The sequence below is a fragment of the Rutidosis leptorrhynchoides genome, chromosome 4, assembly GCF_046630445.1.
Source record: "Rutidosis leptorrhynchoides isolate AG116_Rl617_1_P2 chromosome 4, CSIRO_AGI_Rlap_v1, whole genome shotgun sequence".
NCBI classification, from domain to species: Eukaryota; Viridiplantae; Streptophyta; class Magnoliopsida; order Asterales; family Asteraceae; genus Rutidosis; species Rutidosis leptorrhynchoides.
The window spans coordinates 589,303,650-589,375,738 of record NC_092336.1 but is presented as its reverse complement, the minus strand read 5'-3'; positions in this window follow the sequence as shown (position 1 = coordinate 589,375,738).

The window sequence follows — 72,089 nt, the reverse complement described above, 5'->3', positions numbered from 1 at the left end:
TACAAGCAATTTTTACATATATCATAAAGCATAAGAACACTATATTACATATATTACACCACACGAATACAACTATCTTATTCCAACTCGCTCGTTTCTTCTTCTTCAGTTTTGGTTCGTTTTGCCAAGTTTCTAGGGATATATGATGTTCCCCTAATACGAGCCGTCGTTGTCCACATTGGTTTAGAAAAACCTGGTGGTTTAGAGGTTCCCGGGTCATTGTTACAACTTAAGGACTTCGGGCGTTGACGATACATATAAAGTTCATCGGGGTTGGAATTAGATTTCTCTATTTTTATGCCCTTTCCCTTATTATTTTCTTTTGCCTTTTTAAATTCAGTTGGGGTAATTTCTATAACATCATCGGAATTCTCGTCGGAATCCGATTCATCGGAGAATTGGTAATCCTCCCAATATTTTGCTTCCTTGGCGGAAACACCATTGACCATAATTAACCTTGGTCGGTTGGTTGAGGATTTTCTTTTACTTAACCGTTTTATTATTTCCCCCACCGGTTCTATTTCTTCATCCGGTTCCGATTCTTCTTCCGGTTCCGATTCTTCTTCCGGTTCCGACTCTTCTTCCGGTTCCTCTTCGGGAACTTGTGAATCAGTCCACGAATCATTCCAATTTACATTTGACTCTTCATTATTATTAGGTGAGTCAATGGGACTTGTTCTAGAGGTAGACATCTATCACATAATATCAAACGCGTTAAGAGATTAATATATCACATAATATTCACATGTTAAAAATATATAGTTTCCAACAAAATTTGTTAAGCAATCATTTTTCAAGTAAACACGGTCGAAGTCCAGACTCACTAATGCATCCTAACAAACTCGATAAGACACACTAATGAAAAAATTCTGGTTCTCTAAGACCAACGCTCTGATACCAACTGAAATGTCCCGTTCTTATTGATTAAAAATGTTCCATATTAATTGATTTCGTTGCGAGGTTTTGACCTCTATATGAGACGTTTTTCAAAGACTGCATTCATTTTTAAAACAAACCATAACCTTTATTTCATAAATAAAGGTTTAAAAAGCTTTACGTAGATTATCAAATAATGATAATCTAAAATATCCTGTTTACACACGACCATTACATAATGGTTTACAATACAAATATGTTACATCGAAATCAGTTTCTTGAATGCAGTTTTTACACAATATCATACAAACATGGACTCCAAATCTTGTCCTTATTTTAGTATGCAACAGCGGAAGCTCTTAATATTCACCTGAGAATAAACATGCTTTAAACGTCAACAAAAATGTTGGTGAGTTATAGGTTTAATCTATATATATCAAATCGTAACAATAGACCACAAGATTTCATATTTCAATACACATCCCATACATAGAGATAAAAATCATTCATATGGTGAACACCTGGTAACCGACAATAACAAGATGCATATATAAGAATATCCCCATCATTCCGGGACACCCTTCGGATATGATATAAATTTCGAAGTACTAAAGCATTCGGTACTTTGGATGGGGTTTGTTAGGCCCAATAGATCTATCTTTAGGATTCGCGTCAATTAGGGTGTCTGTTCCCTAATTCTTAGATTACCAGACTTAATAAAAAGGGGCATATTCGATTTCGATAATTCAACCATAGAATGTAGTTTCACGTACTTGTGTCTATTTTGTAAATCATTTATAAAACCTGCATGTATTCTCATCCCAAAAATATTAGATTTTAAAAGTGGGACTATAACTCACTTTCACAGATTTTTACTTCGTCGGGAAGTAAGACTTGGCCACTGTTGATTCACGAACCTATAACAATATATACATATATATTAAAGTATGTTCAAAATATATTTACAACACTTTTAATATATTTTGATGTTTTAAGTTTATTAAGTCAGCTGTCCTCGTTAGTAACCTATAACTAGTTGTCCACAGTTAGATGTACAGAAATAAATCGATAAATATTATCTTGAATCAATCCACGACCCAGTGTATACGTATCTCAGTATTGATCACAACTCAAACTATATATATTTTGGAATCAACCTCAACCCTGTATAGCTAACTCCAACATTCACATATAGAGTGTCTATGGTTGTTCCGAAATATATATAGATGTGTCGACATGATAGGTCGAAACATTGTATACGTGTCTATGGTATCTCAAGATTACATAATATACAATATAAGTTGATTAAGTTATGGTTGGAATAGATTTGTTACCAATTTTCACGTAGCTAAAATGAGAAAAATTATCCAATCTTGTTTTACCCATAACTTCTTCATTTTAAATCCGTTTTGAGTGAATCAAATTGCTATGATTTCATATTGAACTCTATTTTATGAATCTAAACAGAAAAAGTATAGGTTTATAGTAGAAAAAATAAGTTACAAGTCGTTTTTGTAAAGGTAGTCATTTCAGTCGAAAGAACGACGTCTAGATGACCATTTTAGAAAACATACTTCCACTTTGAGTTTAACCATAATTTTTGGATATAGTTTCATGTTCATAATAAAAATCATTTTCTCAGAATAACAACTTTTAAATCAAAGTTTATCATAGTTTTTAATTAACTAACCCAAAACAGCCCGCGGTGTTACTACGACGGCGTAAATCCGGTTTTACGGTGTTTTTCGTGTTTCCAGGTTTTAAATCATTAAGTTAGCATATCATATAGATATAGAACATGTGTTTAGTTGATTTTAAAAGTCAAGTTAGAAGGATTAACTTTTGTTTGCGAACAAGTTTAGAATTAACTAAACTATGTTCTAGTGATTACAAGTTTAAACCTTCGAATAAGATAGCTTTATATGTATGAATCGAATGATGTTATGAACATCATTACTACCTTAATTTCCTTGGATAAACCTACTGGAAAATAGAAAAATAGATCTAGCTTCAATGGATCCTTGGATGGCTCGAAGTTCTTGAAGCAGAATCATGACACGAAAACAAGTTCAAGTAAGATCATCACTTGAAATAAGATTGTTATAGTTATAGAAATTGAACCAAAGTTTGAATATGATTATTACCTTGTATTAGAATGATAACCTACTGTAAGAAACAAAGATTTCTTGAGGTTGGATGATCACCTTACAAGATTGGAAGTGAGCTAGCAAACTTGAAAGTATTCTTGATTTTATGAAACTAGAACTTTTGGAATTTATGAAGAACACTTAGAACTTGAAGATAGAACTTGAGAGAGATCAATTAGATGAAGAAAATTGAAGAATGAAAGTGTTTGTAGGTGTTTTTGGTCGTTGGTGTATGGATTAGATATAAAGGATATGTAATTTTGTTTTCATGTAAATAAGTCATGAATGATTACTCATATTTTTGTAATTTTATGAGATATTTCATGCTAGTTGCCAAATGATGGTTCCCACATGTGTTAGGTGACTCACATGGGCTGCTAAGAGCTGATCATTGGAGTGTATATACCAATAGTACATACATCTAAAAGCTGTGTATTGTACGAGTACGAATACGGGTGCATACGAGTAGAATTGTTGATGAAACTGAACGAAGATGTAATTGTAAGCATTTTTGTTAAGTAGAAGTATTTTGATAAGTGTATTGAAGTCTTTCAAAAGTGTATAAATACATATTAAAACACTACATGTATATACATTTTAACTGAGTCGTTAAGTCATCGTTAGTCGTTACATGTAAGTGTTGTTTTGAAACCTTTAGGTTAACGATCTTGTTAAATGTTGTTAACCCAATGTTTATAATATCAAATGAGATTTTAAATTATTATATTATCATGATATTATCATGTATGAATATCTCTTAATATGATATATATAAATTAAATGTCTTTACAACGATAATCGTTACATATATGTCTCGTTTAAAAATCATTAAGTTAGTAGTCTTGTTTTTACATATGTAGTTCATTGTTAATATACTTTATGATATGTTTTCTTATCATAGTATCATGTTAACTATATATATATATCCATATATATGTCATCATATAGTTTTTACAAGTTTTAACGTTCGTGAATCACCGATCAACTTGGGTGGTCAATTGTCTATATGAAACATATTTCAATTAATCAAGTCTTAACAAGTTTGATTGCTTAACATGTTGGAAACATTTAATCATGTAAATATCAATCTCAATTAATATATATAAACATGGAAAAGTTCGGGTCACTACACATTCTACATGCATGTTGTATGGAGGCGGGCTCGTGTGAACTTATATCTTCTTGGATTCTTTCCGGTAATCCTTTCACAAACGCGTCGATCTTCTCTTCCTCATCTTCGAATGCTCCCGGACACAATAGGCACAATTCTGTGAATCGTCTTTCGTACGTGGTAATATCAAATCCTTGGGTTCGTAACCCTCTAAGTTCTGTCTTGAGCTTATTGACCTCGGTTCTGGGAGGGTATTTCTCGTTCATCAAGTGCTTGAATGCTGACCACGGTAGTGCGTACGCATCGTCTTGTCCCACTTGCTCTAGATAGGTATTCCACCATGTTAATGCAGAACCTGTGAAGGTATGCGTAGCGTACTTCACTTTGTCCTCTTCAGTACACTTACTTATGGCAAACACCGATTCGACCTTCTCGGTCCACCGTTTCAATCCGATCGGTCCTTCGGTTCCATCAAATTCCAAAGGTTTGCAGGCAGTGAATTCTTTGTAGGTGCATCCTACACGATTTCCTGTACTGCTAGATCCAAGGTTATTGTTGGTATGTAGCGCAGCCTGTACTGCGGCTATGTTTGAAGCTAGAAAAGTACGGAATTCCTCTTCATTCATATTCACGGTGTGTCGAGTAGTCGGTGCCATTTCCTTCAAAATAGTCAAATGGAACAAGTTAATCATACAGAATATTAAGAGTAGTTAATAGTATTTCGTAGCATAATATGAACTCATTTATAAAAGCTTTTTCCTCATATTAGCGTTTTATAAGTTTAAATTCGGGCAGTACCTACCCGTTAAGTTCATACTTAGTAGCTAATATACAATTCAACTACTACAATTCTATATGAAAAACTGATTATAATAATATTTCGCGTTCAAACTTTTACACAATATTTTACAAACTTACAATACCGCTTATTTTACATATAGCATGAAATATAGCACACAATAAATTTGATATAAGATGGTTGTGAAGATAATTCTAGCTAGTACACAAGTCGTTCAGCAAAGGCAATAAAGACACGTAATTCATACGTCCAGAAACAAGTCATGCATTCTGGTTTTACTAGGATTACTTCCCATCCTTGGTCTTGTGGAACATAACCGTTATTGTGACGCCCCGTACTAAATCATCATGTACGGACCATCATCAACAGGATCATTACAAGGTTAAGTACTATATGCCTTTTCAAAACAGAGTTTGCATTCATTAATAAAAGTGACGTCATAACATACGTCAATCGTTTTACAAATCAAAAGCATGCTTCGCTAAGTAGAAGCAATAAGTAAGTGTACGTGACCCCAATGGTCGTTACATAACATAGTTTCAAAAGTAAATAAGTTTGAATGCAAGATAAGTAGTCATGCGATGACAACTCTAAGCAGCGGGTTCTACAGCACGACTAGTATGATAGCGGAAGCGACTTCAAGCACCTGAGAAATACATGCTTAAAAATGTCAACACAAAGGTTGGTGAGCTATAGTTTAAGTATAACAGTAATGTAAGTAGGCCACGAGATTTCAGTGCTACAACGAGCGTTTCAAAAGTATGTAAAAGTATATGCTTAACCGTGGGCACCCGGTAACTAACTTAACGTTTAATGTACCCCCTTAAAGTGCACTTGGAAAGTGCGTATAACCTCGAAGTATTAAACACTCGTTAAATGCTAGCGCGACTAGCCCGAGTGGGGATGTCAAACCCTATGGATCCATATCTAAGATTCGCGTTCACGGTTCAAAAACCGATGATTAAACGTTACCGAGCTAAAGGGAATGTTTATGCCGTTGTATAACCCACACATATATAAGTTTAAGTACTCGTGCCTAGTATGTAAAACATAAAATCCGCATGTATTCTCAGTTCCCAAAATAAGTTAAAGTAAAAAGGGAATGCTATAACTCACAATGATAGTAGTAGCGGTAAAGTAGTAGTCGGGAAATGGTGTGCAAGTAACGGTCCAAATGTCCTCAACCTAAGTCAAATAGCACTAAGTCAATAAGTCGTCTCAAAAGGTTTACAAGTATGTAATTAAGGTCATAAGGGTCATCATCAATCATCATTAAACAAAAGGTAACAAGTAAGGTTCGTTTATGAAAGTCGTTTAAAACAAAGGCTGATTTGGATCAGTCACCACGGCCTCTACACAAACCGAACAGAGGTGAGGCTAGTGGCTATGGCTCCATATATGAGTCTTTTAAGTGTGATTAAATTTACAGAAGCTAACTCGTCTTCGTTTGACCGTGGCAACGGTATATGTGCGAGTAGGTCTGAAATTTTCTGCACAACGTTAAAGGACATAGTGACGAACGGAGGGCCATAAATCCTAAACCGTAACTCGGATGAAGACGAGTCCTAAATGAAAAATTATCTACTCGAAAAGTTCTATCCAAAAATCAAGGTTAGGTCAGCCCAGACCCACGGGTCTGTTCCACAAATAGCTGAACAGAAACTTTTGGACAGAAACAGTGGGTTTTAGGTGAGTTCCGGTGTCTTGGTGCTTGATGCTCATCATGGTTCTCATCCTTGATGCGTATAGCTTCAAGTGTACAACTCGTTGATGTGTTAACATCATCTTGACCAAGGTTTGTCCATCATAACTCAAGTGCAAGTCTAAGACATGAAGAACAACTCATCTAAGTGTTGTAAGTGTTTTGATGAACCAAAGTTACATCAAAGTCTTAGATTTAGCACACACATGAAATGTAAAAGTAATACAACTAAATTTTGACAATTATAACACAAGTGTGAGTTCTTAAGACATGTATATCAACTCACTTAAGAGTTGTATGAGGTTTGATGAACCAAAGTTACATCAAAGTCTTAGTTTCAACACTTATATGAACTTTAGAAGTAAAAACAAGTTATAAACTTAAATTATCAACTAGTAAAGTGTATGTAAGCTTTGTAGCTTTTGTTTATGACAAATTAAGAAGACCATAAGCTAGATAACTTAGATCTTCCAAAGGTATTTGAAGTTGTAACTAGTAAGTTACACTTCTATGTTCTTGAAACTTATAAGTTAACTTTTAAGTTCAAGAAAATTATGAGATCAAGACTAACTAGTAGTTCTTGACCAATAAACCAACAAATAAGTAATTTAGGTGCATAAATTAAAGAAACAAGTTAATTAAACAAGTAGTTAGTTCAAGTGTTGCTCATACTTTAAAGATTCAACCAAAGTTGACCTTTAAGTAAAGTAAACTTTAAGTTTACTTCCATGACTTGCAAGTATGATTTTAACAACAAAGAACTCATAATCTTTGAATCAAAATATGTAGAACATAACTAGATAGATTATGTTCTTGATGTTCTTGTCATAACAAGATAAAGATGAAGAATCAAAACTAGAAAGTTTGATCTTGTAACTTAGTAAAGAAAGACAAGTAAGTAAGTAAATAATAACTAGTAACTTACAAGTAATCAACCTTAAACAAGAACAAGTAACAATTTAACAACAAACAATGATGATGAAGATGGATTGGAAATCGGTTTTGGTTGAAGAAAAAGAAGAGAAATAAAGTTCATACACTTACAAGAACTAGAGAGAGTTTGAGAGAAAATTTGAAATGCTAGTGTGTGTGTATTTTGGAATGAAGACTAGTAAAGAGTAAGTAAGCAAAATGGAAAGGAAATCACACCCTTGGCCTACACCAAGGGTGACGGCCAGCAGCCCATTCAAAGGGGGTGGCTTTAGTTCCTTGGTCACTAGTGTGTAAGGCTTACAAAAGGTGGATAATAAGGGTGTTTACATGGGGATTAAGTGCAACAAGATTCCAATTCTAAGCTAACCATCTAGTTCCAAGTTAAATGATACTTACAAGTTGCAAGAGTGGGCTAATTAATCCATAATATAAGTAGGGTGGGCTTACACAAGTCCATTAACACTAAAAGGCCCAAGTTTGCAAGTAGTTAGCAAGTAATCCAATAAAAGTCCAACTTAAGCTCAAGTAACTAACTAATAGCTTTAGTTAATTAAAATGATTAATAAAATTAATCATGAATGTAAATAATATCTTAAAATATTATTCGTGCAAGTTCCGGGTGTCACAAAGACGTTTCGGGCATTTAAAGTTCAAGTACGGGCAATCAAAGCAACATGTAAATGTAATAACATACATTCGATTAATCACACGTATTAATAATAATAATTATTAATAATTAAACGTTGGAAAAACCAGGGTCGTTACATTACCCACCTGTTAAAGAAAATTTCGTCCTGAAATTTTAAGCTGAGGTAGATGGAGGAGTCGGGAAAAGGTGAGGATACTTTCGCATCATTTGATCCTCTCGCTCCCAAGTAAACTCAGGTCCTCGTTTGGCATTCCATCGTACTCGAACGATTAGAATCTTGTTGCGTTTCAAAGTTTTGATCTCACAATCCATAATCTCAACAGGTTCTTCCACAAAGTGGAGTTTGTCGTCAATCGTAAGCTCCTCAAGTGGTATGATAAGTTCAGGTGCAGCAAGACACTTCTTCAAGTTTGACACATGGAAGATAGGATGAACTGAGCTCAATTGTGCTGGTAGATCTAATCGGTAAGCAACGGGTCCAACACGTTCCAAGATCTCGAAAGGACAAATGTATCGTGGGTTCAACTTTCCACGTTTTCCAAAACGGATCACACCTTTCCAAGGTGCAACCTTCAACATTACACGATCACCAACATTAAATTCAAAGTCCTTACATTTAAGATCGGCATAACTCTTTTGGCGATCACGGGCAGTCTTAAGTCTAGCTTGAATCTGAGCAATCTTCTCCGTCGTTTCGTGGACTACCTCGGGTCCGGTGATTTGCTTTTCGCCGACTTCGGCCCAACAAATAGGAGATCGGCACTTACGGCCATACAATGCTTCGAAAGGTGCAGCATTAATGCTAGAGTGATAACTGTTGTTGTACGAGAATTCGGCGAGTGGCAAATGCCTTTCCCAGGCCTTTCCGAAATCAATGACACATGCACGCAGCATGTCCTCTAAGGTCTGAATCGTTCGTTCGCTTTGCCCGTCAGTCTGAGGATGATAAGCAGTGCTCATGTCGAGACGAGTTCCCATGGCTTCTTGCAAAGAACGCCAAAATCTAGAAGCAAAACGGGGATCGCGATCGGAGATGATCGATAAAGGTACACCATGACAAGATACAACCTCTTTGATGTATAACTGAGCAAGTCTTTCCATTGTATCAGTTTCCTTCATCGCTAGGAAGTGTGCAGATTTGGTAAGGCGGTCAACAATAACCCAAATAGTATCGTATCCGCCCACCGTCTTCGGCAGCTTAGTAATGAAATCCATTGTGATCCTTTCCCACTTCCATTGTGGGATTTCCGGCTATTGAAGTAACCCAGAAGGTCTCTGATGCTCAGCTTTAACCTTCGAGCAAGTCAAACACTTACCAACATAAGTCGCAACGTCCTTCTTAAGATTCGGCCACCAATACTGTTCTTTAAGGTCGTGGTACATCTTACCCGCACCGGGGTGAATCGAATATCTCGATTTGTGTGCTTCATCAAGTATCAGGTTTCGTAGATCTCCATAATAAGGTACCCAAATTCTTCCGGCATAACATCGGAGTCCAGACTCTCTAACCTCGAATCGAGAGACAAGTATGTTCAAATGCTCGTGAGATATGTTCTCCTCCTTGAGAGCCTCAACTTGGGCTACTCTGATCTGGTTGTTGAGGTTCGAATGGATGGTGATGTTCAGAGCCCTAACACGGAGAGGTGCCGTCCTCTCCTTTCGGCTTAAAGCGTCAGCTACAACATTGGCCTTGTCAGGGTGATAACGGAGTTCACAATCGTAGTCGTTGAGCGTCTCGATCCATCGACGCTGTCTCATATTCAGTTGCTTCTGATCGAAGATGTGCTGGAGACTCTTGTGATCGGTGAAGATAGTGCTCTTAGTTCCATACAAATAATGTCTCCACAATTTGAGTGCAAAGACAACGGCTCCAAGTTCAAGATCATGTGTAGTGTAGTTCTGCTCATGAATCTTTAATTGGCGGGAGGCATAGGCAATAACCTTTGATCGTTGCATCAGTACACAACCAAAACCACTCTTCGATGCATCACAATAAACAACAAAGTCGTCACTGCCTTCAGGAAGTGATAGGATAGGTGCGGTGGTTAACTTCTTCTTCAAAGTTTGAAATGCTGATTCGTGTGCGGGTTCCCAAATGAACTTCTTGCCCTTGTGAGTCAGTGCGGTCAAAGGACGCGCAATCAGAGAAAATCCTTCGATGAATCTTCGGTAATAACCGGCGAGACCTAGGAATTGGCGAATATGCGTCGGAGTAGTGGGGGTCTCCCACTTGCTGATGGCTTCAACCTTGGCGGGGTCAACTTTGATACCCTGGTCACTCACAACATGACCCAAAAACTGTACTTCCTTCAACCAAAATTCGCACTTGAAGAATTTGGCGTAAAGTTGCTCTTGTCTTAAGAGTTCAAGCACTAATCGGAGGTGTTGCTCATGTTCTTCTTCGCTCTTAGAGTAGATGAGGATATCATCTATGAAGACGATAACAAACTTGTCCAAGTAAGGCTTGCAGACACGATTCATGAGGTCCATGAACACGGCAGGTGCATTTGTCAAACCGAATGGCATCACAAGAAACTCATAATGACCATAACGGGTCCTGAATGCAGTTTTCATCACGTCACTTTCCTTCACCCTCAACTGGTGATAGCCGGATCGCAAATCGATCTTTGAATAAACGCTCGATCCTTGTAGTTGATCAAAAAGATCATCAATTCGCGGAAGAGGATACCGATTCTTGATTGTCAATTTGTTGAGCTCACGGTAGTCGATACACATACGAAAGGATCCATCCTTCTTCTTCACAAACAGAACAGGTGCGCCCCAAGGCGAGAAACTTGGTTGGATAAACCCTCGATCTAACAGCTCTTGTAGTTGACTCTGTAATTCTTGCATCTCGGAAGGTGCGAGTCTATAAGGTGCGCGAGCTACAGGTGCAGCTCCTGGCACTAAATCAATCTAAAATTCTACGGCTCTCGGTGGTGGTAATCCAGGCAATTCCTCTGGGAAGACATCAGAAAATTCGTTCACAATTCGAACGTCGTTCACGCTCTTCACCTTAGTTTCTACCGCTTTCACATGTGCTAGGACAGCAAAGCGTCCCTTCTTCATAATCTTTTGCGCTTTCACGCAACTAATGAGGTTCAACTTCGAGGTACATCTCTCTCCATAGATAACCAGTGGATCGCCATCTCCTTGTGGTATGCGAAGTGCTTTATCTCCACAGATAACATCGGCCTTTATCTTGCTCAACCAATCCATACCGACGATCACGTCAAAACTTCCCAGTTTGATAGGTATCAAATCAATTTCGAAATCTGCAGCAGCTATGTTGATAATAGCTCCACGACTAATATGGTCAACCTTTTCAAGTTTTCCATTGGCGACCTCGACAAGCATACTCTCTTTTAACGGGACTAATGACCAATTAATCTTATCGCAAAAATGTCTACATACATAACTTCTATCCGCACCAGTATCAAACAAGACAGAAGCTAAAAGATTGTTGATTTTGAATATACGTGTCACCAAGTCGGTGTTATCGCGTGCATCCCTTGCATTAACATTAAAAGCTCTAGCACGCGGTGGTCCGCCATCCTTTCGTTTGTTCGGGCACTCGTTTCTGAAATGGCCCGTCTGCCCGCATTCGTAACACTTTTTCGGCCCGTTGGTGTTCGGCCTCCCTGTCATCGTGGTAGTCTTGCAGTCCCTACCGATGTGCCCGCTCTTCTTGCACTTCTCACAAACAGCATTACAATACCCGGTGTGGTGCTTGTAGCACCTCTTGCATTGTGGTAGCGTGCCTTTGTAGTTCGGGTTGGAGTTGTTGTTGTTGGGGTTGGGGTTGTTGTTGTTTTGCCTGAACCCTTCATGTCGCTTCGCCGGGTTTTGATCATAGTTTCTACCCCTGTTGTTGTTATTGTTGTTGTGGTTGTTGTGGTTGTTATCCCATTTCCTCTTTTCGCTACTACCAGCTTCAAACTTAGCCTTCTCCGGCTCATCAATAAGGATCTGATTCCTGAGAGTATGCGCCATGCGCATTGCTTCGGGAACATTTGGTGGTTTGGATGAGGTGACATTTCCTTTGATGGACTTAGGAAGTCCCGAGAAGTATTTCTCCATGCGCTTGAATTCGGGGGTGACCATGGTCGGACACATAAGAGCCAACTCCAAAAACCTACAGTTGTAACTGTTAAGGTCGTTCCCTACGGCCTTTAACTGCATAAATTCGATTTCCATCTTCTGAATTTCGGTTCTCGGACAATACTCATCAATCATAGCACACTTAAACTCTTCCCAAGGGGTGGCATATGCCTCATCAATCCCTTTTGCTTGAGCTAACGTGTTCCACCACGTTAGCGCGCCGTCAGATAGCGTGCAAGATGCAAACTTGGTCTTATTATCCTCCGAACAGTTGCTAACTCGGAATACTGATTCAAGTTTTTCAAACCATCTGGTGAGACCAACTGGTCCCTCGGTGCCACTGAAGTTATGCGGTTTGCAGCTCTGGAATTCCTTGTATGTACACCCATTTCGAACGGGTGGGATAACTGGTGGTGGTGGCGGTGGAGCTTGGAGATTTCTTTCTGCTAGGGCTGCAGCGACCCGTTCGCTGATCATGTCCTCAATCTGGGCGGCGGTAGGTGTGGTTCTTCCATTAGCCATGGTATTCTAAACAAAAATTTTGACCCAAGTCAAAATCCAGCATGCAAGTAGTAGTAATACAGTATATAGTGACTAACATGGAATCAAAACATCACATGTTATTAAATAATGCATCTAGGTACAAATACCACAGAATCATCGTACAGCAATGTAAATAGAACATCGTGCAAGAATTAAATAACGCAAAGTTCCATTCATTAATAATAATAAGTTTCATACATCTGAATAAGTTCGTACAATACATATGAAATACATGAAACTATGTCTAGATTACATCATGAAATCAAAATACAAGGTCCTACGGTGAAGGCGGGTGAACTGCTCCTCGAGCTCAGTGATTCGAGCTCGGAGAGTCTCAATCTCCCTCATCAGTTCCTCGTTAGAGGGAGCTGGTGGGGCAGGCGGTGCAGGTGGGGCGGGTGGTGCGGGTGGTGCCGGTGGTGCTGATGTAGATGGTCCGGCTCCGGATGTAGACGGTACATCCCTAGATGTAAGTGGTGCATATCTGAATCTAGGTGGTACGGTTCCAGGAATAGTCAATACGTAACGGGGAACCTTACATATCTGTGGGTCGGCAGGGTATGGCACAACTCGTTTACGAGCAGTAACCCTGCGTCGATGGCCAAAAGCATCAGTAAAAGCACGACCTCCATTCACCCCTGGAATGACGGTGCCGTCGGAACGGTACCGCTTCTTCGGCGGGGTGGAGGGTGCCTGAATAGGTCTATCAGCAGGATCCTCATCATCGCCGGAGTCCTCTGATGATGAAGAATCGGCGGATGATGAGTCATCCGAATCGTGTGGTGGTGACACTGGTGGCTGAGCTGGTAATCCAAAGCGTCCGAAGGCGGCCAACATCTGTCAGTGTCTGCCTGGAGGAATCACGACTAAACGTCCGTCGGGAGTGCGTCGGCAAGGCGTGCGCATGTGGTTACGAAACGGCCCTTCCCCGAACTCCGCGGGGATCTCAATACCACCAATGCGGGGCTGTGACCTCGAGGGTCCGGGAGCGGACACTGGGGCAGGTGCACTAGTACCAGCTCCGGAAGTAGAAGCGCCGGGATCACTAGTGGGTGTCGGGGCCGGTGTATCGGCAGTAGCAGCAGCAGGTGTAGCAGTAGGTAGGGCGACGGGGTCTGAGTCTGTACTGCCCGAAATGCCAGCAGGTGGAACATCCGACATCTGAACAAGGAAAAATAAATTTTCCATGTCAGTATGTCATAAAGCAAGCAAATAATAGGCCAACAGTTTAAATCATGTATAACAGTAACTAGCATGGCAATAACAGTAATTCGTATGAAAGTAGCATGCAATCGAAAGCAAGTAATATCATGCAGTAGTGATATCATGTAGTAGCATACGGCATATAGCAGTAACAGTAAGCAGTAGCATGCAGTAAATTCAGCGGAAACAAGTAAACTAGCAAGTTGTAGATTAGTCCTATTAGTGAATCCTACCCGAGTCGGTCTTAGACTCACTAATGCAACCTAATTCCCTACAACCAATGCTCTGATACCAAATGTGATGCCCCGTACTAAATCATCATGTACGGACCATCATCAACAGGATCATTACAAGGTTAAGTACTATATGCGTTTTCAAAACAGAGTTTGCATTCATTAATAAAAGTGACGTCATAACATACGTCAATTGTTTTACAAATCAAAAGCATGCTTCGCTAAGTAGAAGCAATAAGTAAGTGTACGTGACCCCAATGGTCGTTACATAACATAGTTTCAAAAGTAAATAAGTTTGAATGCAAGATAAGTAGTCATGCGATGACAACTCTAAGCAGCGGGTTCTACAGCACGACTAGTATGATAGCGGAAGCGACTTCAAGCACCTGAGAAATACATGCTTAAAAATGTCAACACAAAGGTTGGTGAGCTATAGTTTAAGTATAACAGTAATGTAAGTAGGCCACGAGATTTCAGTGCTACAACGAGCGTTTCAAAAGTATGTAAAAGTATATGCTTAACCGTGGGCACCCGGTAACTAACTTAACGTTTAATGTACCCCCTTAAAGTGCACTTGGCAAGTTTGTATAACCTTGAAGTATTAAACACTCATTAAATGCTAGCGCGACTAGCTCGAGTGGGGATGTCAAACCCTATGGATCCATATCTAAGATTCGCGTTCACGGTTCAAAAACCGATGATTAAACGTTACCGAGCTAAAGGGAATGTTTATGCCGTTGTATAACCCACACATATATAAGTTTAAGTACTCGTGCCTAGTATGTAAAACATAAAATCCGCATGTATTCTCAGTTCCCAAAATAAGTTAAAGTAAAAAGGGAATGCTATAACTCACAATGATAGTAGTAGCGGTAAAGTAGTAGTCGGGAAATGGTGTGCAAGTAACGGTCCAAATGTCCTCAACCTAAGTCAAATAGCACTAAGTCAATAAGTCGTCTCAAAAGGTTTACAAGTATGTAATTAAGGTCATAAGGGTCATCATCAATCATCATTAAACAAAAGGTAACAAGTAAGGTTCGTTTATGAAAGTCGTTTAAAACAAAGGCTGACTTGGATCAGTCACCACGGCCTCTACACAAACCGAACAGATGTGAGGCCAGTGGCTATGGCTCCGTATATGAGTCATTTAAGTGTGATTAAATTTACAGAAGCTAACTCGTCTTCGTTTGACCGTGGCAACGGTATATGTGCGAGTAGGTCTGAAATTTTCTGCACAACGTTAAAGGACATAGTGACGAACGGAGGGCCATAAATCCTAAACCGTAACTCGGATGAAGACGAGTCCTAAATGAAAAATTATCTACTCGAAAAGTTCTATCCAAAAATCAAGGTTAGGTCATCCCAGACCCACGGGTCTGTTCCACAAATAGCTGAACAGAAACTTTTGGACAGAAACAGTGGGTTTTAGGTGAGTTCCGGTGTCTTGGTGCTTGATGCTCATCATGGTTCTCATCCTTGATGCGTATAGCTTCAAGTGTACAACTCGTTGATGTGTTAACATCATCTTGACCAAGGTTTGTCCATCATAACTCAAGTGCAAGTCTAAGACATGAAGAACAACTCATCTAAGTGTTGTAAGTGTTTTGATGAACCAAAGTTACATCAAAGTCTTAGATTTAGCACACACATGAAATGTAAAAGTAATACAACTAAATTTTGACAATTATAACACAAGTGTGAGTTCTTAAGACATGTAGATCAACTCACTTAAGAGTTGTATGAGGTTTGATGAACCAAAGTTACATCAAAGTCTTAGTTTCAACACTTATATGAACTTTAGAAGTAAAAACAAGTTATAAACTTAAATTATCAACTAGTAAAGTGTATGTAAGCTTTGTAGCTTTTGTTTATGACAAATTAAGAAGACCATAAGCTAGATAACTTAGATCTTCCAAAGGTATTTGAAGTTGTAACTAGTAAGTTACACTTCTATGTTCTTGAAACTTATAAGTTAACTTTTAAGTTCAAGAAAATTATGAGATCAAGACTAACTAGTAGTTCTTGACCAACAAACCAACAAACAAGTAATTTAGGTGCATAAATTAAAGAAACAAGTTAATTAAACAAGTAGTTAGTTCAAGTGTTGCTCATACTTTAAAGATTCAACCAAAGTTGACCTTTAAGTAAAGTAAACTTTAAGTTTACTTCCATGACTTGCAAGTATGATTTTAACAACAAAGAACTCATAATCTTTGAAACAAAATATGTAGAACATAACTAGATAGATTATGTTCTTGATGTTCTTGTCATAACAAGATAAAGATGAAGAATCAAAACTAGAAAGTTTGATCTTGTAACTTAGTAAAGAAAGACAAGTAAGTAAGTAAATAATAACTAGTAACTTACAAGTAATCAACCTTAAACAAGAACAAGTAACAATTTAACAACAAACAATGATGATGAAGATGGATTGGAAATCAGTTTTGGTTGAAGAAAAAGAAGAGAAATAAAGTTCATACACTTACAAGAACTAGAGAGAGTTTGAGAGAAAATTTGAAATGCTAGTGTGTGTGTATTTTGGAATGAAGACTAGTAAAGAGTAAGTAAGCAAAATGGAAAGGAAATCACACCCTTGGCCTACACCAAGGGCGACGGCCAGCAGCCCATTCAAAGGGGGTGGCTTTAGTTCCTTGGTCACTAGTGTGTAAGGCTTACAAAAGGTGGATAATAAGGGTGTTTACATGGGGATTAAGTGCAACAAGATTCCAATTCTAAGCTAACCATCTAGTTCCAAGTTAAATGATACTTACAAGTTGCAAGAGTGGGCTAATTAATCCATAATATAAGTAGGGTGGGCTTACACAAGTCCATTAACACTAAAAGGCCCAAGTTTGCAAGTAGTTAGCAAGTAATCCAATAAAAGTCCAACTTAAGCCCAAGTAACTAACTAATAGCTTTAGTTAATTAAAATGATTAATAAAATTAATCATGAATGTAAATAATATCTTAAAATATTATTCGTGCAAGTTCCGGGTGTCACAAAGACGTTTCGGGCATTTAAAGTTCAAGTACGGGCAATCAAAGCAACATGTAAATGTAATAACATACATTCGATTAATCACACGTATTAATAATAATAATTATTAATAATTAAACGTTGGAAAAACCAGGGTCGTTACAGTTATGGCCGTTGATAAGACAGCGTGTTGTAACGTCGTCAAAGGGACGAGGGTTACGTAATGTCCAACAGTCCCGTAACAATCTAAAAACCTCATTTCTTACCCCAATTACCGACTCCGTCACTTGTGGGAACGTTTTGTTTAATAGTTGTAGCCCGATGTTCTTGTTCTCACTTTGGTGAGAAGCGAACATTACTAATCCGTAAGCATAACATGCTTCTTTATGTTGCATGTTAGCCGCTTTTTCTAAATCACGAAGTCCAATATTCGGATATATTGAGTCAAAATAATTTCTTAACCCATTGCGTAAAATAGCATTTGGGTTCCCCGCAATATATGCGTCAAAGTAAACACATTGTAACTTATGGATTTCCCAATGTGATATCCCCCATCTTTCGAACGAAAGCCTTTTATAAACCAAGGCATTCTTGGAACGTTCTTCGAATGTCTTACAAACTGATCTCGCCTTAAATAGTTGTGCCGAAGAATTCTGACCGACTCTAGACAAGATTTCATCAATCATGTCTCCGGGTAGGTCTCTTAAAATATTGGGTTGTCTATCCATTTTGTGTTTTTATACTGTAAAATAGACAAGAGTTAGATTCATAAAAAAAATACTTATTAATACAAGCAATTTTTACATATATCATAAAGCATAAGCACACTATATTACATATATTACACCACACGAATACAACTATCTTATTCCGACTCGCTTGTTTCTTCTTCTTCGGTTTTGGTTCGTTTTGCCAAGTTTCTAGAGATATATGATGTTCCCCTAATACGAGCCGTCGTTTTCCACATTGGTTTAGAAAAACCTGGTGGTTTAGAGGTTCCCGGGTCATTGTTACAACTTAAGGACTTCGGGGGTTGACGATACATATAAAGTTCATCGGGGTTGGAATTAGATTTCTCTATTTTTATGCCCTTTCCCTTATTATTTTCTTTTGCCTTTTTAAATTCAGTTGGGGTAATTTCTATAACATCATCGGAATTCTCGTCGGAATCCGATTCATCGGAGAATTGGTAATCCTCCCAATATTTTGCTTCCTTGGCGAAAAAACCATTGACCATAATTAACCTTGGTCGGTTGGTTGAGGATTTTCTTTTACTTAACCGTTTTATTATTTCCCCCACCGGTTCTATTTCTTCATCCGGTTCCGATTCTTCTTCCGGTTCCGATTCTTCTTCCGGTTCCGACTCTTCTTCCGGTTCCTCTTCGGGAACTTGTGAATCAGTCCACGAATCATTCCAATTTACATTTGACTCTTCATTATTATTAGGTGAGTCAATGGGACTTGTTCTAGAGGTAGACATCTATCACATAATATCAAACGCGTTAAGAGATTAATATATCACATAATATTCACATGTTAAAAATATATAGTTTCCAACAAAATTTGTTAAGCAATAATTTTTCAAGTAAACATGGTCGAAGTCCAGACTCACTAATGCATCCTAACAAACTCGATAAGACACACTAATGCAAAATTCTGGTTCTCTAAGACCAATGCTCTGATACCAACTGAAATGTCCCGTTCTTATTGATTAAAAACGTTCCATATTAATTGATTTCGTTGCGAGGTTTTGACCTCTATATGAGATGTTTTTCAAAGACTGCATTCATTTTTAAAACAAACCATAACCTTTATTTCATAGATAAAGGTTTTAAAAAGCTTTACGTAGATTATCAAATAATGATAATTTAAAATATCCTGTTTACACACGACCATTACATAATGGTTTACAATACAAATATGTTACAACAAAATAAGTTTCTTGAATGCAGTTTTTACACAATATCATACAAGCATGGACTCCAAATCTTGTCCTTATTTAAGTATGCGACAGCGAAAGCTCTTAATAATCACCTGAGAATAAACATTCTTAAAACGTCAACAAAAATGTTGGTGAGTTATAGGTTTAACCTATATATATCAAATCATAATAATAGACCACAAGATTTCATATTTCAATACACATCCCATACATAGAGATAAAAATCATTCATATGGTGAACACCTGGTAACCGACATTAACAAGATGCATATATAAGAATATCCTCATCATTCCGGGACACCCTTCGGATATGATATAAATTTCGAAGTACTAAAGCATCCGGTACTTTGGATGGGGTTTGTTAGGCCCAATAGATCTATCTTTAGGATTCGCGTCAATTAGGGTGTCTGTTCCCTAATTCTTAGATTTCCAGACTTAATAAAAAGGGGCATATTCGATTTCGATAATTCAACCATAGAATGTAGTTTCACGTACTTGTGTCTATTTTGTAAATCATTTATAAAACCTGCATGTATTCTCATCCCAAAAATATTAGATTTTAAAAGTGGAACTATAACTCACTTTCACAGATTTTTACTTCGTCGGGAAGTAAGACTTGGCCACTGGTTGATTCACGAACCTATAACAATATATACATATATATCAAAGTATGTTCAAAATATATTTACAACACTTTTAATATATTTTGATGTTTTAAGTTTATTAAGTCAGCTGTCCTCGTTAGTAACCTACAACTAGTTGTCCACAGTTAGATGTACAGAAATAAATCGATAAATATTATCTTGAATCAATCCACGACCCAGTGTATACGTATCTCAGTATTGATCACAACTCAAACTATATATATTTTGGAATCAACCTCAACCCTGTATAGCTAACTCCAACATTCACATATAGAGTGTCTATGGTTGTTCCGAAATATATATAGATGTGTCGACATGATAGGTTGAAACATTGTATACGTGTCTATGGTATCTTAAGATTACTTAATATACAATACAAGTTGATTAAGTTATGGTTGGAATAGATTAGTTACCAATTTTCACGTAACTAAAATGAGAAAAATTATCCAATCTTGTTTTACCCATAACTTCTTCATTTTAAATCCGTTTTGAGTGAATCAAATTGCTATGGTTTCATATTGAACTCTATTTTATGAATCTAAACAGAAAAAGTATAGGTTTATAGTCAGAAAAATAAGTTACAAGTCGTTTTTGTAAAGGTAGTCATTTCAGTCGAAAGAACGACGTCTAGATGACCATTTTAGAAAACATACTTCCACTTTGAGTTTAACCATAATGTTTGGATATAGTTTCATGTTCATAATAAAAATCATTTTCTCAGAATAACAACTTTTAAATCAAAGTTTATCATAGTTTTTAATTAACTAACCCAAAACAGCCCGCAGTGTTACTACGACGGCATAAATCCGGTTTTACGGTATTTTTCGTGTCTCCAGGTTTTAAATCATTAAGTTAGCATATCATATAGATATAGAACATGTGTTTATTTGATTTTAAAAGTCAAGTTAGAAGGATTAACTTTTGTTTGCGAAAAAGTTTAGAATTAACTAAACTATGTTCTAGTGATTACAAGTTTAAACCTTCGAATAAGATAGCTTTATATGTATGAATCGAATGATGTTATGAACATCATTACTACCTTAAGTTCCTTGGATAAACCTATTGGAAAATAAAAAAATGGATCTAGCTTCAACGGATCCTTGGATGGCTCGAAGTTCTTGAAGCAGAATCATGACACGAAAACAAGTTCAAGTAAGATCATCACTTGAAATAAGATTGTTATAGTTATAGAAATTGAACCAAAGTTTGAATATGATTATTACCTTGTATTAGAATGATAACCTAATGTAATAAACAAAGATTTCTTGAGGTTGGATGATCACCTTACAAGATTGGAAGTGAGCTAGCAAACTTGAAAGTATTCTTGATTTTATGTAACTAGAACTTGTAGAATATATGAAGAACACTTAGAACTTGAAGATAGAACTTGAGAGAGATCAATTAGATGAAGAAAATTGAAGAATGAAAGTGTTTGTAGGTGTTTTTGGTCGTTGGTGTATGGATTAGATATAAAGGATATGTAATTTTGTTTTCATGTAAATAAGTCATGAATGATTACTCATATTTTTGTAATTTTATGAGATATTTCATGCTAGTTGCCAAATGATGGTTCTCACATGTGTTAGGTGACTCACATGGGCTGCTAAGAGCTGATCATTGGAGTGTATATACCAATAGTACATACATCTAAAAGCTGTGTATTGTACGAGTACGAATACGGGTGCATACGAGTAGAATTGTTGATGAAACTGAACGAGGATGTAATAGTAAGCATTTTTGTTAAGTAGAAGTATTTTGATAAGTGTATTGAAGTCTTTCAAAAGTGTATAAATACATATTAAAACACTACATGTATATACATTTTAACTGAGTCGTTAAGTCATCGTTAGTCGTTACATGTAAGTGTTGTTTTGAAACCTTTAGGTTAACGATCTTGTTAAATGTTGTTAACCCAATGTTTATAATATCAAATGAGATTTTAAATTATTATATTATCATGATATTATCATGTATGAATATCTCTTAATATGATATATATACATTAAATGTCCTTACAACGATAATCGTTACATATATGTCTCGTTTAAAAATCATTGAGTTAGTAGTCTTGTTTTTACATATGTAGTTCATTGTTAATATACTTAATGATATGTTTACTTATCATAGTATCATGTTAACTATATATATATCCATATATATGTCATCATATAGTTTTTACAAGTTTTAACGTTCGTGAATCACCGGTCAACTTGGGTGGTCAATTGTCTATATGAAACATATTTCAATTAATCAAGTCTTAACAAGTTCGATTGCTTAACATGTTGGAAACATTTAGTCATGTAAATATCAATCTCAAATAATATATATAAACATGGAAAAGTTCGGGTCACTACATAAACTCCTAGAAAAGGATGCTTCATTCATCTTTTCAGATGAATGCATCAAATCTTTTAATATTCTTAAAGAAAAACTCACTAATGCGCCGATCATGATAACGCCAAATTGGAATTTACCATTTGAACTCATGTGCTGTAGTGACCCGAACTTTTTCATGTTTATATATATTAAATGAAATTGTTATTTGCATGATTAAGTATTTCCAACATGTTAAGCAATCAAACTTGTTAAGACTTGATTAATTGAAATAGGTTTCATATAGACATTTGACCATCCAAGTTGACCGGTGATTCACGAACGTTAAAACTTGTAAAAACTATATGATGACATATATATGGATATATATATATAGTTAACATGATATTATGATAAGTAAACATATCATTAAGTATATTAACAATGAACTACATATGTAAAAACAAGACTACTAACTTAATGATTTTGAAACGAGACATATATGTAACGATTATCGTTGTAACGACATTTAATGTATATATATCATATTAAGATATATTAATACATCATGATATCATGATAATGTAATAATTTAACATCTCATTTGATTTAATAAACAATGGGTTAACAACATTTAACAAGATCGTTAACTTAAAGGTTTCAAATCAACATTTACATGTAACGACTAACGATGACTTAACGACTCAGTTAAAATTTATATACATGTAGTGTTTTAATATGTATTCATACACTTTTGAAAGACTTTAAGACACTTATCAAAATACTTCTACTTAACAAAAATGCTTACAATTACATCCTCGTTCAGTTTCATCAACAATTCTACTCGTATACACCCGTATTCGTACTCGTACAATACACAGCTTTTAGATGTATGTACTATTGGTATATACACTCCAATGATCAGCTCTTAGCAGCCCATGTGAGTCACCTAACACATGTGAGAACCATCATTTGGAAACTAGCATGAAATATCTCATAAAATAACAAAAATATGAGTAATCATTCATGACTTATTTACATATAAACAAAATTACACATCCTTTATATCTAATCCATATACCAACTACCAAAAACACCTACAAACACTTTCATACTTCAATTTTCTTCATCTAATTGATCTCTCTCAAGTTCTATCTTTAAGTTCTAAGTGTTCTTCATAAATTCTACAAGTTCTAGTTTCATAAAATCAAGAATACTTCCAAGTTTGCTAGCTTACTTCCAATCTTGTAGAGTGATCATCCAACCTCAAGAAATCTTTCTTATTTACAGTAAGATATCTTTCTAATACAAGGTAATACTCATATTCAAACTTTGATTCAATTTCTATAACTATAACAATCTTATTTCGAGTGGAAATCTTACTTGAACTTGTTTTCGTGTCATGATTCTACTTCAAGAACTTTCAAGCCATCCAAGATCCTTTGAAGCTAGATCATTTCTTGTCACTTCCAGTAGGTTTACCTACTAAACTTAAGGTAGTAATGATGTTCATAACATCATTTGATTCATACATATAAAACTATCTTATTCGAAGATTTGAACATGTAATCACTAGAACATAGTTTAGTTAATTCTAAACTTGTTCGTAAATAAAAGTTAATCCTTCTAACTGGACTTTTAAAATCAACTTAACACATGTTCTATATCTATATGATATGCTAACTTAATGATTTAAAACCTGAAAATACGAAAAACACCGTAAAACCGGATATACGCCGTCGTAGTAACACCGCGGGCTGTTTTGGGTTAGTTAATTAAAAACTATGATAAACTTTGATTTAAAAGTTGTTATTCTGGGAAAATGATTTTTCTTATGAACATGAAACTATATCCAAAAATTATGGTTAAACTCAAAGTGGAAGTATGTTTTCGAAAATGGTCATCTAGACGTCGTTCTTTCGACTGAAATGACTACCTTTACAAAAATGACTTGTAACTTATATTTTTGACTATTAACCTATACTTTTTATGTCTAGATTCATAAAATATATTTCAATATGAAACCATAGCAATTTGATTCACTCAAAACGGATTTGAAACGAATAAGTTATGGGTAAAACAAAATTGGATATTTTTTCTTGTTGTAGCTACGTGAAAATTGGTAACAAATCTATATTAATCATATCCTAGCTAACTTATATTGTATTATACATGTATTCTAATATATTATATAATCTTGGGATACCATAGACATGTATGCAAATGTTTTGACATATCATATCGACCCATGTGTATATATTATTTGGAACAATCATAGACACTCTATATGCAGTAATGTTGGAGTTAGCTATACAGGGTTGAGGTTGATTCCAAAAATATATATACTTTGAGTTGTGATCTAGCCTGAGACGTGTATACACTGGGTCGTGGATTGATTCAAGATAATACATATCAATTTTTTTCTGTACATCTAACTTTGGACAACTAGTTGTAGGTTACTAACGAGGACAGCTGACTTAATAAACTTAAAACATCAAAATGTATTAAAAGTGTTGTAAATATATTTTGAACATACTTTGATATATATGTACATATTTGTTATAGGTTCGTGAATCGACCAGTGGCCAAGTCTTACTTCCCGACGAAGTAAAAATCTGTGAAAGTGAGTTATAGTCCCACTTTTAAAATCTAATATTTTGGGATGAGAATACATGTAGTTTTATAAATGTTTTATGAAATAGACACAAGTAATTGAAACTACATTATATGGGTGAATGATCGAAGCCGAATATGCCCCTTTTGCTTGGTAACCTAAGAATTAGTAAACCGATCTACTAATTGACGTGAATCCTAAAGATAGATCTATTGGGCCTAACGAACCCCATCCAAAGTACCGGATGCTTTAGTACTTCGAATTCATTTTTATCATGTCCGAAGGATTTCCCGGAATGATAGGGGATATTCTTATATGCATTTTGTTAATGTCGGTTACCAGGTGTTCACCATATGAATGAATTTTATCTCTATGTATGGGATGTATATTGAAATATGAAATCTTGTGGTCTATTATTATGATTTGATAATATATAGGTTAAACCTATAACTGACCAACATTTTTGTTGACGTTTTAAGCATGTTTATTCTCAGGTGATTATTAAGAGCTTCCGCTGTTGCATACTAAAATAAGGACAAGATTTGAAGTCCATGCTTGTATGATATTATGTAAAAACTGCATTCAAGAAACTTATTTTTGATGTAATATATTCTTATTGTAAACCATTATGTAATGGTCGTGTGTAAACGGTATATTTTAGATTATCATTATTTGATAATTTACGTAATGCTTTTTAAACCTTTATAGATAAAATAAAGGTTATGGTTGTTTTAAAAATGAATGCAGTCTTTGAAAAACGTCTCATATAGAGGTCAAAACCTCGCGATGAAATCAATTAATATGGAACGTTTATAATCAATATGAACGGGACATTTCAGTTGGTATCCGAGCGTTGGTCTTAGAGAACCAGAAAATTGCATTAGTGTGTCTTATCGAGTTTGTTAGGATGCATTAGTGAGTCTGGACTTCGACCGTATTTTTTTTTCAAAAACGATTGCTTAACATTTTTGTTGTTGGAAACTATATATTATTAACATGTAAATATTATGTGATATATTAATCTCTTAACGTGTTTGATATTGTGTGATAGATGTCTACCTCTAGTACAAATCCCATTGATTCACCTAATAATAATGAAGAATCAAATATATTTTGGGAAGATTCACAAATTCCCGTAGAGGAACCGGAAGAAGAGGAACCGGAAGAGGAGGAACCGAAAGAAGAGGAACCAGAAGAGGAGGAATCGGAAGAGGAGGAACCAGAAGAAGAAGAGGTTCCGGAGGAAGAAATATTGATACCTATAGTAAATCGATTAAATAAAAGAAAATCTTCAACCAACGGACCAAAGTTAATAATGGTCAATGGTGTTTCCGCCGAGGAAGCAAAATATTGGGAGGATTACTAATTTTCCGATGAATCGGATCCCGATGAGGATTCCGATGATGTTATAGAAATTACCTTGACCCAATTTAATAAAACGAAAGAAAATAATAAGGGAAAAGGTATAAAAATAGAGAAACCCGATTCCAACCCCGATGAACTTTATATGTATCGACAACATCCGTATTTCCTAAAATGTAACAATGACCCGGGAACCTCTAAACCACTAGGTTTTTCTAAACCATTATGGAAAACGATGACTCGTATTAGAGGAACATCATATATTCCTAGAAAAATAGGAAAACGAACCAAGTCCGAAGAAGAAGAAACCAGTGATTCAGATTAGAGAGTTGTAATCATGTTGTGTATTATATGTATTGTACTATGCTTGTACTTTTATGTTCTATGTAAAAATTGCTTGTATTGTTTGTTAATTATCTTTTACGAATCTAATCCTTGTCTATTTTACAGTATAAAAACAAAATGGACCTTAAGGGTAGACGACTGAATATTTTAGAAGACCTACCAGAGGATATGATTGAGGAAATCTTGTCTAGAGTCGGTCAGAATTCATCAGCACATTTAGTTATGGCGAAATTAACTTGTCAAACATTTGAAAGACTTTCCGGAAATGCCTTAGTTTATAAAAGGCTTTCCTTTGATAGGTGGGGTATATCACATTGGGGAGACCGTAAGTTACGCCGTGTTTTTTTTAAAGCATTAAATGCGGGGAACCCAAATGCAATTTTACGCTACGGGTTAAGAACCTATTTTGACTCAACATATCCCAACATAGGATTTCGTGAATTAGAAAGAGCTTCTAACATGCAACATAAAGAAGCATGTTATGCTTACGGGTTAGTGATGTTCGCTTCTCACCAAACTGAGAAAAAGAACATCGGATTACAGCTTTTAAATAAAACTTTCCCACAAGTGACGGATTCAGTAGTTGGGGTGAGAAACAAGGTTTTTAGATTATTACGGGGCTGTTGGACATTACGAAACCCTCGTCCTTTTGACGACATTACAACATGCCGCCTAGCCAATGGTCATAACGGTTATTTTCCACAAGACCAAGGATGGGAAGTCGTCTTAGTAAAACTAGAATGCATGACTTGTTTCTGGACTTATGAATTACGTGTCTTTATTTCCTTTACTGAACAACTTGCGTATTAACTAGATTTATCTTCAAAACTGTCCTGTATCAAAGTGTACTATATTTCATGTTATATGTAATATAGCGAAGTTGTAAGTTTGAAGAATATTTATATGTGATATATTATTATAATCAGATTTTCATATGGAATTGTAGTAGTTAAATTGTATATTAGCTACTAAGTATGAACTTAACGGGTAGGTAGTACCCGAATTTAAACTTATAAAACGCTAATATGAAGAAAAAGCTTTTATAAATGAGTTCATATTATGCTACGAAATACTATTGACTACTCTTAATATTCTGTATGATTAACTCGATTCAGTTGTCTATTTTGAAGGAAATGGCACCGACTACTCGACACACCATGAATATGAACGAAGAGGAATTTCGTACCTTTCTTGCTACAAACATAGCCGCAGTACAGGCTGCGCTACATACCAACAATAACGCTGAATCTAACAATGCAGCTAACGGCGCAAGAAATCGTGTAGGATGCACCTACAAAGAATTCACTGCCTGCAAACCTTTGGAATTTGATGCAACCGAAGGACCAATTGGATTGAAACGGTGGACCGAGAAAGTCGAATCGGTGTTTGCCATAAGTAAGTGTACTGAAGAGGACAAAGTTAAGTACGCTACGCATACCTTCACAGGTACTGCGTTAACGTGGTGGAACACCTATCTTGAACAGGTAGAACAAAATGCTGCTTACGCACTACCGTGGTCGGCATTCAAGCAATTGATGAACGAGCAGTACCGTCCTAGAAACGAAGTCAATAAACTCAAGGCAGAACTTAGAGAGTTACGAACACAAGGGTTCAACGTTACCACATATGAACGACGATTCACAGAGTTGTGCCTATTGTGTCCGGGAGCATTCGAAGATGAAGAAGAGAAGATCGACGCGTTTGTAAAAGGGTTACCAGTAAGGATTCAAGAAGATGTGAGTTTACACGAGCTCGCTTCTATACAGAAGGCAAGTCGAATGGCTCATAAACTCATAAATCAGATTGAGGGAAGAACTAAAGAGCAGGCGGCCGAAGAAGCCAACACGAAACAACTCAAGAGGAAGTGGGAGGAAAACGGTGACAAGAGTCACCAGTACAACAACAGCAACAACAACAACAACAACAACAACAACAACAACAACAATTACAACCACAATCGCAACAACTATCCCAAAAACCGCAACAACAATCGCAACAATAACCGCAATCTTAACAATAACTACAACAAACATCCCAACAACAACAACTACAACAACCGTTTCAACAACAATAACAATCTCAACAACAACCTCAATAACAACGGTAACAAAAACCAAAAATAGCCATGTCATAGGTGTGAAGAAAATCATCAGGGGTTTTGCACAACATTTTGCAACAGGTGTAAAAGAAATGGTCATAGCGCGACAAAGTGTGAGGTCTACGGACCAAAGTTTAACAGAACTAAAGGAACAAATAATGCCGGAACAAGTAATGCCGAAACAAATAGTGTCGGAGTAAGTAATACCAACGCTGTTTGTTATAAATGTGGAAAACCGAGCCACATTATTAGAAATTGCCCGAATCAGGGGAATACTAATGGGCAGGGCCATGGAAGAGTTTTCAATATTAATGCGGCAGAAGCACAGGAAGACCCGGAGCTTGTTACGGGTACGTTTCTTATTGGCGATAAATCTGCTTATATTTTATTTGATCCGGGTGCAGATAGAAGCTATATGAGTAGAGAATTTTGTGCTAAATTAAGTTGCCCATTGGCGCCTTTGGATAGTAAATTTTTACTCGAATTAGCAAATGGTAAATTAATTTCAGCAGATAATATATGTCGGAATCGAGAAATTAAACTGGTTAGCGAAACATTTAAGATTGACTTGATACCAGTAGAGTTAGGGAGTTTTGATGTGATAATCGGTATGGACTGGTTGAGAGAAGTGAAAGCAGAGATCGTTTGTTACAAAAATGCAATTCGCATTATACGAGAAAAAGGAAAACCCTTAATGGTGTACGGAGAAAAGAGCAACGCGAAGTTAAATCTTATTAGTAACCTGAAGGCACAAAAACTAATAAGAAAAGGTTGCTATGCTGTGCTAGCACACGTCGAGAAAGTCAATTTCGAAGAAAAGAACATCAATGATATTCCCGTCGCAAAAGAATTTCCCGATGTATTTCCGAAAGAATTACCGGGACTACCTCCACACCGATCCGTTGAATTTCAAATAGACCTAGTACCGGGAGCTACACCAATAGCTCGTGCTCCATACAGACTCGCACCTAGCGAAATGAAGGAACTTCAGAGCCAATTACAAGAACTTTTAGAGCGTGGTTTCATTCGACCAAGCACATCACCATGGGGAGCTCCTGTTTTGTTTGTCAAGAAGAAAGATGGAACATTCAGGTTGTGTATCGACTACCGAGAGTTGAACAAACTTACCATCAAGAACCGCTACCCACTACCGAGAATCGATGACTTATTTGATCAACTACAAGGCTCATCTATTTATTCGAAGATCGATTTACGTTCTGGATATCATCAAATGCGGGTGAAGGAGGATGATATTCCAAAGACTGCTTTTAGGACGCGTTACGGTCATTACGAGTTTATGGTTATGCTGTTTGGATTGACTAACGCACCAGCTGTGTTCATGGACCTCATGAACCGAGTGTGTGGGCCATATCTTGACAAGTTTGTCATTGTTTTCATCGATGACATACTTATTTACTCGAAGAATGATCAAGAGCACGAAGAACATTTGAGAAAAGTGCTAGAGTTGCTGAGAAAAGAAAAACTGTACGCTAAGTTTTCAAAGTGTGCATTTTGGTTGGAAGAAATTCAATTCCTCGGTCACATAGTGAACAAAGAAGGTATTCAGGTGGATCCAGCAAAGATCGAAACCGTTGAAAAGTGGGAAACCCCGAAAACTCCGAAACACGTACGCCAGTTGAAATGTCCCGTTCTTATTGATTAAAAACGTTCCATATTAATTGATTTCGTTGCGAGGTTTTGACCTCTATATGAGACGTTTTTCAAAGACTGCATTCATTTTTAAAACAAACCATAACCTTTATTTCATAAATAAAGGTTTAAAAAGCTTTACGTAGATTATCAAATAATGATAATCTAAAATATCCTGTTTACACACGACCATTACATAATGGTTAACAATACAAATATGTTACATCAAAATCAGTTTCTTGAATGCAATTTTTACACAATATCATACAAACATGGACTCCAAATCTTGTCCTTATTTTAGTATGCAACAGCGGAAGCTCTTAATATTCACCTGAGAATAAACATGCTTTAAACGTCAACAAAAATGTTGGTGAGTTATAGGTTTAACCTATATATATCAAATCGTAACAATAGACCACAAGATTTCATATTTCAATATACATCCCATACATAGAGATAAAAATCATTCATATGGTGAACACCTGGTAACCGACATTAACAAGATGCATATATATAAGAATATCCCTATCATTCCGGGACACCCTTCGGATATGATATAAATTTCGAAGTACTAAAGCATCCGGTACTTTGGATGGGGTTTGTTAGGCCCAATAGATCTATCTTTAGAATTCGCGTCAATTAGGGTGTCTGTTCCCTAATTCTTAGATTACCAGACTTAATAAAAAGGGGAATATTCGATTTCGATAATTCAACCATAGAATGTAGTTTCACGTACTTGTGTCTATTTTGTAAATCATTTATAAAATCTGCATGTATTCTCATCCCAAAAATATTAGATTTTAAAAGTGGGACTATAACTCACTTTCACAGATTTTTACTTCGTCGGGAAGTAAGACTTGGCCACTGGTTGATTCACGAACCTATAACAATATATACATATATATCAAAGTATGTTCAAAATATATTTACAACACTTTTAATATATTTTGATGTTTTAAGTTTATTAAGTCAGCTGTCCTCGTTAGTAACCTACAACTAGTTGTCCACAGTTAGATGTACAGAAATAAATCGATAAATATTATCTTGAATCAATCCACGACCCAGTGTATACGTATCTCAGTATTGATCACAACTCAAACTATAAATATATTTTGGAATCAACCTCAACCCTGTATAGCTAACTCCAACTTCACATATAGAGTGTCTATGGTTGTTCCGAAATATATATAGATGCGTCGACATGATAGGTCGAAACATTGTATACGTGTCTATGGTATCTCAAGATTACATAATATACAATACAAGTTGATTAAGTTATGGTTGGAATAGATTTGTTACCAATTTTCACGTAGCTAAAATGAGAAAAATTATCCAATCTTGTTTTACCCATAACTTCTTCATTTTAAATCCGTTTTGAGTGAATCAAATTGCTATGGTTTCATATTGAACTCTATTTTATGAATCTAAACAGAAAAAGTATAGGTTTATAGTCAGAAAAATAAGTTATAAGTCGTTTTTTAAAGGTAGTCATTTCAGTCGAAAGAACGACGTCTAGATGACCATTTTAGAAAACATACTTCCACTTTGAGTTTAACCATAATTTTTGGATATAGTTTCATGTTCATAATAAAAATCATTTTCTCAGAATAACAACTTTTAAATAAAAGTTTATCATAGTTTTTAATTAACTAACCCAAAACAGCCCGCGGTGTTACTACGACGGCGTAAATCCGGTTTTACGGTGTTTTTCGTGTTTCCAGGTTTTAAATCATTAAGTTAGCATATCATATAGATATAGAACATGTGTTTATTTGATTTTAAAATTCAAGTTAGAAGGATTAACTTTTGTTTGCGAACAAGTTTAGAATTAACTAAACTATGTTCTAGTGATTACAAGTTTAAACCTTCTAATAAGATAGCTTTATATGTATGAATCGAATGATGTTATGAACATCATTACTACCTTAAGTTCCTTGGATAAACCTACTGGAAAAGAGAAAAATGGATCTAGCTTCAACGGATCCTTGGATGGCTCGAAGTTTTTGAAGCAGAATCATGACACGAAAACAAGTTCAAGTAAGATCATCACTTGAAATAAGATTGTTATAGTTATAGAAATTGAATCAAAGTTTGAATATGATTATTACCTTGTATTAGAATGATAACCTACTGTAAGAAACAAAGATTTCTTGAGGTTGGATGATCACCTTACAAGATTGGAAGTGAGCTAGCAAACTTGAAAGTATTCTTGATTTTATGTAACTAGAACTTGTAAAATATATGAAGAACACTTAGAACTTGAAGATAGAACTTGAGAGAGATCAATTAGATGAATAAAATTGAAGAATGAAAGTGTTTGTAGGTGTTTTTGGTCGTTGGTGTATGGATTAGATATAAAGGATATGTAATTTTGTTTTCATGTAAATAAGTCATGAATGATTACTCATATTTTTGTAATTTTATGAGATATTTCATGCTAGTTGCCAAATGATGGTTCCCACATGTGTTAGGTGACTCACATGGGCTGCTAAGAGCTGATCATTAGAGTGTATATACCAATAGTACATACATCTAAAAGCTGTGTATTGTACGAGTACGAATACGGGTGCATACGAGTAGAATTGTTGATGAAACTGAACGAGGATGTAATTGTAAGCATTTTTGTTAAGTAGAAGTATTTTGATAAGTGTATTGAAGTCTTTTAAAAGTGTATAAATACATATTAAAACACTACATGTATATACATTTTAACTGAGTCGTTAAGTCATCGTTAGTCGTTACATGTAAATGTTGTTTTGAAACCTTTAGGTTAACGATCTTGTTGAATGTTGTTAACCCATTATTTATTATAACAAATGAGATGTTAAATTGTTATATTATCATGATATTATGATATATAATATATCTTAGTATGATATATATACAGTTAAATGTCGTTACAACGATAATCGTTACATATATGTCTCGTTTCGAAATCATTAAGTTAGTAGTCTTATTTTTACATATGTATTTCATTGTTAATACACTTAATAATATATTTACTTATCATTTAACATAATTAACCAAGTGTATCAATATCTTAATATGATTCATATGTACCTAGTAAGACGTTGTTATAACGATAATCGTTATATATATCGTTTTCGAGTTTCTTAAATTAATAGTCTCATTTTTTTGTATATAAATCATTGTTAAAATACCTAATGAGATACATACTTATAATAAAATCATGTTAACTATATATAAAACCATATATATGTCATCGTATAGTTTTTACAAGTTTTAACGTTCGCGAATAACCGGTCAACTTGGGTAGTCAATTGTCTATATGAAACCTATTTCAATTAATCAAGTCTTAACAAGTTTGATTGCTTAACATGTTGGAAACATTTAATCATGTAAATATCAATCTCAATTAATATATATAAACATGGAAAATTTCGGGTCACTACAGTACCTACCCGTTAAATAAATTTCGTCCCGAAATTTTAAGCTGTTGAAGGTGTTGACGAATCTTCTGGAAATAGATGCGGGTATTTCTTCTTCATCTGATCTTCACACTCCCAGGTGAACTCGGGTCCTCTACGAGCATTCCATCGAACCTTAACAATTGGTATCTTGTTTTGCTTAAGTCTTTTAACCTCACGATCCATTATTTAGACAGGTTCTTCGATGAATTGAAGTTTTTCGTTGATTTGGATTTCATCTAACGGAATAGTGAGATCTTCTTTAGCAAAACATTTCTTCAAATTCGAGACGTGGAAAGTGTTATGTACAGCCGCGAGTTGTTGAGGTAACTCAAGTCGGTAAGCTACTGGTCCGACACGATCAATAATCTTGAATGGTCCAATATACCTTGGATTTAATTTCCCTCGTTTACCAAATCGAACAACGCCTTTCCAAGGTGCAACTTTAAGCATGACCATCTCTCCAATTTCAAATTCTATATCTTTTCTTTTAATGTCAGCGTAGCTCTTTTGTCGACTTTGGGCGGTTTTCAACCGTTGTTGAATTTGGATGATCTTCTCGGTAGTTTCTTGTATAATCTCCGGAACCGTAATCTGTCTATCCCCCACTTCACTCCAAAAAATCGGAGACCTGCACTTTCTACCATAAAGTGCTTCAAACGGCGCCATCTCAATGCTTGAATGGTAGCTGTTGTTGTAGGAAAATTCTGCTAATGGTAGATGTCGATCCCAACTGTTTCCGAAATCAATAACACATGCTCGTAGCATGTCTTCAAGTGTTTGTATCGTCCTTTTGCTCAGCCCATCAGTTTGTGGATGATAGGCAGTACTCATGTCTAGACGAGTTCCTAATGCTTGCTGTAATGTCTGCCAGAATCTTGAAATAAATCTGCCATCCCTATCAGAGATAATAGAGATTGGTATTCCATGTCTGGAGACGACTTCCTTCAAATACAGTCGTGCTAACTTCTCCATCTTTTCATCTTCTCTTATTGGCAGGAAGTGTGCGGATTTGGTGAGACGATCAACTATTACCCAAATAGTATCAAAACCACTTGCAGTCCTTGGCAATTTAGTGATGAAATCCATGGTAATGTTTTCCCATTTCCATTCCGGGATTTCGGGTTGTTGAAGTAGACCTGATGGTTTCTGATGCTCAGCTTTGACCTTAGAACACGTCAAACATTCTCCTACGTATTTAGCAACATCGGCTTTCATACCCGGCCACCAAAAATGTTTCTTGAGATCCTTGTACATCTTCCCCGTTCCAGGATGTATTGAGTATCTGGTTTTATGAGCTTCTCTAAGTACCATTTCTCTCATATCTCCAAATTTCGGTACCCAAATCCTTTCAGCCCTATACCACGTTCCGTCTTCCCGAATATTAAGATGCTTCTCCGATCCTTTGGGTATTTCATCCTTTAAATTTCCCTCTTTTAAAACTCCTTGTTGTGCATCCTTTATTTGAGTAGTAATGTTATTATGAATCATTATATTCATAGATTTTACTCGAATGGGTTCTCTGTCCTTCCTGCTCAAGGCATCGGCTACCACATTTGCCTTCCCTGGGTGGTAACGAATCTCAAAGTCGTAATCATTCAATAATTCAATCCACCTACGCTGCCTCATATTCTGTTGTTTCTGATTAAATATGTGTTGAAGACTTTTGTGGTTGGTATATATAATACTTTTGACCCCATATAAGTAGTGCCTCCAAGTCTTTAATGCAAAAACAACCGCGCCTAATTCCAAATCATGCGTCGTATAATTTTGCTCGTGAATCTTCAATTGTCTAGACGCATAAGCAATCACCTTCGTTCGTTGCATTAATACACAACCGAGACCTTGCTTTGATGCATCACAATAAATCACAAAATCATCATTCCCTTCAGGCAATGACAATATAGGTGCCATAGTTAGCTTTTTCTTCAATAACTGAAACGCTTTCTCTTGTTCATCCTTCCATTCAAATTTCTTCCCTTTATGCGTTAATGCAGTCAAGGGTTTTGCTATTCTGGAAAAGTCTTGGATGAACCTTCTGTAGTAACCAGCTAATCCTAAAAACTGGCGTATGTGTTTCGGAGTTTTCGGGGTTTCCCACTTTTCAACAGTTTCTATCTTTGCCGGATCCACCTTAATACCTTCTTTGTTCACTATGTGACCGAGGAATTGAACTTCTTCCAACCAAAATGCACACTTTGAAAACTTAGCGTACAATTCTTCCTTCCTCAATACTTCTAACACCTTTCTCAAATGTTCACCGTGTTCTTGGTCATTCTTTGAGTAAATAAGTATGTCATCAATGAAAACAATGACAAACTTGTCAAGGTATGGTCCACACACTCGGTTCATAAGGTCCATGAACACAACTGGTGCATTAGTTAAACCAAACGGCATGACCATAAACTCGTAATGACCGTAACGTGTTCTGAAAGCAGACTTTGGAATATCATCTTCTTTCACCCGCATTTGATGATACCCGGAACGTAAGTCAATCTTTGAATAAACAGACGAGCCTTGTAGTTGATCAAATAAGTCGTCGATTCTCGGTAGTGGGTAGCGGTTCTTGATGGTAAGTTTGTTCAACTCTCGGTAGTTGATACACAACCTGAATGTACCATCTTTCTTCTTGACAAACAAAATAGGAGCTCCCCACGGTGATGTGCTTGGTCGAATGAAACCACGCTCGAAAAGTTCTTGTAATTGGCTTTGCAGTTCTTTCATCTCGCTGGGTGCGAGTCTGTAAGGAGCACGAGCTATTGGTGCAGCTCCTGGTACAAGATCTATTTGAAATTCAACGGATCGATGTGGGGGTAATCCCGGTAATTCTTTCGGAAATACATCGGGAAATTCTTTTGCGACGGGAACATCATTGATGCTCTTTTCTTCAGTTTGTACTTTCTCGACGTGTGCTAGAACAGCATAGCAACCTTTTCTTATTAGTTTTTGTGCCTTCAAATTACTAATAAGATGTAGCTTCGTGTTGCCCTTTTCTCCGTACACCATTAAGGGTTTTCCTTTTTCTCGTATAATACGAATTGCATTTTTGTAATAGACGATCTCTGCTTTCACTTCTTTCAACCAGTCCATACCGATTATCACATCAAAACTCCCTAACTCTACTGGTATCAAATCAATCTTAAATGTTTCGCTAACCAGTTTAATTTCTCGATTCCGACATATATTATCTGCTGAAATTAATTTACTATTTGCTAATTCGAGTAAAAATTTACTATCCAAAGGCATCAATGGACAACTTAATTTAGTATAAAAATCTCTACTCATATAGCTTCTATCCGCACCCGAATCAAATAAAACGTAAGCAGATTTATTGTCAATAAGAAACGTACCCGTAACAAGCTCCGGGTCTTCCTGTGCCTCTGCCGCATTAATATTGAAAACTCTTCCGCGGCCTTGTCCATTCGTGTTCTCCTGGTTCGGGCAATTTCTAATAATGTGGCTCGGTTTTCCACATTTATAACAAACTACATTGGCATAACTTGCTCCGACACTACTTGCTCCGCCATTACTCGTTCTGACACCATTTGTTCCTTTCGTTCTATTAACCCATGGTCCGTAGACCTCACACTTCGCCGCGCTATGACCATTTCTTTTACACTTGTTGCAAAATTTGGTGCAGAACCCCGAGTGATACTTTTCACACCTTTGGCATAGCTGCTTCTGATGGTTGTTGTTGTTGCGGTTATTATTGTTGTTGGGATGATTGTTGTAGTTGCTGTTGTTGTTGTTGTTGTTGTTGTTGTTGTTGGGCCGTTTGTTGTAGTTGCGATTGATGTTGCGATTGTTGGGATAATTGTTGCGATTATTGTTGTAATTGCTGTTGTTGTTGTATTGGTGATTCTTATCACCGTTTTCCTCCCACTTTCTTTTGACTTACTTCACATTGGCCTCTTCAGCAGTCTGTTCTTTAATTCTTTCTTCAATCTGGTTCACTAGTTTGTGAGCCATTCTACATGCCTGTTGTATAGAGGCGGGCTCGTGTGAACTTATATCTTCTTGGATTCTTTCCGGTAATCCTTTCACAAACGCGTCGATCTTCTCTTCCTCATCTTCGAATGCTCCCGGACACAATAGGCACAATTCTGTGAATCGTCTTTCGTACGTGGTAATATTAAATCCTTGGGTTCGTAACCCTCTAAGTTCAGTCTTGAGCTTATTGACCTCGGTTCTGGGACGATACTTCTCGTTCATCAAGTGCTTGAATGCTGACCACGGTAGTACGTACGCATCGTCTTGTCCCACTTGCTCTTGATAGGTATTCCACCATGTTAACGCAGAACCTGTGAAGGTATGCGTAGCGTACTTCACTTTGTCCTCTTCAGTACACTTACTTATGGCAACCACTGATTCGACCTTCTCGGTCCACCGTTTCAATCCGATCGGTCCTTCGGTTCCATCAAATTCCAAAGGTTTGCAGGCAGTGAATTCTTTGTAGGTGCATCCTACACGATTTCCTGTACTGCTAGATCCAAGGTTATTGTTGGTATGTAGCGCAGCCTGTACTGCGGCTATGTTTGAAGCTAGAAAAGTACAGAATTCCTCTTCATTCATATTCACGGTGTGTCGAGTAGTCGGTGCCATTTCCTTCAAAATAGTCAAATGGAACAAGTTAATCATACAGAATATTAAGAGTAGTTAATAGTATTTCGTAGCATAATATGAACTCATTTATAAAAGCTTTTTCTTCATATTAGCGTTTTATAAGTTTTAATTCGGGTAGTACCTACCCGTTAAGTTCATACTTAGTAGCTAATATACAATTCAACTACTACAATTCTATATGAAAAACTGATTATAATAATATTTCGCGTTCAAACTTTTACACAATATTTTACAAACTTACAATACCGCTTATTTTACATATAGCATGAAATATAGCACACAATAAATTTGATACAAGATGGTTGTGAAGATAATTCTAGCTAGTACACAAGTCGTTCAGCAAAGGCAATAAAGACACGTAATTCATACGTCCAGAAACAAGTCATGCATTCTGGTTTTACTAGGATTACTTCCCATCCTTGGTCTTGTGGAACATAACCGTTATGGCCGTTGATAAGACAGTGTGTTGTAACATCGTCAAAGGTACGAGGGTTACGTAATGTCTAACAGTCCCGTAACAATCTAAAAACCTCATTTCTTACCCCAATTACCGACTCCGTCACTTGTGGCAACGTTTTGTTTAATAGTTGTAGCCCGATGTTCTTGTTCTCACTTTGGTGAGAAGCGAACATTACTAATCCGTAAGCATAACATGCTTCTTTATGTTGCATGTTAGCCGCTTTTTCTAAATCACGAAGTCCAATATTCGGATATATTGAGTCAAAATAATTTCTTAACCCATTGCGTAAAATAGCATTTGGGTTCCCCGCAATATATGCGTCAAAGTAAACACATCGTAACTTATGGATTTCCCAATGTGATATCCCCCATCTTTCGAACGAAAGCCTTTTATAAACCAAGGCATTCTTGGAACGTTCTTCGAATGTCTTACAAACTGATCTCGCCTTAAATAGTTGTGCCGAAGAATTCTGACCGACTCTAGACAAGATTTCATCAATCATGTCTCCGGGTAGGTCTCTTAAAATATTGGGTTGTCTATCCATTTTGTGTTGTTATACTGTAAAATAGACAAGAGTTAGATTCATAAAAAAAATACTTATTAATACAAGCAATTTTTACATATATCATAAAGCATAAGCACACTATATTACATATATTACACCACATGAATACAACTATCTTATTCCGACTCGCTCGTTTCTTCTTGTTCGGTTTTGGTTCGTTTTGCCAAGTTTCTAGGGATATATGATGTTCCCCTAATACGAGCCGTCGTTGTCCACATTGGTTTAGAAAAACCTGGTGGTTTAGAGGTTCCCGGGTCATTGTTACAACTTAAGGACTTCGGGGGTTGACGATACATATAAAGTTCATCGGGGTTGGAATTAGATTTCTCTATTTTTATGCCCTTTCCCTTATTATTTTCTTTTGCCTTTTTAAATTCAGTTGGGGTAATTTCTATAACATCATCGGAATTCTCGTCGGAATCCGATTCATCGGAGAATTGGTAATCCTCCCAATATTTTGCTTCCTTGGCGGAAACACCATTGACCATAATTAACCTTGGTCGGTTGGTTGAGGATTTTCTTTTACTTAACCATTTTATTATTTCCCCCACCGGTTCTACTTCTTCATCCGGTTCCGATTCTTCTTCCGGTTCCGATTCTTCTTCCGGTTCCGACTCTTCTTCCGGTTCCTCTTCGGGAACTTGTGAATCAGTCCACGAATCATTCCAATTTACATTTGACTCTTCATTATTATTAGGTGAGTCAATGGGACTTGTTCTAGAGGTAGACATCTATCACATAATATCAAACGCGTTAAGAGATTAATATATCACATAATATTCACATGTTAAAAATATATAGTTTCCAACAAAATTTGTTAAGCAATCATTTTTCAAGTAAACACGGTCGAAGTCCAGACTCACTAATGCATCCTAACAAACTCGATAAGACACACTAATGCAAAATTCTGGTTCTCTAAGACCAACGCTCGGATACCAACGGAAATGTCCCGTTCTTATTGAATAAAAACGTTCCATATTAATTGATTTCGTTGCGAGGTTTTGACCTCTATATGAGACGTTTTTCAAAGACTGCATTCATTTTTAAAACAAACCATAACCTTTATTTCATAAATAAAGGTTTAAAAAGCTTTACGTAGATTATCAAATAATGATAATCTAAAATATCCTGTTTACGCACGACCATTACATAATGGTTTACAATACAAATATGTTACATCAAAATCAGTTTCTTGAATGCAATTTTTACACAATATCATACAAACATGGACTCCAAATCTTGTCCTTATTTTAGTATGCAACAGCGGAAGCTCTTAATATTCACCTGAGAATAAACATGCTTTAAACGTCAACAAAAATGTTGGTGAGTTATAGGTTTAACCTATATATATCAAATCGTAACAATAGACCACAAGATTTCATATTTCAATATACATCCCATACATAGAGATAAAAATCATTCATATGGTGAACACCTGGTAACCGACATTAACAAGATGCATATATATAAAAATATCCCTATCATTCCGGGACACCCTTCGGATATGATATAAATTTCGAAGTACTAAAGCATCCGGTACTTTGGATGAGGTTTGTTAGGCCCAATAGATCTATCTTTAGGATTCGCGTCAATTAGGGTGTCTGTTCCCTAATTCTTAGATTACCAGACTTAATAAAAAGGGGCATATTCGATTTCGATAATTCAACCATAGAATGTAGTTTCACGTACTTGTGTATATTTTGTAAATCATTTATAAAATCTGCATGTATTCTCATCCCAAAAATATTAGATTTTAAAAGTGGGACTATAACTCACTTTCACAGATTTTTACTTTGTCGGGAAGTAAGACTTGGCCACTGGTTGATTCACGAACCTATAACAATATATACATATATATCAAAGTATGTTCAAAATATATTTACAACACTTTTAATATATTTTGATGTTTTAAGTTTATTAAGTCAGCTGTCCTCGTTAGTAACCTACAACTAGTTGTTCACAGTTAGATGTACAGAAATAAATCGATAAATATTATCTTGAATCAATCCACGACCCAGTGTATACGTATCTCAGTATTGATCACAACTCAAACTATATATATATTTTGGAATCAACCTCAACCCTGTATAGCTAACTCCAACATTCACATATAGAGTGTCTATGGTTGTTCCGAAATATATATAGATGTGTCGACATGATAGGTCGAAACATTGTATATGTGTCTATGGTATCTCAAGATTACATAATATACAATACAAGTTGATTAAGTTATGGTTGGAATAGATTTGTTACCAATTTTCACGTAGCTAAAATGAGAAAAATTATCCAATCTTGTTTTACCCATAACTTCTTCATTTTAAATCTGTTTTGAGTGAATCAAATTGCTATGGTTTCATATTGAACTCTATTTTATGAATCTAAACAGAAAAAGTATAGGTTTATAGTCGGAAAAATAAGTTATAAGTCATTTTTGTAAAGGTAGTCATTTCAGTCGAAAGAACGACGTCTAGATGACCATTTTAGAAAACATACTTCCACTTTGAGTTTAACCATAATTTTTGGATATAGTTTCATGTTCATAATAAAAATCATTTTCTCAGAATAACAACTTTTAAATAAAAGTTTATCATAGTTTTTAATTAACTAACCCAAAACAGCCCGCGGTGTTACTACGACGGCGTAAATCCGGTTTTACGGTGTTTTTCGTGTTTCCAGGTTTTAAATCATTAAGTTAGCATATCATATAGATATAGAACATGTGTTTAGTTGATTTTAAAATTCAAGTTAGAAGGATTAACTTTTGTTTGCGAACAAGTTTAGAATTAACTAAACTATGTTCTAGTGATTACAAGTTTAAACCTTCTAATAAGATAGCTTTATATGTATGAATCGAATGATGTTATGAACATCATTACTACCTTAAGTTCCTTGGATAAACCTACTGGAAAAGAGAAAAATGGATCTAGCTTCAACGGATCCTTGGATGGCTCGAAGTTCTTGAAGCAGAATCATGACACGAAAACAAGTTCAAGTAAGATCATCACTTGAAATAAGATTGTTATAGTTATAGAAATTGAACCAAAGTTTGAATATGATTATTACCTTGTTTTAGAATGATAACCTACTGTAAGAAACAAAGATTTCTTGAGGTTGGATGATCACCTTACAAGATTGGAAGTGAGCTAGCAAACTTGAAACTTGATAGTTAAAGCTAAGGGGTATAAAATACTATTAAATTTTACAAGGAAATACTATTAAATACGATACAATTTTACACAAGATATTTATTTATTTATAGAATGGATATACCTAAACCTTGCTACAACACTATAGGCAGTGTACCTAATCGTAGAGTAGTATAGTTTTTAGTAAGTCCGGTTCGTTCCACAGGGAGCGGGCTTATTGCACACTATATTTTTAAACAATTATATTTGTACAAAATATATTATATTGATAATATATAAAAGGGGGTTTACCGTTTAATGACTGGTTTGTCGATTTTATATTTTAAGTTACAATTAAAACCTAATGCAAAATATAAATGACGATAATTAAAGTAGCGAAAAATAAATGACAATAAATAAATGACGTTAAATAAAATAGCGAGTAAATAAAAGTACGATGAAATATGAAATAAAATATATTATGCTTATTTAAACTTCCGTAACCATGATGGTTGACGTGTTGATTTTAATTTTATGCCCATGGGTTAATTGTCCTTTGTCCTGGATTATTTAATATGTCTGTCTGGTTTTTGTCCATAACAGTCCATCGGTCATAAATTTAAAGTGCGAGTGTCCTCGTCAAATTATCCTTATACCCGAAGTCAAATATTCCAACTAATTGGGGACTTAAACTGTAACAAGGTTTTAATACTTTGTTTAATAATTACACCAGGATATCGACTGCGTGTAACCCAAGGTTTTAATACTTTGTTATCAATTATGCCAAGTGTCCTTGTACATAATTTCACCCCTGTTTTAATAATTCCATAGACTATTAATCCATTCCCGTGTCCGGTTAAATGAACGATTATTCGTACATATAAATATCCCGCCCATCGTGTCCGATCGAGTGTATATGGTTATTTATAGGGACTTCCAATTGTAAATCTTTATATTAAAATTAACAAACTATCATTTAGTTAAACAAATATAAAGCCCATTAATAGCCCATAGTCTAATTTTCACAAGTGTCGTTCTTTTGTCCAAACCCCAATTAAGGTACAAAGCCCAATTACCCCGTCTTTAATATTTAGTCCAACATCATGATTACTTTGGCTCAAATAAGCATAATAATAACTTAAGTACGAGACATTAATTTAAAAAGGAGAACATAGCTTACATTGATTATTTATCGCGTAGTGTTACACGGACAGAGCTCCGACTTTAAAACCCGTAAAATAACCTTTACATAACCCGAACTAATCTAATATAAAACTACCCTATACTATATATATTATATATATATATTTATTTATTATAGAGTATTATTATTATTATATTTTTTAAACTCGCAGAATTCGTGACCTTTTATAGGCATTTTGGAATTTGGCAGCTCCGCGAGTCGTGGAGTTTTTGGCCTTCAAACTCCGCGAGTCGTGGAGTTTGAAAATCCAGCTCACAAACTTTTGGCTCCTTGCTTGTCGACATAATAAATATATAAATATAAAATATAAATAATTAATATAATTATTTATATATTATATTATATTCTTGTGCATAGTTGACTTGTAATTTTTGGTCCGTTGTGTCGGGCGTTGATAGTTGACTCATGTCCCGGTTCTCGATTTTCGAACGTCCTTGCGTACAATTTAATATCTTATACTTTGCGTTTTGTAACTTGTACTCTTGTCATTTTTAGACGTTTTTCATCAATAAATTGAACCTTTTGAATTGTATCTTGTACATTTGAACTTTTTGGACGTTTGTGTCTTCAAATCTTCGTTTTCGCCTTTTGTCTTCGCACTTATTTATTTAAACAATTACAATGAAAATATAATACAATTACATATGAAAACCTATTATTTAGGAGGGATATTGCTATGAAATATATGTTCCTTTTTAACCATATCAAATATCCCCACACTTAAACGTTGCTTGTCCTCAAGCAATACATAACTTGAAATAAAATCACACTTCACTCGAATCACTTTTTTTAATTTCTCACACTTTGTACATCAGTGATTTTGATATAGCGGTATAAACAATGATAGTAACGATGGTTAAATGTGGGTGTGTCATCCACAGTTGCCTCAAGTTTAGGTCAACGACACTTGCAATCAAATAGCCGATTTACTTTCGATTTCCAAAGCAAAGTGCACATTTGAAAGGCAGTTTACAGTCCCACATGACTATGAAAATGTAGATCCTTAAGGAAATTGGATCTTTATGAAAACATTTGATCTTTTTGAAAATTTAATCTAGCTTTTACCCTAGATAAGTTTTCCGGAATAACCCTTCACCGGTGTTGCAAAATATTTTTGTGGGTTTTGTGGGTTTCAGATTTGAAAATTTTAGCTCAAAACTTATGGTTTTGTGTCACCCACTTGCTAACCTTGTATTAGGAAAGCAACACATCCAGTTCACTTGTCCCGTATATTACCTTTCGGTAAACTACCGTCCGGTTGTAAAGGAAAGCGTTGAACAAGCAACTGTTAAGGCAATGTCCCCTGACTTGCTTTTGATTATGGTCCAAAAACGTATCAGATGCTATTACTATCCTTTGTAGGAGCAATAGTAAAGATCATCCTATAATTTTTCGGTCTGGCACAAGGTCCTGTCTTCGACCATGCTATGCAAACACCGTTTTTACGGTTGACACCCGATTTGGTTCAGGTGACCTAATGAATTCCAGGTGAATTCCTAGGATTTTACGTTTAATGGTAATGAACGCATTGAAAATAGGTTTTCAGAAAACAAATCGATTTGTAATTTTGATCAAAATATTTTCTCGTTCAAGCTCGAGTTTAGATATCATCGAATTCCATGAGTTTGTAATTCTCAATCTTTAAGGTCAATCTCAAGGATTGAGTAATATCAGGCTTAAAAGCTGATTTTTAATCTTTAAGGAGATTATCCTTTCTGGGGGTCTGATTCATTAGTCTTATCAAGCTAATTTGCACGGCGCCCTCCCCATTTTACGAGACAGATCCTCTCATGGTTAGGATAAGTCTGACCACATGGCGACCCTGTTTGATGCTGAGGTCCGTGGATTTCCTGCTGATTTTAGAGATGACTTTTCTAGATTTTTCGTCAACCTACAGCTGGTCTGGACGACAACTTCTTGACCTAAATCAAGAAGCGCGTGTCTTTTTCGGAAGACTTTACTTCCTTTTAATGATGGAATTGATTCATCGTGTAGATCCATCTTTTCTTTTATTTTTATTATAATATTGCGGGTAAAATAGTCAATTTAGTCCAAAACAAAAGCACCTGCAATAAACTTTACAGAAACATGTGATAGATAGTTTTTAATTGAATAACTTGGTACATTCTCCCCACACTTGGCTTTTTTCATGCGTCTTTTTATATCTTAATAAATAAATTCAAGCGTTTTAGTTGTTTCTCAATTTATGTCCTTTCCGAGGTAATGATAATTTCGGTATTAACACTTAGTTTTCATCGTTCATAAATATGTATAAACATGATTTTGAATTCATTTAGTTGAATTTTTTTTTTTTTCACAAAATTTAGAAAATAAACCAAGTATAAATCCGAGAGAATTTATAACTCTTCCCCACACTTGAGATCATGCAATGCCCTCATTTGCATGAAATCAGACTCTAATTATAAATTCATGAGGGTGATTAGTGTAGAAAAGTGATTGAAAATACCCAGTTTGTAATTACAAAGCTCGTCGAATGATAGATGGTGCGCCTCATCGTTCATTCCTTCTTGTTTTATCACACATGTTTTTCTTCAAAAACGGTTGCTTTTCTGGACTGTTTTCTAAGTTTTGAAAATACGTCTTTTACCCTAACTCATCATGCATTTTTATTAACGAGTTATGCACTAACCCGAACCCCTAATTTAACGTTAAGTGGGGTTAGACTTCCCCACACTTAGCTGACGACATGTGAAGTCGATAGAATAAGTTCCACGAATTAAAATAGTGAGCCACTTATTTACATCTCGGGTGGTATAAATGGGTTTAAAGTTTAGACCCACCCGAATATCACTACTTAATTCTTTTTTAAGTATAGCTTTTAGTAAATGGATATGTCTCTTTTCTGGTTCTTGGTCAAATGGATCGATATACACCGACATACATATTATAGGGTGGACAATTTCTAACGTTTCCTTCCTTTTATTCTCGAGATCAAAGTTTTCACCTCTATTACCCAATTGGGTGAAATCCGAGGTGTCATTATCTATTACAGCTCGTAGTTCATCTTCGGTAGATGACTCGTCTATTGAGAATATTGGGTTGGAAGGTTGTGGAATGGTGAATTTCGGGATTGGAGTAGATTCTTCTTTATTAACGGTACTTATCGGTCCCACCACTTTGGTCTCGGGGGTAAAATTTTCAACGTTATTGTTTTTCCAAGAGTACCAATTTGTCACCCTTACTTCTTTTTCATTCATTGATTGGTCGTTGATTTCGTCGGTAAAGGCTAATGTGTCGATATGTTGTGAAATTGGTAAAGCAGAATAAAAAGTATCATTGGGATAGTTGGTGATTTCGGAGCTCTCGAATTCATAAAAATTCGATGATATGAGATTTTCTTGCACACGACTCCTCAGATCAACAGGTGTGTAATCTGATAGAGTTTCAGCTTGCCGATTTACAAACTCTCTCATTTGTTCATTTTGAGCATCAAGTTCTTCGAGTTTGATTTTCATATTGTCTAAAGAATTTTCAGACACGTAATTTTCCTCGTCTACTGGTTGTTGAGTTTGGATATATTCTTGGGAATAATCCCAATTTGAATTGTATTCTTCATAATCATTCCATTCATGTTCCATGGGTGCATAATTTTTCATAGGAACGTAATAATAACATTCCCATGTTGAGTGAAAATCTCCACAGATTTCACAACCAGTTATTGTTTCGTCATTCGTGATCCAAGATTGACCGAACGAATTGTCATCAACACCTGTTTGAGAGTATTGATGAAATTGATTTCGGATGTCATAAAGAGTTTCTAAGATATTTTCGAGATTTTCCATAATGCGTTTATTACCAAATTTTAGCTACAATGTGGTGCATTTACTTAATTATCCTATTAGTTATAAAAATAAAAATTATATAAGTTATCAAATTAATAAACTTTTCTGCTTTTTCCCACGTTTCGAATAGCCAATAGATGCAGCAGGGAGCCAGAACCCTTTAAATCGGAAGCTCACAACTCAGCCACTAACAAATCCAACTATTACTACGAAGCAGAAAATTTTGATGTCTATCAATTTAACCACTTAAAATAATTTTTCGTTTGGAATTATTAGAGAAGAAGTAGAGAAAATTTCTAAGTCCTGAAAACTAGCGTGTCGAGAAATAAGAAAGAAAAAGAGTGCGCGTCGAAAAAAAACGTCGAAAAATAAAAATAAGAAAGCAAAACGTCGAAACTTAAAAGTCTAAAAATTAAATCTAAAAAGTTACGCCTAAAGGTATTAAAGCTTAAAGGAATTCTATATCCAAAACGGCAATAACTTAAAAGGCACTAAAATTTAAAACGGCGTCGTAAAATTCTAAAGCGCTTAAATCTTAATCTAAAGAAAAAGCACTTAAGGGATTTTACAGCAAAGCCTAAGAATCTATACACATAAAATAACTACGGAAAAACTAATTTTAAAATTAATTGCGAACGAAAAATATACAAAATATTACAATTACACTAAATAAAAGGATACAAATTTAAAAATAAAAAGTGATAAAATTACTTATTTTTATAAAAATATTAGTTTTATATTTATTTTATAAAAGTATTAATTTTTATATATAATAAAACTAAATATAATACAAAATACAAATTAATTTAAAAACTAAAACTAAATATTAATAATAATAAATTAAATAGGGTTTATAAATAATAATAATTAATAATATTCCGTAATTAATGCAAAATAGGGTTTCTGGTCAGGGCGGCTCCGCGAGTCGTGGAGTTTTAAGCCTGCAAACTCCGCGAGTCGTGGAGTTTGAAAAATGTTTTTTTTTTAATTTTATATTGTTTTTCTAAAATGATATATAAATATATTTATACAAAAATAAATTAAAAATATAGCGTTTCGCCGGTTCCCCGGCAGCGGCGCCAAAAACTTGATAGTTAAAGCTAAGGGGTATAAAATACTATTAAATTTTACAAGGAAATACTATTAAATACGATACAATTTTACACAAGATATTTATTTATTTATAGAATGGATATACCTAAACCTTGCTACAACACTATAGGCAGTGTACCTAATCGTAGAGTAGTATAGTTTTTAGTAAGTCCGGTTCGTTCCACAGGGAGCGGGCTTATTGCACACTATATTTTTAAACAATTATATTTGTACAAAATATATTATATTGATAATATATAAAAGGGGGTTTACCGTTTAATGACTGGTTTGTCGATTTTATATTTTAAGTTACAATTAAAACCTAATGCAAAATATAAATGACGATAATTAAAGTAGCGAAAAATAAATGACAATAAATAAATGACGTTAAATAAAATAGCGAGTAAATAAAAGTACGATGAAATATGAAATAAAATATATTATGCTTATTTAAACTTCCGTAACCATGATGGTTGACGTGTTGATTTTAATTTTATGCCCATGGGTTAATTGTCCTTTGTCCTGGATTATTTAATATGTCCGTCTGGTTTTTGTCCATAACAGTCCATCGGTCATAAATTTAAAGTGCGAGTGTCCTCGTTAAATTATCCTTATACCCGAAGTCAAATATTCCAACTAATTGGGGACTTAAACTGTAACAAGGTTTTAATACTTTGTTTAATAATTACACCAGGATATTGACTGCGTGTAACCCAAGGTTTTAATACTTTGTTATCAATTATGCCAAGTGTCCTTGTACATAATTTCACCCCTGTTTTAATAATTCCATAGACTATTAATCCATTCCCGTGTCCGGTTAAATGAACGATTATTCGTACATATAAATATCCCGCCCATCGTGTCCGATCGAGTGTATATGGTTATTTATAGGGACTTCCAATTGTAAATCTTTATATTAAAATTAACAAACTATCATTTAGTTAAACAAATATAAAGCCCATTAATAGCCCATAGTCTAATTTTTACAAGTGTCGTTCTTTTGTCCAAACCCCAATTAAGGTACAAAGCCCAATTACCCCGTCTTTAATATTTAGTCCAACATCATGATTACTTTGGCTCAAATAAGCATAATAATAACTTAAGTACGAGACATTAATTTAAAAAGGAGAACATAGCTTACATTGATTATTTATCGCGTAGTGTTACACGGACAGAGCTCCGACTTTAAAACCCGTAAAATAACCTTTACATAACCCGAACTAATCTAATATAAAACTACCCTATACTATATATATTATATATATATATATTTATTTATTTATTTATTATAGAGTATTATTATTATTATATTTTTTAAACTCGCAGAATTCGTGACCTTTTATAGGCATTTTGGAATTTGGCAGCTCCGCGAGTCGTGGAGTTTTTGGCCTTCAAACTCCGCGAGTCGTGGAGTTTGAAAATCCAGCTCACAAACTTTTGGCTCCTTGCTTGTCGACATAATAAATATATAAATATAAAATATAAATAATTAATATAATTATTTATATATTATATTATATTCTTGTGCATAGTTGACTTGTAATTTTTGGTCCGTTGCGTCGGGCGTTGATAGTTGACTCATGTCCCGGTTCTCGATTTTCGAACGTCCTTGCGTACAATTTAATATCTTGTACTTTGCGTTTTGTAACTTGTACTCTTGTCATTTTTAGACGTTTTTCATCAATAAATTGAACCTTTTGAATTGTATCTTGTACATTTGAACTTTTTGGACGTTTGTGTCTTCAAATCTTCGTTTTCGCCTTTTGTCTTCGCACTTATTTATTTAAACAATTACAATGAAAATATAATACAATTACATATGAAAACCTATTATTTAGGAGGGATATTGCTATGAAATATATGTTCCTTTTTAACCATATCAAAAGTATTCTTGATTTTATGTAACTAGAACTTGTAAAATATATGAAGAACACTTAGAACTTGAAGATAGAACTTGAGAGAGATCAATTAGATGAATAAAATTGAAGAATGAAAGTGTTTGTAGGTGTTTTTGGTCGTTGGTGTATGGATTAGATATAAAGGATATGTAATTTTGTTTTCATGTAAATAAGTCATGAATGATTACTCATATTTTTGTAATTTTATGAGATATTTCATGCTAGTTGCCAAATGATGGTTCCCACATGTGTTAGGTGACTCACATGGGCTGCTAAGAGCTGATCATTAGAGTGTATATACTAATAGTACATACATCTAAAAGCTGTGTATTGTACAAGTACGAATACAGGTGCATACGAGTAGAATTGTTGATGAAACTGAACGAGGATGTAATTGTAAGCATTTTTGTTAAGTAGAAGTATTTTGATAAGTGTATTGAAGTCTTTCAAAAGTGTATAAATACATATTAAAACACTACATGTATATACATTTTAACTTAGTCGTTAAGTCATCGTTAGTCGTTACATGTAAATGTTGTTTTGAAACCTTTAGGTTAACGATCTTGTTGAATGTTGTTAACCCATTATTTATTATAACAAATGAGATGTTAAATTGTTATATTATCATGATATTATGATATATAATATATCTTAGTATGATATATATACAGTTAAATGTCGTTTCAACGATAATCGTTACATATATGTCTCGTTTCGAAATCATTAAGTTAGTAGTCTTATTTTTACATATGTATTTCATTGTTAATACACTTAATAATATATTTACTTATCATTTAACATAATTAACCAAGTGTATCAATATATTTACTTAATAATATATTTACTTATCATTTAACATAATTACCGACTTGAGTTACCTCAACAACTCGCGGTTGTACATAACACTTTCCACGTCTCGAATTTGAAGAAATGTTTTGCTAACGGTTGTACATAATGGATCGTGAGGTTAAAAGACTTAAACAAAACAAGATATCAATTGTTAAGGTTCGATGGAATGCTCGTAGGGGACCCGAGTTCACCTGGGAACGAGAAGATCAGATGAAGAAGAAATACCCGCACTTATTTCCAGAAGATACGTCAACACCTCCAACTGCTTAAAATTTCGGGACGAAATTTATTTAACGGGTAGGTACTGTAGTGACCCGAACTTTTCCATGTTTATATATATTAAATGAAATTGTTATTTACATGATTAAGTGTTTCCAACATGTTAAGCAATCAAACTTGTTAAGACTTGATTAATTGAAATAGGTTTCATATAGACATTTGACCATCCAAGTTGACCGGTGATTCACGAACGTTAAAACTTGTAAAAACTATATGATGACATATATATGGATATATATATATAGTTAACATGATATTATGATAAGTAAATATATCATTAAGTATATTAACAATGAACTACATATGTAAAAACAAGACTACTAACTTAATGATTTTGAAACGAGACATATATGTAACGATTATCGTTGTAACGACATTTAATGTATATATATCATATTAAGATATATCAATACATCATGATATCATGATAATGTAATAATTTAACATCTCATTTGATTTAATAAACAATGGGTTAACAACATTTAACAAGATCGTTAACTTAAAGGTTTCAAATCAACATATACATGTAACGACTAACGATGACTTAACGACTCAGTTAAAATTTATATACATGTAGTGTTTTAATATGTATTCATACACTTTTGAAAGACTTCAAGACACTTATCAAAATACTTCTACTTAACAAAAATGCTTACAATTACATCCTCGTTCAGTTTCATCAACAATTCTACTCGTATACACCCGTATTCGTACTCGTACAATACACAGCTTTTAGATGTATGTACTATTGGTATATACTCTCCAATGATCAGCTCTTAGCAGCCTATGTGAGTCACCTAACACATGTGGGAACCATCATTTGGCAACTAGCATGAAATATCTCATAAAATTACAAAAATATGAGTAATCATTCATGACTTATTTACATATAAACAAAATTACACATCCTATATATCTAATCCATATACTAACGACCAAAAATACCTACAAACACTTTCATTCTTCAATTTTCTTCATCTAATTGATCTCTCTCAAGTTCTATCTTCAAGTTCTAAGTGTTCTTCATAAATTCTACAAGTTCTAGTTTCATAAAATCAAGAATACTTCCAAGTTTGCTAGCTTACTTCCAATCTTGTAGAGTGATCATCCAACCTCAAGAAATCTTTCTTATTTACAGTAAGATATCTTTCTAATACAAGGTAATACTCATATTCAAACTTTGATTCAATTTCTATAACTATAACAATCTTATTTCGAGTGGAAATCTTACTTGAACTTGTTTTCGTGTCATGATTCTACTTCAAGAACTTTCAAGCCATCCAAGATCCTTTGAAGCTAGATCATTTCTTGACACTTCCAGTAGGTTTACCTACTAAACTTGAGGTAGTAATAATGTTCATAACATCATTCGATTCATACATATAAAACTATCTTATTTGAAGATTTGAACATGTAATCACTAGAACATAGTTTAGTTAATTCTAAACTTGTTCGTAAACAAAAGTTAATCCTTCTAACTTGACTTTTAAAATCAACTTAACACATGTTCTATATCTATATGATATGCTAACTTAATGATTTAAAACCTGAAAACACGAAAAACACCGTAAAACCGGATATACGCCGCCGTAGTAACATCGCGGGCTGTTTTGGGTTAGTTAATTAAAAACTATGATAAACTTTGATTTAAAAGTTGTTATTCTGGGAAAATGATTTTTCTTATGAACATGAAACTTTATCCAAAAATTATGGTTAAACTCAAAGTGGAAGTTTGTTTTCCAAAATGGTCATCTAGACGTCGTTCTTTCGACTGAAATGACTACCTTTACAAAAACGACTTGTAACTTATATTTCCGCCTATAAACCTATACTTTTTCTGTCTAGATTCATAAAATAGAGTTCAATATGAAACCATAGCAATTTGATTCACTCAAAACGGATTTAAAACGAATAAGTTATGGGTAAAACAAGATTGGATATTTTTTCTTGTTGTAGCTACGTGAAAATTGGTAACAAATCTATATTAATCATATCCTAGCTAACTTATATTATATTATACATGTATTCTAATATATTATGTAATCTTGGGATACCATAGACACGTATGCAAATGTTTTGACATATCATATCGACCCATGTGTATATATTATTTGGAACAACCATAGACACTCTATATGCAGTAATGTGGGAGTTAGCTATACTGGGTTGAGGTTGATTCCAAAAATATATATACTTTGAGTTGTGATCTAGCCTGAGACGTGTATACACTGGGTCGTGGATTGATTCAAGATAATATATATCAATTTTTTTCTGTACATCTAACTTTGAACAACTAGTTGTAGGTTACTAACGAGGACAGCTGACTTAATAAACTTAAAACATCAAAATGTATTAAAAGTGTTGTAAATATATTTTGAACATACTTTGATATATATGTACATATTTGTTATAGGTTCATGAATCGACCAGTGGCCAAGTCTTACTTCCCGACGAAGTAAAAATCTGTGAAAGTGAGTTATAGTCCCACTTTTAAAATCTAATATTTTGGGATGAGAATACATGCAGTTTTATAAATGTTTTACGAAATAGACACAAGTAATTGAAACTACATTATATGGGTGAATGATCGAAGCCGAATATGCCCCTTTTGCTTGATAACCTAAGAATTAGTAAACCGATCTACTAATTGACGCGAATCCTAAAGATAGATCTATTGGGCCTAACGAACCCCATCCAAAGTACCGGATGCTTTAGTACTTTGAATTTGTTTTTATCATGTCCGAAGGATTTCCCGAAATGATAGGGGATATTCTTATATGCATCTTGTTAATGTCGGTTACCAGGTGTTCACCATATGAATGAATTTTATCTCTATGTATGGGATGTATATTGAAATATGAAATCTTGTGGTCTATTATTATGATTTGATAATATATAGGTTAAACCTATAACTCACCAACATTTTTGTTGACGTTTTAAGCATATTTATTCTCAGGTGATTATTAAGAGCTTCAACTGTTGCATACTAAAATAAGGACAAGATTTGGAGTCCATGCTTGTATGATATTATGTAAAAACTGCATTCAAGAAACTTATTTTTGATGTAATATATTCTTATTGTAAACCATTATGTAATGGTCATGTGTAAACGGTATATTTTAGATTATCATTATTTGATAATCTACGTAATGCTTTTTAAACCTTTATAGATAAAATAAAGGTTATGGTTGTTTTAAAAATGAATGCAGTCTTTGAAAAACGTCTCATATAGAGGTCAAAACCTCGCGATGAAATCAATTAATATGGAACGTTTATAATCAATATGAACGGGACATTTCATGTGCGATGCAAGTGATTTTACAATGGGAGCCATTTTAGGACAAAGGATTGAAAAACGATTTCAACCTATTTATTATGCTAGTAAGACATTACAAGGAGCACAAACGAATTACATAACTACTGAAAAAGAACTCCTTGCTATTGTCTTTGCTTTTGACAAATTTCGTTCATATCTCGTTCTAGCTAAAACGGTGGTCTATACTGACCATTCTGCTCTTAGATACCTATTTTCAAAACAAGATACCAAACCACGATTAATCCGTTGGATCTTACTCTTACAAGAGTTCGATATTGAAATCCGAGACAAAAAGGGAGCAGAAAATCTCGCCGCTGATCATATTTCTCGTCTTGAAAATCCCGAATTAGAAGTTCTAAATGAATCGGCCATACAAGATAACTTTCCTGATGAATATCTATTGAAGATAGATTATAATGAAATTCCATAGTTTGCAGACTATGCAAACTACTTAGTATGGGGATTCCTTGAAAAAGGGTTGTCGTACCAAAAATGAAAGAAATTCTTTAGTGATATAAAACACTATTTCTGGGAAGATCCACATTTGTTTAAAAGTTGTCCCGATGGAATAATACGCTGATGTGTATTTGTGGAGGAAGCCAGTCAAATCTTAAACCATTGTCACACAGGACCAACAGGAGGGCATTATGGGCCTCAACTCACAGCAAGAAAAGTCTACAACGCTGTATTCTATTGACTACAATTTTCAAAGATGCACACTGTGATGAGCCGGAAAATTTCGACTTTTTTAAACCAATTCTCTATATGATTTAATATTTTCGGCATGATAAGCAATGAATTTTGACAAGTTTTAAAACTTTTGAAAATGATTTTTTTTATATAACGGTTGACCACCCTGTTTGTCCAACGATTCACGAACGTCATAACATGTATTATATACATATTTTAATAAATATAAAAGTTTTCGATATATACGGAATCATGCGAATAATATTTATATACGAAATGATTAAAAATTTACTATTAAACGATGCTATTTCAAATTAAAAATTTTACGTATTAAGTCATTTTATTTTTATGATATATTTTTTGTAATTTTTTTTAAGAAACGAAGTTAAATTAATAATGTACAATTTGTAAAGCACAACGTACAACGTGTAGCTTAAATAGTTGAATTTAAATTAATTCATTTACTATTCACATGAAAACGACATGATAGAAATTATTAATTACAAGTTACATAGAATACCCCTGAAGTATTTAATAAATATGACTTTTTAAAATTTTAATATTCGATTTACGTAATATTTTATTATGTCGACGAGGAAGAAGTTAAACACAAGTGAGCTGGAAAATCACTCCATGCGATAGCATGGAAAATGGCTAGGGAAGCCATGCGATCGCATGGCACCCTTTTGCTGGCCAACTACTATAAATTGATCGAATTCGCGACTTGTTTCTTCACACTCTCATCTCTGTATATATTTAAATTATTATTATTATTATTATTATTATTATTATTATTATTATTATTATTATTATTATTATTATTATTATTATTATTAATCTTATTATTATTAGTAGTATTATTATACATAAAATACTACGACGAAGTCATGAGCGTGTCACTTTAAAAATGAGTTTTACGAGCGGGATAGAGCTAAGGAAATTATGGGTTATTACTAAGGAGGTTATGGGTATTGTTCAAGGGATATGCTCGTAAAGTCAAACCTAGTGTTTATCATCTCTGTTATGTCTACGTACTTTTCTGCAATATTGAATCACAATATTGATATGTAAGCATTTATATTTTATCTTTTATAAATTAATAGTGTATACATGTCTAGTGCTCGAGTATATATATTTATACATGCTTGTATGCTAAATTTCGTCGTTAAACAGTTTATAATGAATCACGAATTAAATACATATATTACTGGAAAAAGGTATATGATATACATGTTTTTGGAAAGCTGGCGAAAAACCAATAACTTTTCATTTAGATATCGAATAGTTTCGATGAACGGATTAAAAGATATGATCAACTGAATTATGATTGAAGTTAATTGAAATTGCTTTTGAATCTGCAATTAATATTTAAACAACTTATTTGTAAGATTGATAAATTGGATTTTTGAATATTACCAACCGAGTAAATGAATCCCTATGTAAGGTACGTCTCGTTTTGTTGAACTATTGTCAAAATTGACTTTTTGAAACGACTTTGGATAACTTTTGTATGTCGATCTCGAGCATTAGGATTGTGATACACTATGACCTGGCCTAGCTTGATAGACATTTATTGACCAACATATGTTCTCTAGGTTGAGATCCACGATTATTTGATAATCCGAGTTTCAGTCACATTTTGGTGAACAACTTTATATGCTGCTAAGGTGAGTTTCATTTGCTCCCTTTTTAAATGTTTTTGCAATATATATTTTTGAGCTGAGAATACATGCACTTTATTTTAAAAAATGGACACAAGTACATACTAAATTCTATACTGAGTTTGAACCGAAAATCTCTTAGCTTTGGTAACTAGTAACTGCCGGTTATAAGAACTGGTGGGCGCGAGTAGTAGTATATGGATCCATCGGGCTTGACATCCCCGTCTGTTCCAGGTATAGAAACCCTAGCCTGAACTATAAAACAGACGTATGCTATTTGAGGTTAGTACACGTTAGTTTGCGTGTATTGTACATGTTGGTTGCATGTATGTTAAAACAAGGGTACTTATTAAAACGTTAAAGTTTAGTTACCAGGGTGCTCTGTTACGTAGAATCTATTGACAAACTTTTGAAAAACGTTTCTGGATGAAACAACTGAAATCTTGTGATCCACTTTTATATACAGATTATGTGAAACACTAAAACTATGAACTCACCGACCTTTGTGTTGACACTTGTTAGCATGTTTATTCTTAGGTTTCCTAGAAGTCTTCCGCTGTTTGCTTATATGTTAGACAAGCTATGTGCATGGAGTCGTACATGGCATATTTTTCAAGGAAATGTTACATTCACCAAATCATCACCATGTATCTTATTTTGACTGCATTGTCAACGGAAGTACTATTGTAAACTATTATTTACGGTGATTGTCTATATGTAAAAATATCATCTGTCAAAAATCTTTGATTCAAATATTCATTTATGGTGTGCCTTTTCAAAACAATGCAATATTTACAAAACATATCATATATAGGTCAAATACCTCGCAATGAAATCGATGAATGAAGTGTTCGTCCATATGGATTTGTAGCGATCGTCACAGTTGGTATCAGAGCGTTAGTCCTAGTGAACCAGGTCTTGCATAAGTGTGTCTAACTGATAGTTGTTAGGATGCATTAGTAAGTCTAGACTTCGACTGTGTCTGCATGTCAGAAGTTTTACTTATCATTTCTTGTCGGAAATTACCTGCTTATCATTCCTAGTCTAGACACGTCTTACTGTATTGATTGCATGAATAGTGTATAGACAAAATTCATATCTTAGCTGTAAACTTTTCCTGACATCTTCCGAAAATTTCTCCGTGATTTATGGAATTTGGTATTATATATACATATGTAAATTATGTATTGAAGAATACCAAACTAAATTCTATAATCTAATTCATATCAAAAATCATCTCCCTAATTATACAAGATGGATCCCGTATCTAGTTCAAATTCCTTAAACTCTGACAGCTATTTCGATATGGATATTCACCTGAATTCCGAAGACAGTGTAACCGGAATGGATCAACCAATTAGCCATCATCTATTCTGGATGAATTGGGGATGGGTTCGTAGCCTACTTAATTATTGGAGACAATAAGAAGGCGATCCCTTCCATCCACCACATTGCCCTCTTAGCGAAGAACCTAAAGCACTTACCGGCGAACCTGTTCGAGACACCATTTTCGCTCTCATTTCTAGAATATCTCGTCACGATAATATACTATCTCAAATTCTGGATCTTATTCATCCGCTCGTCCAAACCGCCAATCATCCCGGTGTAGTAGAAGAAGTCAACGAGCTTCGCGCTCGGGTAGTGGCTTTGGAGAATATGGTGCAAAGGTTACAAGCACCAGCAGCATCACCGGCATCAACAGTACCACCGAAAACAACACCAATAGTACCATTACCACCACCAACAACATCCGCAACGCAAACCTCAACTTCATAATCTGTTCCACGAGCATCAACGTCATACGCACCATAGTTACCAAGAAATACCAGCAACAATAACCGATGAAGTATTAACTCATTTTCCCTGAAGAAATTTTATGTATATTTAATATATATGAATTTTGAAATCAAAATAAATCTTTTCGTACTAAGATATTACGTGTGAATCTTAACTGGTAGGTACTACACGGTTAGTTCATATTACTAATATGCAATGATGTACATCCTTCCTTAACAACTTAACCATTGTTAACTACAATCTCTGTTTCAACTTAATGAATTCCATTTCATAATAAACCAAGTGTATTATTCAATTACATAATTGATTTTACATTTTCATTTTCGATATACTCGAAACTTTCCAGAAAATATCATTTGTACCTTGCGAAGTTAGCAAGAGTTCCATAAGCACCAACATGATTCACTGAGGAAATATCAATAAAACTGAATAACGAAGTATTGATTACATTAGTAAAATACTCCACGAAGATTATGAAATCTTTAATGTTTTAGAGATTATTCATTTCTAATCCAGCCAAAAATTAAATGAGCTTAATATGATATTAACTCATTAAATCTGTGTTACATCTGAAGAAAATATACATACATATATTTTCATAAAGATGGTAATAAAAATTCTTTTGTACAAAATATTACTTGTGAAATCTTTAACGGGTAGGTAATACTCGGGAAATATATAAGTTCACAATTAATATGTTACACTGTACATTCTTCAACTTTGATTCAAAAATTATTAACAATGCTCACAACGATATACAATCGTTTTCATACAAATTCAATTACATATTCTAATATTGACGGATCAGAATCCAAGTCATAACTCTGAACCGGTGAAATCATTCTTAGATCTCTACATCTTTCAAAGCTATACTTTGACTTCAAAACTGTGAAAGATCCTTTGGTATTGTTTTTACCAAAAATAACCTTGCAATTCCTTTTCAAAATATCCAGTTTTACCACACTTCCAACCAGTCAACTTCAACTTTTCAGATTAAGCCTTATTGTAATCTTGATATATATGTTCTTGTTACTGGGGAACCTTTTATGTTCCACCACATTAGCAGTAAATTTACCAACAACTTCATTGATCCTTGACCATCCGAAAAATCCTTATACTCATTGAAACCCTATCATGTACTCATCTACATCTTCTAACGATAATTTCCATACCAACTACCGGGAATTAGCAATCAGTATTTCGAATTTCGCAGCAATTCTACGCCAACAGTTATATATAAACATATAATGTCTATCTCCTAGACTTATTTACTCCGAATGTGAAGTTTCTGAAAAACATCCCAAACTATGAACTAGTTCTCTGAAATTGGAACAATGCTGATGAAGCAGCAAAAACTGTAAACGACCTTAACAGTCAAAAGTTTGATGATAAAGAATAGTATGGTGGTAAAGCTGAGATAAAGAGAAGGTTTGAAACTGGAAAATGGATTGAGCAAACCATGAAGGAGGCTGTGGACAAATCACAAGGACGAAATCTACCTTCAAAGGATCCAAATGATTTAGTGTCTGCTAAAATCGTTAGCAAACACCTTACTCCTCATTCTAAACCTTCACAGACAGATTTTCCGCATCATCCTCTGATATTAGAAATTCTAAGATATCATCGTATCTTTCATTATAAATATCCTCGATATTTCTGAAGATATCTTCATAACTATTCTTATCTGAAATCATTTATCTCTTCGCGCTATCTGTATTACATCATAAAAGAAACTATTTTAGTTTCTAAATTCTGAAACCTTCAAGTTTAAAATATGAATATTTTGAAGTAGTGTTGGGAACTGAAGCATGAATTAATATAATATAATAACACTTGATCAACGTGATTATATTACAGTAAGTCATGCTGAGTTTCTAATGGAACGTGATAAAGGTTCATAGATCCCACCCTCATCATGAACCATGTTACATAACTCTTTCATTCTATATAATCTCTAAATATATCAAGAAAATATATTTCTTGATGATTCGGTCTTTTCCGGATATTCTAGTAATTTGACAAATCAAGATCGTGCCATTACAATTCCCTTCTTAGAACATTAACTATGTTCATTTCAAAATCCTTACCTACGAATTCTGGACCATTATTCGCTTGACTTGAAGGCGGGAAGAGAGAACGAAAGCATGAAGCTTCGAAATATAACGGAGAGTATAAAGCCCGATAAAAACACATAAATTACAAACCATGAATATCAATAAGTATTGCAACGTAAAGACACGGGAGAACTAAAAACACTATAAAGCCAAGAGTGTAGTAAAAGTGAATAGATTTCTCCGGCGACAGATGAAAAAGAAGAATGATAGATATGAAAGTTAGGAGTATATCAAGAATCAGAACTGGATGAAGCATTTGCACAATTTATTAAGAAGTATTAAATAAGGAAGAAGATTATAGGAGTGGTGAAAATAAATAAAACGGAAGAGGTCAATTTATAGTGAAATATCATACATAGCAATCGAGGCAGATTACGCATTTAATCAAAGAAAATCTTAATTTCCGCAAATTTCGAAGAATCAAATCTTATTTAGATTATGAAGATTTTCTATTCTTTAAATTCCAGAAATTAATCGTTACTACGTCAAGAGATAAGACGCATCTCTATTCTCCATTTCACTCTTTTGCGATAACTTCCCTCATACGCTTCGAGTAATTGGATTGTTTTATCCATATTATTCAACGCTGATAGAAATTCTATTTATCAACTCATATTCGTCATAAAAACATTTTTATTGTTAACCATGACGACCTCACTCAAATTTCGGGATGAAATTTCTTTAACGGGGAGGTACTGTGATGACCCGAAAATTTTTGACTTATTTAAACCAATTCTCTATATGATTTAATATTTTCGGCATGATAAGCAATGAATTTTGACAAGTTTTAAAGCTTTTGAAAATAATTTTTTTATATAACGGTTGACCACCCTGTTTGTCCAACAATTCACGAACGTCATAACATGTATTATATACATATTTTAATAAATATAAAAGTTTTCGATATATACAGAATCATGCGAATAATATTTATATACGAAATGATTAAAAATTTACTATTAAACGATGCTATTTCAAATTAAAAATTTTACGTATTAAGTCATTTTATTTTTATGATATACTTTCTGTAATTTTTTTTAAGAAACGAAGTTAAATTAATAATGTACAATTTGTGAAGCACAACGTACAACGTGTAGCTTAAATAGTTGAATTTAAATTAATTCATTTACTATTCACATGAAAACAACATGATAGAAATTATTAATTATAAGTTACATAGAATACCCCTGAAGTATTTAATAAATACGACTTTTTAAAATTTTAATATTCGATTTACGTAATATTTTATTATGTCGACGAGGAAGAAGTTAAACACAAGTGAGCTGGAAAATCACTCCATGCGATCGCATGGAAAATGGCTAGGGAAGCCATGCGATCGCATGACACCCTTTTCCTGGCCAACTACTATAAATTGATCGAATTCGCGACTTGTTTCTTCACACTCTCATCTCTGTATATATTTAAATTATTATTATTATTATTATTATTATTATTATTATTATTATTATTATTATTATTATTATTATTATTATTATTATTATTATTATTAATCTTATTATTATTAGTAGTATTATTATACATAAAATACTACGACGAAGTCATGAGCGTGTCACTTTAAAAATGAGTTTTACGAGCGGGATAGAGCTAAGGAAATTATGGGTTATTACTAAGGAGGCTATGGGTATTGTTCAAGGGTTATGCTCGTAAAGTCAAACCTAGTGTTTATCATCTCTGTTACGTCTACATACTTTTCTGCAATATTGAATCACAATATTGATATATAAGCATTTATATTTTATCTTTTATAAATTAATAGTGTATACATATCTAGTGCTCGAGTATATATATTTATACATGCTTGTATGCTAAATTTCATCGTTAACAGTTTATAATGAATCACAAATTAAATACATATATTACTAGAAAAAGGTATATGATATACATGTTTTTGGAAAGCTGGCGAAAAACCAATAACTTTTCATTTATATATCGAATAATTTCGATGAACGGATTAAAAGATATGATCAACTGAATTATGATTGAAGTTAATTGAAATTGCTTTTGAATCTGCAATTAATATTTAAACAACTTGTTTGTAAGATTGATAAATTGGATTTTTGAATATTACCAACCGAGTAAATGAATCCTTATATAAGGTACGTCTCGTTTTGTTGAACTATTGTCAAAATTGACTTTTTGAAACGACTTTGGATAACTTTTGTATGTCGATCTCGAGCATTAGGAGTGCGATACACTATGACCTGACCTAGCTTGATAGACATTTATTGACCAACATATATTCTCTAGGTTGAGATCCACGATTATTTGATAATCCGAGTTTCAGTCACATTTTGGTGAACAACTTTATATGCTGCTAAGGTGAGTTTCATTTGCTCCTTTTTTAAATGCTTTTGCAATATATATTTTTGGGCTGAGAATACATGCACTTTATTTTAAACAATGGACACAAGTACATAATAAATTCTATACTGAGTTTGAACTAAAAATCCCTTAGCTTTGGTAACTAGTAACTGCCGGTTATAAGAACTGGTGGGCGCGAGTAGTAGTATATGGATCCATAGGACTTGACATCCCCATCTGTTCCAGGTATAGAAACCCTAGCCTGAACTATAAAACAGATGTATGCTATTTGAGGTTAGTACACGTTAGTTTGCGTGTATTGTACATGTTGGTTGCATGTATGTTAAAACATGGGTACTTATTAAAACGTTAAAGTTTAGTTACCAGGGTGCTCTGTTACGTAGAATCTATTGACAAACTTTTGAAAAACGTTTCTGGATGAAACAACTGAAATTTTGTGATCCACTTTTATATACAGATTATGCGAAACACTAAAACTATGAACTCACCAACCTTTGTGTTGACACTTGTTAGCATGTTTATTCTCAGGTTTCCTAGAAGTCTTCCGTTGTTTGCTTATATGTTAGACAAGCTATGTGCATGGAGTCGTACATGGCATATTTTTCAAGGAAACGTTACATTCACCAAATCATCACCATGTATCTTATTTTGACTGCATTGTCAACGGAAGTACTATTGTAAACTATTATTTACGGTGATTGTCTATATGTAAAAATCATCAGCTGTCTAAAATCTTTGATTTGAAAATTCATTTATGGTGTGCCTTTTCAAAAGAATGCAATGTTTACAAAACGTATCATATAGAGGTCAAATACCTCGCAATGAAATCGATGAATGATGTGTTCGTCCACATGGATTTGGAGCGATCGTCACACACACCTTCTTTGCAAATCCTGTGATGCATGTCAAAGGGCCAGAAAAATAAGTCAACGTGATGAAATGCTACAAAATGTCATTCAAGTATGTGAAGTATTTGACATTTGGGGTATTGACTTTATGGGTCCATTTCCAAAATATCATAATAATCTCTACATTCTCGTTGCCATTGATTATGTATCTAAATGGGCGGAAGCACAAGCTCTCCCAACTAACGATGCACGAGTTGTAGTCAACTTCTTAAAACGCCTTTTTGCTAGGTTTGGAAAACCGAAAGCTTTAATAAGTGATCGGGGTACTCATTTTTGTAATAATCAACTTGAGAAAGTTCTCAAAAGATATGGAGTAACTCATAAAATTTCAACCGCGTATCATCCACAAACAAGTGGACAAGTTGAAAATACCAACCGAGCATTAAAAGGTATTCTAGAGAAAACCGTAGGATCAAATCCGAAGGAATGGTCCATGAAATTGGAGGATGCACTCTGGGCTTTTAGAATAGCCTACAAAACTCCAATTGGAACCACACCTTTTAAACTCGTTTACAAAAAAGCATGCCACCTTCCAGTAGAAATTGAGCACAAAGCATTTTGGGCTTTGAAAACTTGTAATCTTGATTTACATGAAGCCGGACATCTACGGTTAAGTCAATTAAACGAATTAGAAGAATTAAGACATGAAGCATATGAAAATTCGTTAATCTATAAAGAAAGAACGAAGAAATGGCATGATAAAAGAATCAGAAGTTCAAAAGAATTTAAGGAAGGAGACAGAGTCCTTCTTTTCAATTCACGATTCAAGCTATTTCCTGGAAAATTGAAATCAAGATTGTCTGGACCATTCATAGTCAAAAGAGTTTTCCCGTACGGAACAGTAGAATTAATAAATTCAAATGGGATTGAATTTAAGGTTAATGGTCACAGAGTTAAACATTACATAGATAATCCAATGGAAGTTGAAGATGAAGTTAATCACAATTTCGACACCAAAGCTAACTAAGTGTGGGAAGATTTGAATCTTTTTAGGGTAATATATATTTCTGTTAGAGTTAGATATTCTGTTTTCGTGTAGTTCTCGAGAATGGAATCCGAATGGTCTTTCCCTAGCAGACCCTAAAGAACTAGTCTTCTAACCCAATTCTGAATTTTTTTTTTTTTTTTTTTTTTTTAGGTTTTACGAGATGAAGAATTCCTTTGAACTAAACCATGGTCTAATGCTACATGCTATGATTACTAAACGTAATAATGACACCCTTCTGAGTGAATAGGTATCATTCATAAGAGGCAAAATGGACGGAGTAAGAAAAGAACTCAGGAAAGATCATCATAAGATACATTTTGGTAAAGGAAAATCAAAATCTGCAACAAAAAGAATAGCACGACACCTTGAAAGATGTTATAAATGTAGAAAATGGTCACACGAAGGTAAATGTTCAAATAATCAAACATATTCAAATACTGAATTTGTTACTCTATGCAGAGAAGGACCGTTTATATGTTTAGAAGAAAAGATATTGAAGAATCGAGGTTATGCTTACGTAGCTATGGAGAACCAAATCACACGACTCTCCTATGAGTCAGCTAAAGCAGGTCTCTGAGAATTCTTTCTCACAGGTAAGTATGTACAGTTTTTATTTTTATTGCTTTTAACCTTTTGATAATAAACGCTGAATCGTTCGCTATAAAGTATTAAATTGGTATTAATAAAATTAGGTATGCGTAACCGAAATTATTGATATCATACAAAAATTTATTACATCACTGCGAAATTTACCGTTTATTCTTAAGGTATAAATATCTTTAATCAATCAACCCAAAATATTTCAAAAATTCGTCAGGAGTAAAACTAGTTTATGGAACCGAAATTACTTACCGAAAAGAGGGGCGTATATTTTTGATAATATTTGATTGATTAAAGGGGGATAAAAAGACCAAAAAGATTTTTAATTTTAATTTTTACCTTTTTTTAATTAATATATAAATATTAAATTAATATTGTAAACTTTTTAAAATCAATATATTTAAGTTTGTAAGTATTTTAAAAAATTAATATTTTTAATATAAGTTTGTATGTATAAAAACAAAAATATAATATAAATTTGGTGTGAATTTTTAATTTTAATAATATGAATTTTTAATTTTATGCATTTTGTGTGATTTTAAAAACAAAAATTTACTTTATTTCATTAAGTTAAAAATGTGATTTCTAAAAATTCGTCGTGAGTTGAAAACTAGGTCGTTGAACCGAAATTGCTTTACCCAAGGGAGGGACGAGAAATTTTATTATCATTATTTTTAATCTTATTGAATTAAAGTATGCCAAAAACATTAAAAAACCAATAAATCTTTGCTTTTAAAACAACGCTTAAAAAGACAAATTTTAAAATTTTATCGAGGGACGGACTAGGACAACGATCCGAAACGACCTCGTCCTAAATAACAAGAAAAACAAAATTTTTAAAATTTAATTAATTTATGTTTTATTAGTTAAAAGACTTTTATTAAAAAAAAAAAAAAAAAAAAAAAAAAAAACCTACACCCCATGCGATCGCATGGGGTTTGCACTTGGAACCCATGCGGTCGCATGGGGACCAAATGCTGGTCAGGTATCAAAAGTCAGTCGAGTTCTCTGCTGCCTTTCACAATAACACATACATACGAGCAAACACATACATAAACCCCTATAATCATCAATTTTTCATCAAAATCAACCAAATCTCTTGCTATAATCCGCTCTAATCATGAATTTGTTAAGAAGTTTTTCAAGGAAGGTAAAGATTTCACCCCTAAACCTCTTTAAATTTGATTTTTAGTGTTCTTGAGCTATAATTTACCTAATTTGATTTTGTTAATTTCTAGTGTAATTAGAGTTAAATTGTTAGTATATTATGCATGTATAACCTAGATTGATGCTATTTAACATGATTTGAAGCCAAAAACTTCAAAAATTTTAGAAATCTAGGGTTTGTGTTCTTGAGCAATTTGGGGCTTTTTGATATAAACAGGTTATGGCTGATTTTTGTCATGAATTAATGCTAAATTAAGTAGTGTAACATGTTTAGGTAGCTAAATGATCCAAACTTTGATCCTAAACATGATTTTTGAGAATTAAAATGGACTTTTTAGGTCTAAAATTCATGAACTTGATTAAATTGATGTAAATGCCATTTGAAACTTGTTTAATTGCTAGTAATGGTTATTTTAACATGTTATTTGAGTAGAATGCTTATGAACTTTGTAAACATTTTCATATATGCTTATTTGAAAAAGTGTATAATTGTTAAAATTGTGAAAATGTGTATAAGTTTAATTTTGATTAAACATGTTATTGTAATTGTTTCAAGTTGTTATTTTGCTAACACTAATGCATATTTGGATGCACAAATTTTGTGTTTAATGTGTTTTGCAGAGATTTACCGATACTGATGGTGCATCATCATCATCTAGGCAACCTGCTCCGGAACCTGAACCAGAAATGCAATATGAACCAGAGCAACAACAGGAACAATAACAACAACCTGATCAACACGTACCATACTATGATCCGCAACAAGAATATGTTAATGCCTACGTAATTTTTCCGATTAATCCGATAGTAGAACACCCAACGATTCATGAAGAACAGTTGCATCCCAATTTAAGATTTGATCGAAGTTGGAGAGATTACCTGACGTACCAAAGTAACAAATTTAAACTAGTTACGAAAAATGTAGAAGTGCCGAGGGTAATCGATTGGGAGCCTTTAGAAAGGGTCCAACTAGTTAACTCAGTTAGACAGCATCTGATCCAAAGGTATGGCAGCTCTTCTTTTCCCAATTGGAAACGTTTATTCACCATTCGTAGGCCTGTATATAAGGAATGGTGTATTGAGCTTATGAGTACTATAGCGTTAAATGCGGATGTAGTTAGGTTAGATGATAGAAGTTTTCTTAGATTTTTACTTGGCCGTAGGATGTACAGGATGTCCATGCTGGACATGGCCAGGGCTTTACAGATTGACACTCCTGGTGAATTACTGCTACCCGATTGTACAAATTTGATTTATCATGGTGAGCGGGTAGATAGGAATTTTGATGCGGACGCCGTCTGGAGGCGTATGTCAAATTATAATGTTTTTTTACTGGGAGGAAGACACTCCTATTTAGATATTAACGAAGCAGAGCTACGTATTATACATAGATTTTTAGCTAATTCGATTACACAAAGAGGTAAAAACAAGGAGAAGATGACCTTACACGACTTATTTTACCTTAAGTGTATTCGAAACACAAGAAGGGTTATTTTACCTTAAGTGTATTCGAAACACTAGTAGCAGGAATACAGGACGGGGGAATAATAGTAGGAGGTATTTTTGTTACTCTCATTGGAGAGTATTTTGGTGTAGATAGGGATCAAGGAGGTCCACTGATGGTGTGTAGGGAACAGGTGGATACTTTAGGATTAAAGGTCTATCAGGGTGGTAAGGTATTAAAAAGTAGACGCAATCAGGCAATACCATATGATGGTCATCATCTACAGGTAGAGAGAGGTTCAGATGAGGAAATGGAGGAACCGGATGACATTAGGGATGTCATTAGGGAGGCTATGACTGACGTCTACCAGTGTATAGATGAGGTAGAAATGACAAACCAGGATAGACATAGTCGGTACGAGCAGTGGCAAGCCGAGAATGTGTACGAGCATTCCAGGCAACGACAGCATGATATATGGCACTATCATCAGCATCAGATCATGAGCCAGCTATCACCTCAGGTACCAAATAACTACGTACTGACCCGACCTGCTTACTATCCTCCATACCAGCCCGATATGCGACTACCATTTACTTTCTACGACCCTAACCAGGCCTATCAGTACACCTATAACCAACCATGGAACCCGCCCGACGACATGAACTGGAACCCCTATCCAGATTGATATAGTTCCCGTTGGTGATTTTTATCTTTTTATTATTTTTATTTATTTATGTTTAAACATATAATATTATGATACTTTTAATGTAATATTTAATATTTTTATTATGTTGTACTAATATTTCATATTTGATTTGAAAGTGGGATGTTAAGTCCCATTTCAACTTACCATGCATATTATTATTTGTATGTATGTATATTGTCAATTGTACACAACAGGGTAAAACAGCGCATTTTCAAAGACTGACATTAAGTTCAGCAAAAGCTACTAATTTTGACGACAAAACGAAAAACAAATGTGATGTAACAACAAGACGGAATGAACAAATGATGTGCACCATTTATCATTCAACAAACAAACGCCAATATGTTTGGAAACTTTGGTAAAATTTAATCATTTTTCTACACTAATCTCCCTCAATAATTTAAATTGTTACTGATTTCTTGCAAATGAGGGCTGATCGATGTCGAAGGGTCAATCAAAAATAGCCTAATTACTCTAACTTAGCTAGGGTAAGCAGGATTCGTTCCACGGGAAGTTATGGTCAACAAGCAAGCAATTTCCAGATTTTGTTGTTTGTGATTAACTAAAAGTAACTAAATTGAAAACTAGAGAAGTAACTACTAAGCAACTATAACTTGAATACTTAAAAGCATAAACAGTGAGCTAGATAGAAAAGTTGTGATCAATTGATTAAAAGTCTTTATCCCTTCTCAATCCCAATCTAACATGCATTCATGTCAAACAAGTATTATGCTCATCATAAATTGATCAAATCTCATAGACAAGATTTCTTGAGCTTATTAATTCTAACTATCTTGAGATTGAATTATGCAACCTAAACACTTTGTCTTTATCCCTAATCTAATTTAATACTAAGTGGATTAAGAACAAAATGTTAAATCACTATAACTCAACTTGCAACAATCACAATCAATAAAACTTGCATTAATCAATAAACAATAGGTTCATAAGATCACAATTCAAAAGACTTAAGTTTCATAATATTATAAACCACATAAACTTGAATGAATGAATACATGTATCAATTGTTCATGGAAGGAATAAAGATAAGAAAACTAGCCAAGCATGGTGATGATGATAATCAATGAAATTCTTGATGATTGCATGACGAATAGCACCTTGATCTTGACTTGAATCCTTGAAGAATGGTGATTAGATTGATGTTTTTGGGTGTTTGGAGGAGTTTCCTGCTGCTAAAACTGATGGAAAAAGGTCTGGTTTCGCAACCCTAAAGCTCTCCTTAAATAGGGGTTAGGAAACTTCATCCAAAATCTAAAATTCGTATTTCCCGAAATCTGAAAAAGTGTACTGGCGTAATTTACGGTGGGTTTGGCGTAAATTACGCCTTTGTTAATTGGACTTGGCGTATTTTTACGCCCACATATCACTTCTGGACTGGGAAACATCTGCACACTGGCATAAATTACGCCAAAATAGGCGTAAATTACGCCTTTATAAATCTCCTGATTCCTGTTTGTCCTCTCAAATCTTGTCCATCTTCCACTTTTAATCGCCATTTTGCACTATCTTTCGCACCAACATCTTTAATACCTGTAAAACACAAAATCCCATGAAAGTATCTTCTTTTTCACTCACTTAAAGTTAATTTTGCATAATTAGTCGTAAATAATCGTGACAATTAAGGAACGATCAAATCCCCCACACTTGGCTTTTGCTTGTCCTCAAGCAAATCTGTTTTTAGCTATAAAACAATAACACCTAAGTGGTATCAACTCAAACAATTTTTCGCAAGCAAAATTAACTATCAATCAAGATGTAAATAGATACGGGTCAATCACTCAAAACCTCAAACAACTTTTATCATCTAATACCTGCAATTATAAACTTCTTATCACAAATCATTTCCTTACTTCAACAATTCCTCCATTAATCATATCATCATAAACCTCAAACATTTCCCCAAATCATTAAATGGATCAACACTTAGAACTAAGTCAAACAATTATCTTTCACAACTTTTATGATCCACACTTACTCTTTTTAACAACAAAATAAATGTATCTAAGTAACATGTCAAAAGAAACACAAAATGGGTTTAATTACATCCGGATTGATTTCATGGGGTTAGTCATGACTCAAATAAAAATGGTGTAAAACGGTTACGAATGTCAAACCAATCAATCTTTATAAGGTTTAGAGATTTTAACGTGACCCTCATTCGCACCAAGATAAATTAATTTAAATCGGAATGTCAATCATAACTAGAATTGTGCATATGTTTGTGTTTTTGTCCTCCCTAACTTTCCAACTAGCCAACATCATACCCTTGTCTACACTAGTACAAAGTGCATAGCTTTTAAGTCCCGACACCAATGAACCCCCTAAGTCTAATTGGAAATACCCCATACCAAAAGCTCGGTGAAGTGGATGCTGGTTACATTGCCCATTTACACGAGGCATTTCATGAAAGGTGTAGGTTATAAGGAGATTTGCATTCTTACTTGACATTTCATTGAGAACGAATCTTATGCCTCAGTGGTCCATGCTTTATAAGGCACTCGTTTCACAATTTTTGGCATACTCTTCTTCTACTCTCTTTTTCATTATTCATTTTTTTCTATGCCTCAGTGGTCCATGCTTTTGAGCAATCGTTTCACAATTTTTGGCATATATAATTTTCAGATTCGTCTCTTTCACTTCCTCCTTTTTTTTTTTTTTTCTCATGATAGCACATAGCATTTATCATTCTAGGAACATTTGGGATGTAAGGGTGAATATATGGTGATGATGACAATGATATATAAGTATATGTATGTAATGTAGATA